The 72089-nt window shown below is 45.1% G+C and overlaps 1 protein-coding gene across 1 annotated transcript; it reads left to right on the forward strand.

The window, feature by feature from the left end:
- Positions 1-10466: 10466 nt before the first annotated feature.
- On the forward strand, positions 10467-40371 carry PCSK1 (proprotein convertase subtilisin/kexin type 1; the record flags this gene model as incomplete). The annotated part of the gene is made up of 14 exons (XM_082497039.1): positions 10467-10649; positions 12265-12369; positions 15821-15931; positions 18171-18317; positions 18762-18838; positions 20919-21007; positions 25060-25232; positions 27423-27635; positions 28818-28918; positions 29885-30118; positions 31627-31784; positions 33808-33941; positions 35785-35946; positions 40009-40371. 14 exons carry the CDS (start codon positions 10467-10469, stop codon positions 40369-40371), a joined length of 2250 nt encoding a protein of 749 aa, XP_082353165.1.
- Between the last annotated feature and the right edge of the window lie 31718 nt (positions 40372-72089).

Consider the following 72089-nt stretch of genomic DNA (forward strand, 5'->3'; position numbering starts at 1 on the left):
AAAGGAAGGTGAAAAGACTCGTGGGTTGAGATAATGGAGTTTCATAAGAAAAGCAAAAGCTGCACGTGTAAGCAAAGCAAAATAAAGAATTCATTCATTATGTCCCAATGGCAGGCAGATGTCCAGCTGCTTCCTGGGAAGTGGAGTCTCAGCTCAGATAATGGCTACTTGCAAAGACAAATGGCATAATCACTAACATCCCCCTCTTCCTCCTCCTTCCCCTGGGCTCTTATTGCTGAGCAAGACGTCATATGGTATGGGATACCCCTTTGGTCAGCTGGAATATCTCCACGTTCCTTCCCAACCTGTGTCCCAGCCCCAGCCTCCTCACTTTGGGGTAGGATGGAAGAGATAAAGTCTCAATGCTGTGTGAACATCGATCAGCAACATCCACAACACCGGTGTGCTACCAACACTGGTTTAGCCCCAAATGCGAAGCACAGCACCATACAGGCTGCTATGAGGAGAGCAGCCTCCACCCCAGCCAAGCCCAGTAGTGGCACCAAAAAGGACTGTGGTGGGTTGACCTTGGTTGACTGCCAGACGCCAACCCAGCCGCTCTCTCACTCCCCTTCCTCAACAGGGCAGGGGAGAAATGAGATGGAAAAGCTTGTAGGTTGATATAAAGACAGGAATATCACTTACCATTTACCATCACGGGCAAAATGGACACAACTTGGTGAAAATTTAACATTACCAACTAGAAATTGAGAACGCTTAGAAATAAAGCTGAGAGCTAAAATCACTGCCCCCCTTCATCCTGGGCTCACCTTCACTCCTCCATTCCTGACTCCTCTACCTCTTCCCACCCGAGTGGTGCAGGGGGATGAGGAACTGGGGAGTACGGTCGGTTCATAACATGCCCTCTGACGCTCCTTCCTCCTCACATTTTCTCCTGCTCCAGTGTGGGTCCCTGCCCTGGGCTGCACTCCTTCAGGGTAAACCCACACCAGTGTGGGTCCTCTTCATGTTCCTGACTGAGAGCTAGCTCCGACCTGGGTGCCTCTCCACACTCCAAAACACTCCCCATAACAAAATCACAGTAACATAATCACAACGCTGACAAATGTGGACAACTTACACAATAAAACTCCTCTGCTTGACCTCTCACAACACTACAAGAAGAAAAGATTTCCTACCATTATTCCACTCTCTGGCGATGTCCAGTCCAAGTTTTGTCCATTGCCTCTTGCAATTGCTGTCTTTATCTCAAATTCCTGATCAGACCCTTCCTCTCCTAACTAGAGGGAAAGCAAGACCCAGGCGCATCCCCGTCGTTCTCCCTGCTGACCAGCGGGAGGACATGAGGAAGTGAGATGGTGAACCCATCTCTGAGCTGTAAGCCCACAAATACAAACCAAGGGGGAAGACAGCTGCTCAGAATGGGTCACATCTTCCTTACGATTTGATGGGGTGGATCCATCCACCGCTGTGCTCGGTACTTCTTTGTGACTACTGGGGCGATGGCTATAGTTGGGGGTTGGGTCACTGTCTCACCCATGACACCCTCAGAGGCGGTCTGGGTCCCCATCTCAACCGTGCTCCTCCGATGGTGCTGAATGGAGGCACGGTGGGCACAGGCCAAGCCCCAGCAGAGCGGTAAAGGGTCCGGGTCTCCCTGAGGTCGGCAGGGCCGGGGCAGCTCAGTTGGTACGGCGTGGGACGCTCAGTCGCGGGGTCAAGGTTTAAGCCCGTGGAAGGGGGAGGAGGTGTTTTACTTCTCACCTTTGCTTCTTGCACCATACTCTCTTTTCAATCAGCAATAAATTATTCCCAATTAAACTGAATTAATTAAATTGCATTAATTTTCCCCGGGTCATATCTGTTTTGCCCACGACAGTAACTGGCAAGCGATCTCCCTGTCCTTGTCTTGACCCAGGAGCTATACCAGTTTATTTCTCCCCTCCACCCACTGAGGAGGATGAGTGAGAGGGTGGCTGGGTCAAGGTCGACCCACCGCACTTGTGAAGATATTTAATAACTTTGTACCCTTAAAACTTATCCCCCTTTTTATTTAGGGTGACATCTTGGTTTTGTTACTTTGGAATTACGTTTCCTGAAGTGCAGAAGGTTTTTGAAAACCCCACTAAAAATCCTCTGGAGAAGAAATTTGTCAGTACATCAGATGCAGAGCCCGGCACAGCAAGAGCCAGGCACCTTTAGTGGGCCACGTATGCCATGAGATAAGAGAAACACGCTACTCGGCACTCCCTTCTGGGATCCGGAGAAGCCTCTAACGAGCAGACAGCGCGGTCCTGTGCAGCTCGGAGGCAGACACGCGGACCTGTTATTGGGCAGTGTTAGATGGAGGGGGAGTACACCCACGTGAATCCCCTGTGGATTTCCCCTGAATTTACTACTGCAACTTTACAGCATTTTCTAAAATGCGTACCCTGTCCCTAAAAGTTGTATTTGCTTTGGCTGCCACGCTGCTCAGCGCTGGTGGAGACGCTTCCAACGCCAGGCACGGCATGCGTGCGCAGAAGGGCTGGGCTCCGTACTTACACAGCAGCTTTGGTCAGGGGCGAGTGATTTCCTCTGAAATGCCATTGCTTTATCATAGCCGAACGTCAGCTCAAAGAATATTTAAAAACTCTTTTCCAGCTGTCAGTGGTGCTTCAGTAGCTCAAACACTCGCACCTTTCAAGCTGGATTTTAATCATTTGATACGAATCAGCACTTGAGTTATTAGGCGAAAGTACACAGGTACCCCTCGAAAGCATCTGAAAGCACAACGTGTGGCTGAGTGTCACTCAGCAGCGCGGGATGTGTCGCACTGAAACCCGAAATACCTCCCCAAGGAGGAGCAAAGCACTGGCACAAGCCTTGCCTGTCCACAGCCTGATGCCGCTTTGGTCAGACCAGCGTGGGGACATTTTAACTTCAGTGTAAGAATGTTTAGACTTAGATTTATTCTTCATTGACATAATGCAAGCCAAAGTCAAGTGCTTTAAGCAGAAACAAGGGTGAGAGGAATTTTCACATTTGAACAAATCAGCCTGATTTCAGGCATGTTTTACAGAGGATAGGTGTATCTCCTGGCGAGGTGACCTCAGGCACCGATGTGGCATCAGGAGGGCAGTGGTGTACCATCCCACCCGCTCGGGTGGAACACAAAGAGATGCCCTGGGAAGATGGAGGTGAAAGCCCCATACGTCCAGTCATCCCGTGTTCACCACCCCTTGGGGTAACCACCCAAGGTGACAGTCACTGCTCTCCTCTCCGCAAGAGGCTGACCGTCTGATGTCAGCCACTACTTGCATAGAAAGGGTTGTCCAGCACTGGAACAGGTTTCCCAGGGCAGTGGTGGAGTTGCCCTCCCTGGGGGTATTCAAGAGACAGGCAGCTGTGGTGCTGAGGGACATGGCTTAGTGGTGGAACTGGCATTGCTGGGTTAACGGTTGGACGCGATGATCTTAAAGGTCTTTCCCAAGCTAACTGATCCTATGGTTCTACTCTGTTCCGTGCTTCTTTTCCCTTACGTGTGTACATTATGGGCCCCACACTGACTTTGGTAGGAAGCACTGTAGTTTCTCACAGCTTTCTTCAGTGAGACTGCCCTTTCCTCACACAAGAAAACTTTCCTGAAATTTTAAGCTAAAGTCACCATTTAGTGTCACTTTTTGTTACTTACTCAAAAATTCCAAAAATTAAGAGAGAAGGAATAGATATTTTTTATATATATACACAGCTTTTTATATAGCTCTGAGTGGGGTTTAATCTGTTTACCCATGTATTTTTACTCTCCTCTCATGTATTCGTGTTCTTTGTTCTTTCCGGTCATTTCTCTTTTTCATCACACTCGAAACGGAACACGAAGAGCAAGAACACTGTACGAGAGCCATTTAAAAATAATTAATCAATGTACTTAGTCTTCTAAAAAGACCTCTACAAAACCGCCCCCTTTCAATTAAACGTGTAACAAAAATAGTAATTTTGACTTCTCAGCAGTGTTTCTATCAGTGCTAAATATTATTTATGCTGTTATTAAAATACGTCAACAATTTATGAATTTATTGGTCCTCGCTTGGGGATTTATTGAAGAGCTTGCTGGTGGGGACAATAAAGACCTTTCCTGTAAGTCAAACACTATTAAAAGTATAACCCAAAGATGCAGAATTTAAAAATGTTGGGCTTTATATCTACGTAGCTGAAGCTGATAAATCGCTCCCCTGAAATATTACCTTTCTTTGCTCACCTCTGTTATCTGGATTACGAACAAACAGGACATGAACTTGCAACCGAGCCTCTTTGTATTGCCAGCAGTAAAATACCTCCGGGGGGGACTTTGTCCCTTCCAAATAATGACATTATTGCTGTTTTTCTGGGGGGTTCCGCCCCTCCTGCAGTCCTGCCTATGCATTTTCCGGTCTTTTTGCTTGAATTAGTTTGAGCCGTAGAGTAAACAGAATTAGCCGGGTTGCTTCAAATGGACGGTTGTTCACCAACTGCTTCCTGCCCGCCCGCGCGCGTGCGGCGGGTAATGCCTGGTGTCATTAGGCCCCTATTTAGCCGCACGTACGGCTGGGAGGGCATGTTTGTGTTTCGTTTATACAGATATGATTAGCTGTTCTCAGCGCTCGTCTGCCGTAAAACTGAAAATGTGTCATGCGCTATTACCCAAGCAAATGTAATGCCCCGAAAATAAACATGCCCCGCTAGTTTGCAGGCAGTAATTGACGGAAAAACAGGTGTTTCCCATACTCTGTGTGATTGCCTACACATATGGCTTCTTTTATGCTATCCTTCAATTACCTCGTAGTGTCGGCTCCTGCAGAAAAAGAAATAGTGTTACCGAAAAAAGAGTGGGTTTCAAGAGTGTTCTTTGGTCCGCAGCCAAATTAAATATAAGCAGCACAGCCCTTTTTAGTATTTAAATAATTAAACTACAGCAGCTACCACATCCACTTTAGCCATCAAACTGTGTTTCCAGCTACTCTGGTTCTAAAATGCGATGCTCTGACTTAGCAAATTAAAGCTACGTATGACACAGATTCCCATTTGAATGGTGTTAACATTCTCAAATTGGACCTTTCAAATAGAAATGAGTAAAATAATATCGACACCTGCGTAACCAGTTGGTTTCATACTTTACAACCTGAAGCTCTACCTTGCAAAAGCGTTTAGCTCCTGATGGCAGTGTAAGATCTACTGGTGGTGCCGTGTTAGGAACGGGCGGATTTTACAATGAGGTGTGGGCAGAAATGCCGATGGTCACTTTGTAGAACAGTTCTTCTGTGGCCATCGTGAACACTGGTGGTGGGCAGCCGCCGAAACACCGAGTCTAGGGTTGGGTGGATCTTTGGTCCCCTGCATTGATCTCTTCCTCCCAACAAGCATCTCCATCTCTGCATCGCTGCTGCTTTCAGAGCCAGGCTTGCTGGGGATGGGTCTCTGCTTCGGCCGACTGTGGCGGTGGAAGATCGCTGGCACCAAGACCTGGGCTCACCTTCCTCTGTCGACTCTGCAGCAGGGCACGGGCACGCCATGACACACTCAGAACCTCTTCCTCCTGCCTCATAAACCTGCCTCTTCTGGCTACCCACAGCGACAGCTTGTCGTTCAGCCGTGAAGGATGACCAATATTTTAACCTAATTTGGTTTACATGTTGAAGGAAAGCTCTGTGGGTCGAGAAAAAATGCCTGGCTTCATTTTGCAAAATCAAATGGGTTGACTGCATGAAGTGACATCAGAGACGAATTTGCTCTCTGGCTTTTACCGTGTGGCTGATTCAAAACAAAATGTCATTACATAATACCCTTCTTCATCAAAAATATTCCTTCAAAATAGAAAGATGATGACGGCATTACCCAGAAACCTTTTGATTTTTTTTCTGCAGATAAACGTAATTCTTTTACCTGCCTTTGCTTTTCCTTATGCTCTGTTCCTGTTTATCTCCGCTGTCTCATTATTTGCCTCAGCAAGAAAGACAATCGCTCCTCTTCTACAAGGTGCACAGAGATGAAAGAATGCGACTTTATTTCTTTATAGCTTCCTGGGGTGCTTTCATTTCAGCGACAGCTTTCTCACTTCACGAGCTGCCTGTGCTTCCCACCTCGTAATCAATACTTTTCTCAGGATACTGGCTGCCACTCGGAGGCGGCGAAGCTTTTGAGCTCCACAGCCTTCCCCCACGCGGGGGAAGGTTTTGCCCAAGTGCATGGTTCTGACCCAGGGGAGGGCTTTGTGGCCAGCGTGGACGCAGTGAAGCCGCGGGGGACTGGCTGGAGCCGAGAGCAGACCCCATGGAAGGCCCAGCCCGGCTGCTCCTCCCCGGCCCCGCGGCCGGTACGTCCCGCAGCAGTCCTGAGCGGGTGTCTGGAGCGACACCGCAGCAGTTAGGGGGGGAGTTGGGCTCAAAAAATATGGACTTGAGCCTTGAATAACAATTGCTAGCTCTGTGGAAAGAGACTTGGCAGTCCTGGGGGCCAACAGGATGGCCAGGAGGCAGCAATGTGCCCTGGTGGCCAAGAAGGCCAATGGCATCCTGGGGGGCATCAAGCAGAGTGTGGCCAGCAGGTGGAGGGAGGTCATCCTCCCCCTCTGCCCTGCCCTGGTGAGGCCACATCTGAGTTCTGTGTCCAGTTCTGGGCTCCCCGGGTCAAGAAAGACCGGGATCTGCTGGAGAGGGTCCAGCAAAGGGCTACAAAGATGATGAGGGGATTGGAGTATCTTTCTTGCAAGGAAAGGCTGAGGGACTTGGGGCTTTCTAGTCTAGAGAAATGAAGACTGAGGGTGGGATCTTATTAATGCTTACAAGTACTTAAAGGGAGGGTGCCGGGGGGATGGGAACAGTCTTTTTCCAGTGGTGCCGAGTGACAGGACAAGAGGGAACGGGCACAAACGTGACCGTGGGCAGTTCCATCTGAACCTGAGGAGGGACTTCTCTCCTGTGGGGGCGGCAGAGCACTGGCACAGCTGCCCAGAGAGGGGGGGAGTCTCCCCCTCTGGAGCCATTGCAAACCCGCCTGGACGTGTCCTGTGCCACTGCTGGAGGTGCCCCTGCTCTGGCGGGGGGTGGCACTGGGGGAGCTCCAGAGGGCCCTTCCAACCCCCACCAGTCTGGGATGCTGTGAAATGTGTTCGCCCTACTAACGAGCAAGGAAATAGAGTGTTGCATGGGAGTGCTTGGCTTTTCAAAACCAGTCTGTCTCCCTCTTTCGTGGACATCTTTTGGAAGGATGAGAAATGCAGGTACAAACCCACAGCTACGGCCAGAAACCTTTACATGCCTTTTGACGATGTGGAAGAAAAAGCCAATCAGTTACACTCCTAGGCAGGAGAGAGCTGGAACAATACCCCTGGCTACAACAGGGTTAAGTCTTCACCAGGGGTGTTTAAGGGCACTTCCAATATAATTTTCATCCAGACGTCCTGGAACATGTTACTGAACATTAACGCAAAGTTCTTCAAAATACCTGTGTGCCACAGGGGAGGCATCCAGAACATAAACAGGTGAAGATATGTCTTTATAGTTGCTGAAGAAGTTTGAGATTTGAGAAGACTCCTGCCCCATCGGTTCCGATTTTAAGTTCCTTTACATTGCTGTAATGTACTTCTCCGAATAAAAAATATTTTAATAGAATTACTGCTGAGTTACACCCTTGTTAGTTCAAAATCAGGACTGAGAACTTTCATTCATGGCTCTCCTGCAACCAGTGGCCCCAATCCTTTGAGGGTTAGCATTTCGTTCTCAGCGTTACGCGCTGTATTGACAGACGTCTTACCTGCGGGCAAGGACACATTTTGCACTTGGTCTACAAGAAGACACTTCAGCCTGGGAAGTGTAATGATTCCCACTCAGCTACCACACGCTGAAAAAAAACCCTCAACAGCTGCTTTACGAACAATTCTCCACCAGATGCAAAGAGGTCCTTATCAGAAGGTAGGTGCCCTAGAAGCACCTCTGCCTTGAATATCATGTTAAACTGAAGTTATATGCTAGAAATAATATTTTTATAATTGGTCTTGTGTTTCTGATTTTACAGTTGGGCAGAATACCATTGGGCGCACTGGGGGTAAATAAATCTTTTACTGATAAACAACAAAACCTAAATTGTTTATGGACCATGAAACAATTATCTTTGACTCCACCTGATGCTGCTGAGCAAGCTGTTCCTTTTTGCTGTGCTATTATTAGATGGGAATGTAGTGGGTTGGACAGCATCCTTCACTAATGGACGGGGTAACCAAGTTTGCGTAGCACGCAGCTCATTCTCTAGCACAGCTCAGGGCTCTGTACACAGCCCGTCTAACTCAAGTCCTGCACAGAAGGATACCCCAATAAATAAACACATGTGGGGGAATTAATTGTCTAGAAAAGAGTCCCAAGATTTTCAAAACAGGCGTAGGGATGCAGATGTTCTAACCACTGCTTAAGACTTGGGAACATAAATTGGCATTATACATACATATGGCTCTCCTTTCATTTCTGTACGCAGATGATGTTTCTGCACAGTTGCTCAATACAAAACGTAAAATTCCAGCCAAGTTGCAGTCTCAGAGATGAGAAATGAGAGGTAAAAAGCCCTTTGTGTTTTGAGGAGAACAGCAGTGGTAAAACTGACACGGGAAGAACCTGCGTGGACCTATTGACTGCTTGGCGAGACAACCACATTTAGAGAAAGCCTCAGGAACACATCGCTAAAATTGGAACAGAGGGATCTTAAAGGCATCGGTCCAGGAAAGTGAAGAAAATACGTTTTTGGCAGTGAACACTGAGAAAACCATGCCACGAACACAATAAATTAAAATGAACAGAAAACACATGACTTTGACAAACCCTGCCCTGTCATTGCAGAAAGCGGGTTTGGGTGAGGGGCAGGATGGTGCTATAGTGTCATTTTACTGGTGTTCTATTCTATATTGATATTTATTGACATTCTGTTGGCATTTCTGGTACATTTATTCCGTACTCATCCTTCTTCCCCTTCCTTGATCCACTCGTATTCCATCCTGGGCTGCTGTATGCGCCACGGCCGGTACTTTGGCTGTGGTGGCTACAAACCCCCATCCCCAGGGGGACACACCGGCCCTCAGGAGGCGCTCAGAGCCGTTCCCATCCTGGCACGGTGATGTCCGAGGTTGAGATTTGACACTAAAATGCTGGCCTTTTACCATATTTTCCACTCCTCATTGTTTTGTATTTACATTCCTTTATCTTCCTGTTTTAGAAGCCAACAGGGAGCAGGGCAGGCATATCTGTCACTCTATAACAAACAGGAGGAAAGCAGTAATAAATCACAGCTGTGATACCTGAAAGCAACTTACTAAAATTTCCAGTTTAAGAGTTGGAAGAATCAAGCAGTGAGATACAGTTACCTTTAAACCAAAGCTGCTAAAAGGTTCCGTTCCAGAGGCAGAAGCGAGAGCACTCAGGCGACATTAGGAAATGTTTAGAGGCGTTTTCTGACGCGTGAGGAAAGACAATGAAATGGTAGCGGGAAAGCTAAATAGAATGATGCAAGTTGAAAATATGGAAAGAAACACATAGTCAACAAATTGCAACTGAGAAAGTGCAAGGTGCAGACCGCTGGATGTGGTTAAAAAAAAAAAAGAGAGAGAGGATTTGAAATTATTTTTAAAAGCGTAATTGTAGCTCAGGATGAAGATATTTGTCACCCGAGGGGGGCGGGCAGCGGTGCCAATTAGCGCAGCATACCTACGGTGCGGTGCGGGAGCACGATGTGCGCTCATCAAGCGTTACCGCGCAGCGGGTCCCGGGTTATTAGATTAATTGAAAAATAAGCCCCCCCCCCCCCCGGATCGCTCGCCCACCTCCCCCCTTGCACGGCGGCTGGGGGTGAGGGGGGAACCCACCGGCGGGGGGTACCCCTGGCACCCCGGCTCGGGGCGACGCTGGGCAACGATCGGTAATGACGGGAACAGCCCCGCCGCGGCGCCGGGCAGAGCCCCCGCCCCCGGGGCACCCATCCCCGCCGCCCCCGGGACCCCCGACCCCCGCGACCCTCCACCCCTCGGACCCCCCCACGCCGCCCGGGGGATACCCCAACCGCAGGACCCCCCGCCCCCGGGACCCCCTCCGCCGGGACCCCCCGCCCCGCCGGCCCCGAGCCGGACCCTCCCGGTGCGATGGGGGCAGCGCTCCCGCCGCCCGCCCGCTCCTTTCCGCCCCCCCCCTCCCCCCGCCCCTCCCGGGAATTACCACCCCCCACCCCCCACCCCCCTCCCCCCGGCTCGGGGGCCAGGTACACTTTGACGTCAAGGATGGCTGTCGTCGTTTTGACGTGTAAACACTCATTTCCATTGCGGCTCCGGAGGGTCTGGAGCGCCGCGCAGCCCCGGGCAGCCGCGCCGTGCCGTGCCGGTAGGGACCCGCGCGGGGACGCCGCCGCCGCCGCCGCCGCCCGCTCCCCCGGCGCTCGCTTAGCAACGCGGCGCCCCGCCGCAGCCCGCCCGCCTTCCCCCCGCTCCGCTCCGCTCCGCTCCCCCGCGCCCCGCGGCCATGGACGGGCGCCGCTGGGCCGGCCGGTGCGCGGCCCTGGCGCTGCTGGCCGCTTGCTGCCTGGCCCCCGCCGGCAGCCGCGCCGAGCGCCAGTTCCTCAACGAGTGGGCGGCGGAGATCCCGGCGGGCCCCGACGCCGCCAGAGCCATCGCGGAGGAGCTGGACTACGACCTCGTGGGGCAGGTATGGCCGGGCCGGGGGGAGGCGGTGAGGGGCGGACCGCCGCGCCGGGGCTCCCCTTCCCTCCCTTCCCTCCCTCCCGCCTCGGGGCTGCACCGTAACTTGTGCCCGGCTGCCGCGTCGCGGGGCCCCGGGGAGTTTGAAGCGCCTTCTCCCCGCCGCCCCCTCCGGGTGAGGGTCCGCACCCGGCGGGGAGAGCCCCCCGAGACCGCCGCGCCCGTCTGGGGACGGCTCTCCCTGAGGGGTCCGCGCAGGGAGCGGGCAGGGCACCCCCCGCTCCCCCTAAGGGGACAGCGCGGAGCGCTCCGTGTCTCCCCGGGGAGACCGGGCAGGGAGCAGGCACCCCGCCGTCCCTGAGGGGACCGGGCAGTGTCGGGCAGTGCCCCCGACTCTCCCTGAGGAGACCGGCCAGGTACCCCCGCTCTCCCTGAGGGGACCGGGCAGGGTCGGACAGGGCACCCCGCTGTCCCTTGAGGAGACCGGGTAGGGTCGGACGGGGACCCGGCTTTCCCTGAGGAGACCGGCCATGGACCCCCGGGTTTCCCTGAGGGAACGCCCAGGTACCCCCGCCGTCCCTGAGGGGACCGGGCGGGAGCGGGGCGCGGGCAGCCCCTGCCTCCGACGCCGCGCCGCCCCCCCCGCCGTCCCGCTCCCCTCAGGGAGGCTCCGTCGCCATCGCGGGGCTTCTCTCCAGCAGGCCCTCCTGGCGCTTTTTTGGGATGCCGTGACGTCAGCGTTGTCAGGGATGAGTAACCGCCTGGAGGTGACAGCCTCGTCCCACCTCCAGACGGGGGTCCTGCGCCAGGCGTCGCGGCCGGCGGCCCCCCCGACCCCGCCGCCTCCCGCCCCGGGGCCCGCCGCCGCCGCCGGGCGCGGGGTGGAGGTCGCCTCTCCTCGGGTGGGCCCGGTGCTGTGGGCAGCCCCTTGCCGGCCCCCTGCCCCGCGTCCCGGGCACCGTCGTCGTGTTCCTCGGACTCTCAAACCCGGGCGTCATCCCACCTCGGCGGGCGGGCTTGGTCTTTCTGCCTTTGGAGCCGGTGCGTTCGCCCCCACCCATTTCACACAGCCCCTCCGTGGGGAGGAGGCGTGTTGGAGCCAGCGGGGTGCTCCCGGCGCGCCGGCTGACCCCCTACTGCGCAAGCTGAAGCACCAGTTCAGTCGGTGCCCGTACAAACAAACCCCACGGTGAGGCTTCTGAAGCCACGCGAAGCTTTTTACACCTGCTCAGCTGAACCCCTGGAAGAGCGGATAAAATGGGCGAATGACCGTACGTAAAACCTGTCCTGCGAAATGTGTCCATGTCAAGGTGTGTCTGTGAGTGTACTGGTCACTCCTACAAGTACTACGTTACTGAGTACTGTAGTAATAACGACTGATACTGCACTGACTTAGATGAAAGTATTCCCCCAAATTCTTCTAGCAGCACACAGGCTGTGTGATAAGCACTTCTTACTTGAAGAGTGGTTTTTAGTTTAGGCTAAAATATCTAAAAGCTCATTTCTTGCTCTTTTCTTTCCTCTTTTAAGCAGAATGAATTTGGTCAGGTTGTGATTGTGTTGATATTTGTTTGCAGTGGGGAAATATCTCTTGATAGCTAAAGTACGCCTCTGTCTTATAGATTGGATCACTCAAAAATCACTACCTATTCAGACATAAAAGCCATCCAAGACGGTCTCGAAGAAGTGCCATTCATATCACTAAAAGACTTTCTGATGATGAGCGGGTGAGTGTTACATTTATTCCTTTTCATGCCCTCTGTTTATTCTGTCTCCTTATTGCTAGCTTTGTAATGAGGTCACAGGCAGGCTTTCCTCGTTTTGCAAGTCTAATATATTCAGCCATCCGTACTCGTGCTGAATAATACTTTATTGTTCTGTCATTAACAGGCAGAATCTGATCCTCTCTTACCATATTTTTTTTTGCAAGTGCTTGCTTTCCAAATTAAGATTTTAGATATGCAGCGTTGCAGAGGCTTGGAATGTCAGATGTTGATGTGTCGCTGATGAAAATATGGGTGAGGAACCTCAGAGCTCCATTCAAAGTAAAAATCCATAGATGCAGTGAGTTTAATCAGGCCACATCTGTGCAATTACCATGGGAATTAGGTTTGATTGAAAGTGACTGAATATTAAAAAAAAAAAAAAAGGGGGCTGAGGTTTTGCTGGATTCGCTTCTTCCCTGACAAGCTAAAACCCCCTCTCAAAGGATCCATCACACGCTTTTAGTCATTTGGTGCACTGGGGTTGCACTGCAATCAGAGAACAGGCACACTGCAGAGCCAGGGCTCTAAGGTATGTGGTGAAGCAGACTCCCCATTTATTTGACGTTATTTAAGGCATAAGCATACCTGTTTGTAAACAGAGAAAATGAGGTGGGTGGTGAATTTAAGGAACAGACCAGAATGCTGTCAGCATTCTTTAAAATTCTTTAAAAACAATTTCTGGAAAATTTCAGAACAGAATTTGAATTTCAAATCAGCATTGTTGCAGCAATCATTGTAAAAATGTAAGCAGTCCAAAACATGAGGTAGCCTTGTTGTGAAACCCAGCAATTTATCATATAAGGACAAATCATGTGAGAACGAGTAATTGGTTATCTGGAGATTTTAGGTGCAAGTGTCATCTAGGAGGAAATACTCTCTGCGTAGCTAGATGAAGTAGAGGAGAGGGTGAGGCAAGGTATTTGTTTTGCCCGTCCTGTTTCAAAACTGTACGCTCCCATCCATCTCCTTGCAAACGTTGGTTTAACAGTTAAAGTCATCTAGTTGAACTCATTCTAAACCGTGTGTGTTCAAAATCACAGCTTCAGTGTAAATTAGTGTTCTAATTTATACCCATACCAATGATCAGATGTTCAGTGCCATCATAATGCAATGTTCAGGAACAGAGATTTGGTTGCAGTTCCTCCCTTTTTTGGACTTACTACATTGAATGCATCTCTTACACAGGGAAGCGTGACCATGTTTAATATACCAAATTCCAATCTCGTAAGCAGAATGGAAGCAATTGTGTTACACACATTACTGCCAAACATTATTGCAGACTTACATACTTAGATCCAAAAACAGAGTTTCAAAGTGCTGCAGGTGATTTGCTAAATTTACTCCAATTTCCCTTTTATTTACCATCTAGTATGCAAATTAACTATGTGAATGAATGAGATGTAATTATGTCATTATGTAAGTATATAAACACAAAGTAATCATGTAATGCTCTGTAGTTATACATGGACCTTTGCTCCAAAAAGCTACTTTTGTTCAGCAACAGCCTATTTAAAAAGATTTAAATTCAATCTTTAAAAAGAGAGAGAGAAGGGAACCCTGCTTTTGTTTGTATAACGCCTTCATGAATTTTACGGTTATGTTAAGTGTGAAAGCTGGGGTAAAACTTGGCTCTAATATGAGTATTTATCTGCTTCCTATAGATGTCCCAGTGTTTGCCGTAAAACAGATAAAGGCTGTGAATATATTGAAAGGATATCATTATCTGGTTCCCTAACTTCTTCCAGTGTTTGCAGTAGTTTCCAAATCTACTTTCTTGCAAGAGACCTGAATCAAGATTATTTTCACTGCTTTATATATCAATGAGTGGTGATTTGGCACAGCGCCTTCAGCTTTTGCCGTAGATGGATGGTTGGAACTTCACCCAGCTGCTGAGTGACAAACGCTTGGCTTGTTTGTCTGACATATGTGCTTGGTAGTTTCAGCTCATTTCCCTCAGTGCAGTTGTCCACTTCGAAAAAAATAACAAGTGTGGCAGTTGTCAATTGTTAATTACTGCTGGGTGCTGAAGAGGCCAATCTTTGCTGTGGGCAGGGGAGAGAAATAAAGGTAATTGCTCTGACCTGTGCACAGGTATGTATGGCCCTGGATATCAATAGGGCAGTTTAAAATACTTACACTTGCGTGGGCATATTCATCTTCTGTGACTGCCTACGGTTTGTAGGAGTTTCAGCACTAAATATATAGCAAAGGGAATAGTGTTAGAGAGCTTTCAGTGAACGTAACTGGTGCAGCTACCATTTTGAAGGGTTTATGTTCTTGCAGCGAACTTTCATTGGGCTCTCATTAGAAAATCATGTTTTGATCAAATCAGTAGTTTTTCTATAATTAGAATTTCTGAGTCACTCTTACTATTGTTTCATATATGGTGATATATGTAAGGACCATAAAGCCATTGGATCACAGTAGAGAAAAATACTGGAGTCTATTCAGACATTTAAAGCAGGAGGTTCAATCCAAGGCAGCCTCCACTTGAGGGTTACAGCAGTATCTTGGCAGTCTACTGAACCTAACTTTGCCTTGCTCATCTGGAAATTGGGATGAAAAGCACCAACTTGATCTGTGTCAGAGTCACCGTCCAGGTACTAGCAATGAATAATATTTTGTTCCCATTTCCAAAAGGAGCGCACAGCACAGAGAGAGGTATCAGAATTGGGATTTGATTTGAACCAGGTTTAGTAATGCATTCAAGGGAACAAAGTGGGGATGCACTTTTAAAATCCAACCTGGTGGCTTGGAGATTGCTGTGTCCATGCGGAAATGCTGCGCAACTCCTTGTATCGATGCTTTAGTAAAACACGCCGAAACATTTTGGCTTTCAGTTGGTTTAAGTGGAATTATGCCAGTGATGAAGTTAGTCCAATATTCATAGCTTACTAATTGATCACACTTCCAAACAGCACTGGGAAGGAGACTTGAAGGTCCATCTGGGCTATGAGTAACAGTGTTGTTATGATTGCTAGACTAAAGCCAGAGATAATCTTTCTTCTTTTCTTTTAACTCCCATTAGAAATCGATAGGCATTAACATGTAGGTAGGAGAAAGAAGCTGGCTGTGGTTTTGCTTGTTTCGGTAACCATCACTGCTTAGATACCCTTCTAACCGTGCTGCACATTTGGTATACAACCCTGCAATGTGTGGCACTCATAAGTGTTCTGCTGCTGACTTGTACTTAATGATTTTCTATGAATTGATTATATAGTATTTCGATTTCACCAAGTCCTCTTCCCCAAAGTACACTACTGCAGTATAAATAATCCTCCTCTTTACATCAAACATGGCTTATTTTGCTTTAGGCATCAAAATTCTGCTGTGAGGAAACCCCTTGCCCTCTAGGCTAAGAAAGTCCTAACCTATAGAGGCTTACTTGTCATATTTATACAAATAATTGTAGGTGTCATGGGCAGAGCAGCAATATGAAAAAAAGCGAACTAAGCGTGCCACCGTCAGAGAGACAGCAGAAAATCTTTTCAATGATCCCATGTGGAATCAGCAGTGGTATCTGGTAAGAATTTGTTTTGTTGTGGAACTGGGGATGGTGAATTTCAGTTGTGCTCTCAGCTGTATTATTTCACTTGTATCAGAGTGATTGCACTGGAGGGAGTAAGTGAAGAGTCTGTCTCGTTAGCATATGCTGTAAAAATGAGAGATCTCTGTGATAATATTTCCAGGCAACCTTCTGTTTTCTTTAAAGTGTCATTTGTGCGAAGACTCTAAAAGCCAGTTCAGGCTGCTGCTTGGGATGGGCATTGATATTAGAAAGCAGTGTAACGGTTAAAAGCTACCTTTATGATAGTGTTAAAATACTTGCTATTGGCATATAGAAAGTCCCTTATCATGTCTGAAGCTGGCCGTGTATTTCTTTATTAAAATTGGTAGCACAGAGTGCATACTCTAGCTGAAAACAAAAGCATGTGCGTGCATGTGACGAGCACCTTCAGACTCTTGGACTAGGATTTAAATAGAAGAGGGTCTCTACAGCTCACGTGTTCAAAACGTGAAGGAAAAGAAATTTCTTGAGCTCTGTAGTTTCTGTCTGCACGCAACAACTCAGAAATACAGTTGATTGTTTATGTTTTATATGGTTTATTTCGAGAACCCTTTTTTCCACTATGCATCTAGCTGTACCTTCAGTCCAGGCTTCATTGCTTTCGCTCAGAACAGGGGTTGGATTAACGGTGGGTATAACAAATCAAGAAGAAAGGTCAAGCGCAAATGTGGCCCAGGTGGCTGGAAATACCTTTCTCTTCTTCAGTTCAGCTTGGAGAAAACAGGCCAAACTGTAGGCTGTTTGTATAACGCTTTGCCCTCTCTTTCCATTGTTTGAGCTAGGAAAAATAAATTATAAACGGCACAGCATAAAAATATTTCCATGAAGATTCCTGTAGACTTCTTTTCAACATAAAAAATGTTTGTCTTTAAGGATTTAACTTTTATTTGAAGCTGAATATCTGTTTGCTTCTTTGCCTGTTTCCAGTAGGAAGCAGGAAATTTCCGAGATGTCTGTATTGGACAAATACACAAACACAGAGAGAGATCAAAAAAGCAGTTTTGTGAAAAAAGCAATGTCTTGCTCTCCAGGAGACATGGTTCCTTTTTCCACCTTTCTGTGGTTTTTGCTTCTTTTCCTTCTAGTTTTCCCACATGAGAAAAAGAAACATGGTACTTACCCTTGTTTGCAGTGCACATTGACTTTTTTCTGATTAAATGCATAAATGTATTAAATATTTTCTTCCAAAATAAGTTCCTTGCCTTGTAGTAAATAACTTATTATTACCTTATTATTATGATTTGATGGCAACAGTTTTTCAGTGTACCTTCACACATCACCAGAAAAAATGATCATTTGATGGATTCTAGAGAACAAAACTTGAAATCTCAAATAAATCCCTGAAGAGCAGCAGTCAGAAAAGAAAGTATAAAATGAAAGAAAGTTCATTCTCATAACGAATTTATTTTTCTAAGCCTCATATTGTATGCAACATTCCTTTGGAAACAAAGAAATGAAAAAACTGTGATCAACTAATGTAATTATGCACCGAGAAACAGAAGAAAATGCCTTTTTAACGTCTGTGTTTTTACAGGGATTGTAAGCAAGTTTTCTAAATTAGATGTATATACTGCACATTAATATTAGAGAGGAAAAATGACCCATTTAGGAGCTACTCTTCAAAGAACTTGCTGTGGAAGAGAAGGCTATAGATGATTCATGCTTCCAGTTGATTTACCGCAGGAACAGTAATGAGGGTAGTAAACAGAAAGTTGTGATTCAGCACAGTTGTTCCTAACCAAACGACTACCTTAATTGCTTTATCCATTAATTATTTTGCTCTGGCTCACTTGAATGTCAAAGGAGAAAACACATTTGGAGAAAACGCAGCTCACTGTACTGTGGGGTACTGTCTTGGCTTCTCATCAAGTGAAAAGAACAAACACTAGCAGGTCTGATTATTAACTCAACGCTCCAAGGTTCATTGGTACATCCATACCATTCCAATGTTTCTGCTGCCTACTTCCAACAAATACAAGATGCTCTTTGTTCAGGGATTTTCAAGTAATGGGGTAAATCCTTCAGTGCTACAAGTATTTGATGAAACTAATTTTTGTTTTATCTTCGCAAAATTTGAACAAAATATACAGGTTCAGACTGGGATGATTTGGAGCACCTTTAAAATACCACTTTGGACCTGTGTCGTATAAATGGATAAAAGTGTTGACATATTTTATTCCTTTCTGTCCCCCAGCAAGATACAAGAATAACTCCATCCCTGCCCAAGCTGGATCTCCATGTTATTCCTGTCTGGCAAAAAGGGATTACAGGCAAGGGTGTTGTCATCACAGTTCTAGATGATGGCTTGGAGTGGAATCACACTGACATCTACACTAACTATGTAAGTTTGGGCATTAGAATGCTATGGAATAAATTATCCAATTGTAAATTTTATATACAGACACTCTTCTCCAGCTTGCTGCGTGTTCTGTAAGTCAGCTGCTACAGTACAGAGACTGAAATATTTGCCGTAGGCATAATTTGGAACCTGGTCTGTGTCACAGGAAGCTGAATGTTACTTAGCAGGTTGTTTTTTTTTTTTTTCCCCTCAGTGGATTTAGTTCCCAAGCATGTTTGCATATAGTGGTTTACTGCTGAATTATTAAAGCTTTGTGAAAAATTTGTGGCATTGTTAATGCCCATCGAATTCTACCAACTTGATTGCTGTCAGCATGAACCACACCGAATAAATAAATACAGACTCTGCAACCCATTTTGTTACACATTTTAAAATGCATTTTCTAGTTGTCCCAATTAATTCTGTTTTTTTTTTTTTTACATGTAGGATCCACAGGCAAGTTATGATTTCAATGACAATGATCATGATCCCTTTCCGAGATATGACCCAACAAACGAAAACAAGTGAGTAGCCTCCTGGTTGTGTGAAGAGAACAAAACAGTACGTTATTAATTTGTGTGTTAGAACATGCAAATGCAGAAATATCTGTGTATGTCCCCTATGACAATTATATAATAAAAGGAAACATTTGTGTAACAGAATCACAGCATGGTTGAGGTTGGAAGGCACCCCTAAGCATCCTCTTGTCTGAGCCCCTGCTCAAGCAGGCAGACCTAGAGCCAGTTGCCCAGGACCATGTCCAGATGCTTTTGAGTATTTGCAAGGAGGGAGACTCCACAACCTCCCTGGGGAACCTATGCCAGTGTTGGTCACCTTCACACTAAAAAAGTGTTTCCTGCTGTTCAGAAGGAACCTCTTGCGTTTCAGTTTGCACAAAGATTTGCACGTAACATTGGCATCAACACTGAAAACTAAGAAAATTACATTCCCGGATGAAGAGCTTCATAGTTGTAATCTCTATAATGTCCTGAATTTCTTGATATCTTTTTATATGTAAGATACTGATACGTTTCTGTAAGCTGAAGGGAACAATCTGTTCATGTCGCCGTGCGTGTTTCTAGAATGATATCTCCCAAAGCAGATTTTGACTTCTGTTCTCTGATTTGCACTGGAAATTTAAAAAAAATGTCTACTATGAAGGGCTCTGGAAGAGAGGAACCTACCAAGAAACCCATTCCTTCAGGCCAGCTTTTGTAGCTAAGGATGCTTTTTTCCAGTTTTGGTGATACCGTTTGGACCAATAGAATAGCTTCTAGCTCAGTATGGGCAATCACAGGTGAAGTCATGCTTCTGACCTCCTCTGATACGGGTATGTCACACGGTCAGACAACGGAGGAGGTTACAGTTACTCCTGGGACAATCTTTCTGACTCTTCTGAGGCATGTGGAAGCTTTATTTAGATCAGATTTGGCCTAAATGTCCTCAAGCTAATAACCTAGGAAGTTTCAAAAGGCTGGAACACGACAACCAGCCAGTTCACTTAGTGGACTTCTGGAATTTTCTCTGATGGCCTCTCTAGAACTACCTCTTTGATACTCTCTGGAACATCTTGATGTGTCTGTCACACCTAGGCATGTCCACAGCAGTACAGGGAGGGATTTTGTCCATGAGAAGGAGAAGAGAATGGACCTCTTTAAAAGCTGGTACACAGAAGTCAATTTCTTAAACCAATTAGGATGCTGCTACTCAATAAAGATACAGTAAGAAACTGATGCACTGGTTCCCTGTTGTCTATCAGACAAGATAATAGCATCCACAACATAAATCAGTGTATGGGGAAAAAAAACAGTCAATCAAATGATAAATGTCCCATGAATAAGGCATTTGAAAAGTGACATTTGTGCTTTGTTACAGCATTATTTAAGAGCAAGAAGCCATTATCCTCTTGTTCTAATGACATTATCTCTTAAATCTACCTGTATTACCTCTAATCTTTATTAATAAGTAAATGGAATTCAGCCCAGAAGCATTCGAACACTTCATTGAATAACAATCTGTAGTATTAAATAATACAACTCTTTTACAATTACACTTATATGAAGGTTTTCTGTATTGTGGAATAAGAATCACCCATGGCAAAAAAGAATTGCACAGAAAATAGTTGGTTACAAGAAAAAATTAGCAATGATGAGGATACTTTAAAGGCTAACTTTCTGAAACCCTAAATAAATGCACTCATTAAAAAAAGAGTATCTAAATGTGTGATTAAAAAAGACGTGTATCATATTTCTGTCTGAAGAAGTTTAGCATCTTCTTAGCCCCATAATTTTGTGGTACTTTTGCACTCTACTAAAAAAATGATATCTAATAGGTCTACAGACTTCAGTGTGACTTACATGAGATATTTGTCATCTCATTGCAGTGACCCTTTGATCATTAAGTAGGTAAAATTATGTTGATTGAAGCCTAAGAGAAACAGGTATTTTTTGTATCATGTTGATACAACTCAAAAGCTATTCAATAGCTGCATTGCATTCATTTAAAGGAGGACTTCCACCAAATCAAGAAGGTCGTTGATGAGTCTTTGTGTACATTATACAAAGATGTTATGAGATGTTGTTTATTCTTACTATATTTATTCAGGCATGGGACACGGTGTGCAGGAGAAATTGCTATGCAAGCCAACAACAGAAAATGTGGAGTTGGAGTAGCCTACAATTCCAAAGTTGGAGGTAAGAAAATGGAGATAACTAGATGTCTAATATGAATGGAAACCAGACAGATCCTGTGAAGTGCTGAGTGTTTTCAGCTACCATTAATCTGAAATACAAAGATAGGTCCTTCTTGGAAAACACCAGTCTTGCAGTATTAGGCTACAGAATCCTGTCTCGCCATAGTGCAGAGTGTTACATCTGTATGACAGCATTTCTTGAATGTCAGCATGCTCTCTGGAACTTGGTTATCAGTTGAATAAAGGTAGAATATACAACAACAGTAACGACAGTATAAGTGGTGGTGATGATGATGATGTGATAATAATAATAATAGCAACAACCTGTATTGTACCCAGATATAAGACTGTACCTTTTAAGGAATGATGGACTCAATTCTTATAATTGGTTATCTTGGAAGGAGGTGGGATGGGGGAGGAGAGGGACTGAGTAGAGTGAAAGTAAGAATATACGAATTTATACCCACCCTTGCTTGCAGCATATTGTTTCCATCTACACAGTTACATTCGAAAGGTCACGTCAGTCAAGATAGTCAAACTGCTGTGGTTTTTGTTTCAACAGCTTACTTCTCTACCATCATCATAAGTTAATTTTGAAAATGAGTAGAGTCTTGCTTGCCTGTCAATCATTATTGCTTTTTTGTTTTTAAGCAGTGACTAAAAGTTTAATCCATTAGAGGTTTATGAAATAGTCATGATCAAAGTATCAGTTGTAAATGGTTATTTAGCTCAGAGGAAGATACTTGTACAGTCCTAGTTTTTCCATTACTCCCTTTTTTCCTTTTAAACAAAGGGATGATGAGTGGCAATTGACACCCATAACTGCTGTTCCCACCATTTCAGTCTTATGCTTGTAGGTTCCCATTTACTCTACTGAGCTGTCATAGATGTCAGCTTTGCAGTCTGCCTTTGCCGTAATGTATTATGCTGTCATGCTCTGTTTAAATAAAATATCTCACTCATAAGATGAAGACGCCAAATTTTCAAAGCAGGGCAAAATGGATGAAGCTGCAGAGATGTCTGAACTCCCGCTGTGCCCATATTTTAAGGCACTTGCATCTACAGAGAAGATCCTTGCACAGTTAATTTGCATATGTTCTGTGTTAATTTGCAAATGCAAACTACAGATCTGTGTGGGGTGATTTGTCTAGAAAAGGAAAATAATAGAAGGAAAAGCAGTCCAGCAATACAAATTACTCAGAAAGCTGTTTATACCGGGGTGGGGGAAGGAGAAAGAAAAGTTGAGAGAAATTGTAAGCTGTTACATGTGACCAGCCTGACCAAGAGACGTAACAAAAATATGTTCAATGAGCAATGGAAGATAGAAGAAGTCTTCAAACAATTCAGATAAATTTGGAGTGGCTGAACATTGGAAGGCTTTTTTGATGTTCCAAGCTATACAGGGATTCATTTCTTCACAGTTTTTTTTTCTTTTTTTTTTTTTTTTTTTTTAAATCCATGAAATGATGCATTACACGCTTCTATTTGACATTAGTTCAGGATGACTTCTTTAAGTGGCTGTTTGCTTGTAGCAATTGCCATACTGGATAAATCCAGTGGTCCACAGCCAATGCCTTCTCTCTGATAGTCGGCAATAGCTGCTTTAGGTAAAGAAGCCCTAACGTTTGGAATACCTCATTCTCTAACCTTCACTATCAGAGGTTGGTTTAACTTTGCCTTGAGGGGTAAAACAGAACATTCCATTCAAAATTTTTTGTTTTCCATGAAAACACTGACTTTAATAATTCTGAATGTTCTCACTAGTCACATCAATGCCTGGCCCTATTCTGACACCTTGATTAGTCTTTTCAGTACTTTGGGGTTGTGAATCCTATAGGCTTTTATGTGTACTGTGTGAAAAATAATACTTCTTGATGCCAGTTTTCAGTGTCCTTTAACAGTCACCCCTTGTTCTGCATAGAGCTAAGAAATGTGCATGCATCGATCACCTTTGGAGTAAAGCAGGGTGAATACATATTCATGTATACCTAACCATACTGCTGTGCTATGATATTTCTCTGGTGCTGCCATGGAAATCAAATGATTAAGAAGCTCCATTTTACAAAGGACTGGGCTGAGAGTTCCCGCACAGTGACGTGTCGCTAAAAATAGCCCTCTGCCAGGCAGATACATGTATGTGTCTGAAATTACCTTGGGCTTTGCCCTTTGATTTTGTGGGACTGATGATGGGAGCAAGCATGTGCAAGAATAGGAAAGAGTTTATGCAAAAGGACATAACTGGAGTCTGCTTAGGGAAATATCACTGCAGTCATCAAATCCCCGAGTTGACTTAAACAAGCAGGATTTTTGGAGAGCACAAAGACAAGACAGTGGGGTTTTTTTTCTTGAACGGTTTTCATCAGTGTATTGTCAGTGTTCTTGTTTTCCTCCTTATTACATTATTTATCTGCAGCGTTGCCTTTGTGTTCTTCTGTGGGAAGTATCTGTACACTACTCTCTGCATTCCCAGTCTCTCATTATGTGTTGCAAGCTAGCACCCGGAGCTTGCAGTCATTTCCACACAGGCAGATCTTTGCTCACAGCATGCTGGTATGAGAGTATCTCACAATTCTGAGCCAGCTGAAAAATGAGTGTTCAAAATGTTACGAGTTTAAGCCTATCCAGGGTAAGTGGTGTTTTTAGTACCTGAGGCACAGGATATGCCTTGATTCTTTTCCGAGCTTTGTGAGTGATAGTCGAGTAGCAGTGGTTGAGCGGATTAACTCCTTTGTCTGTTTTTGCCACTAATTAATATGAAATACTAAAGCCCAGCTTTATCTCAGAGGCATTACGAGTCTTAGAGGCCAGCCATTTGGGAAAAGAATTATGCTTACAGTCTTTTTTTTCCTGCTTGACAGTATAAAAAAAAGAACAAGACGCTGAGCTGCAAGGGCGAGGTTGTTTTTTTTTTCCTGTTTGTGGTTTATTTTTTTTGTGTTTTTTTTTTTATTATTATTATTTTTCTAATAGAATAACCACATTTTGCCAGCTATACTTTAGAAAAAATCCCCATTTTGTGGAAAATACTAGAAAATGAGTACTCATAATTCACCAACTGCCAGTAATGGTGCGGCTGCGGTAATGCTAACTTGCCAAGTTCAAGACAACCCAGACATTTTTATTGCTTGAAAACACAGGCTGAATCCTGACTGCTACGGCTCTTATATTGCTGCTGTTGCTGGGAGAGCCGTGCCACAGTGGGAATTTTGCCAGACTTCTGCTATTTCTATCCTCCTCCAGCACTGGACATCGGTAGCAATCCTACTGCAGAGCTAGGGATTTGCAGAATGAGAGATCCAGTGCAGATGAACCGCTGTCTGCCACTGAATTTTAAGTACCCCTGAGATCAGGCTTGCTCTGAAGAAGATTATATCATGTAGTTCCTAATAAAATGTTAATGGCTAGATATCTCTAGCATCCCTGGATTGCTCACAGTAGAAAAAATGTGGCAGTAAAACAACAGTGAGAATTTTGTGTGGTGAATATTGAAGAGCTAGTGAAATAGCAGCGTCACAAAGACAGCAAACCCTTAATGACTGTGAGGGCAAAGTGTTTGAGTCAGAACATTCAGAACTATATCTTTGAACTAAAACTCTTAGAACTCCTAACGATAAAAGAAATGTTTATAAAACCTATTTAATTTTACTGACATGCTAGCAGTTTGAGAAGTCTTTGTTACAGATTTAACAGAGGAAGAAAGAGTCAAGAAAGAGCTCAATGCAGCAAGAAAAAGCAGGAGCAGTAAGCAAATCATCATCCTCTTGGCTCTCTGTAGAAAGAGAGAAATAAATAAATAACAGGCAACCAAGATTTTAAGAGGGTGTTTGTTTTTTTTAATGTTTGTAGAGAGCACTGAGCTCTGCAAATAAAGGGTAAATGTACTGTTCCACACTGACGTGAACTGTCCAGAGTATTGCTTATGTGAACAGTAGTAGGCTGTGGTTGCAGTAGTTATGGATTAATTTTGCTGGAAACTTTACAAACGGTTAACAAAGACAAAGAAGAGGGAATGGAAAATATATCCAGTCTGCTTGTTTGTTTTTTTGTGTTAAGGTATACGCATGCTGGATGGCATAGTCACCGATGCTATTGAAGCCAGTTCAATCGGTTTCAATCCAGAACACGTGGATATTTACAGTGCAAGTTGGGGCCCTAATGATGATGGTAAAACTGTGGAGGGACCCGGGAGACTGGCACAGAAGGCTTTTGAGTATGGGATAAAACAGGTACGATACTTAAGAGAAAGATACAATAAAATGTGGCAGAGAGCAGAACTTTAAAATGGTTGATATCAGGGAAGAAATGAAAATGGTTTGTGCTCTTTTTGCTCAAAAATATTTGAAAAGGAGGAGATAGATTTTAGTACAGGACAGAGAAATTACCAGCCAGAACAGGATTTTTGAAAAAGCACCATTAGAGCTTTGTAAGCTGATTTTAAGCTGCCATTCTCCACAGATAAGCTTTCTTTTTCCATCCTTACTTTTGCTGCCTTTGTCTCGCCCTACCCCCACCCTTCTCTGCTGCTTGTTTTGCACTGAACAGTAATTGGATTTCTGCACTGAAAGCCTATAAAATTTAATACAAAAATTCTGCTTTGTGAATATTTTGCTGTGTGAAATAGTGGTGCATTTTAGCACCCTGTGGATGGGCTTGTATTATGTTAATTGCATTAGTTTATAAATTGGTGTGTATCATGATCCAATTAAAATGAGGATAGTAAAAATGCATGATGAAGAGTATTTGAAATAATGTTTTTACAGTTCATTTTTATGTTACCCTCTGTAGATCTGGTTGGATGATAAGTAGGGTGCAAACTGAGAGCTACCGGGGATGTATTGATAAACTACTTTTGCTTTTGCCAGTGAGTGAAAAGATATCTAAAGATGGGCAGGTACTAATATAGTGAGGAAGACTGAATCAGAGACAGGAGAAGAGAGAAATGGAGGAAAGCTCGGAGGACATAAGCAACGAGAAAGAGGAATTTGGAAAAAGGGCAGTTAATATTAGCAGGCAGAAGGAGAGAAGAAGAAAGAAGAGACTTACAGCTAGCAAACATATTCTGAGGAAACACTGGAGACCGAGAGGAGTGAACTGGTTATAAATGGAGATCAAAGTCCATAGGTAGGCAGCAAGAGGAGAGGGAGAATTAAAGGCAATAATTAGGGAACCAGTGTTCAGTGGTCTTACACTGAAACAGCAGGTTATTTGGTGAAGAATGTATCTTTTTTTACAACTTGTTTTATTTCTTAAGGGAAACAAACTTGCCCATTAATTTGTCAGGCTTCCTTTTGCAAGGATCTGGGTGATCTCCGTTCTGCCTAAAGTCAGCCAGAGTTGGGGCTGCCAACAGCTTTCATCCCTGACTCCTTCATTGCTGGCCTGGTATATCACCTAAGCATATGCTTAGCCTTTAGCATCTGAGAGGCATTAGTAGCACTCTATGTGAAATCAAAGCAGGTGTTTACATATACCAGTGCTTTTCTGGACTGCAGCCTTTATTCTCAAAGGAAGTTAGTATCTCATTTTCTGTAGTTGACTTGGCTTGTCCTTCTCATTTTAGCAGTTATATCAGAAAGAGAAAAGCTTACTTTTCTTTATTTTTAATGTTTTAAGTGCTGCAAATATTTTAGCCCTTGCATGAATAGCTTCAAATCTCATCTGAGTGGGATGATAAAAACCTGTATTTCAACTGCTTTTGCTGGTGAATGTACATATATTAGTAATGAACAACATATGAACTTTTGCTCTTCACACGAAGTGGATTCTTCTTCCTCTGAAGGAGTAGCAGAACTTAAGACTGGATAGGGTGGTATGTGTTTCCTCTGTGATAGCCATGGTGGTTTACATGCTGTCAGCAGCCAGCATCAGTTGTTAGCCGCTGCTCTCTCATTACAGACTGGAGACCAGAGCCGGGAATGAATGTGGTCATGCCTGGAGACTGGTGGTGAAAAATAAGTGGGTGGTAAAGTCATGTCATGTACATCATTCATACTGCTTACCTGTACTTCTGTGATTACAGGAAGAGCAAGTGAAATAAACCCTGATAAACATACCATTTCTTAAAAAAAATGGTCATTTTTCCTAGAAATGTTCAGGACCAAAGCATCAGTGTGTGGGAAAACTTACCTGTTAAGTGCAAACTCTTTTTAATGTAAAAACCTATTCTGAGGAAAGTTGCTGTACCTGTAACACTAAACCTAGACCAGTCAAACTAAGAGAGGTACTGTAGGGTGTGAAGTAGGATACCTCAAGGAGCTGTTTTCTTCTGTCTCTGTCTTCCACAGTGCTAATGGAAAATTGTCCTTTTCTACCTGAAAATGTTTGATATGTTAGACCTTTTTGTGGGGAGGAGTTGTTAAGAATACATTACAGAGACTGAAATCTCTTTGATAACCATTCATTTCCATTTTCTCCAGGGCCGAAATGGGAAAGGCTCCATTTTCGTATGGGCTTCTGGGAACGGAGGCCGTCAGGGTGACAACTGTGACTGTGATGGTTATACTGATAGTATCTACACTATCTCCATTAGCAGTGCTTCTCAGCAAGGCCTTTCTCCCTGGTATGCAGAGAAGTGCTCTTCAACTCTGGCCACAGCCTACAGCAGTGGGGATTATACTGACCAAAGAATTGTAGGTTGTTTTTACCAGATTTAGAACAAATATAGAAATGTATCATGTATGTAAATAGCAAGTGACAACTCTTGAATGCTTGGTTTTGAGTGCGTGCTTTGTGTTATGTGTTACATGCTTAGTGCTTTTGCCTTGAGAGACTGAAGGATTTGTAGTCCAAAAGGTGATTGTATTCCTGGAACACCTACTATAAAGCAATGGCTAAACAAAATCATTGTGTCTATGCAGTAAAATCAGCATGCTGAATTTGTCTCCTGTTTGTGTATGACAGAGGTCTCTCTGCCTGAAGTTTGATATGGTCCCATTCTTCAGAAGGGGCAGATGAAGAGAGATTTAGAGTAAAAGGAAAAAGAGCCCATGAAGTTAGTGTACCATATGAGTCAGTACCTCTGATACACCTCGTTAGCTTTTGTAAGATTGACAGCCCCTGAGTTCCCACTTACGACAGGAACAATAGTACTTTCAAACCTGTAAAAGGTACTCAGCCAGCAGGCAGAGCAGTCTGTGTGCCTTCATTAACTGTGCAAGAAATAACTTGTACTGAAGAAAATTGCTGTGATAAAATAATGTTGAAGTACCTATAATTTCTGTTCAGCCCTGGTGGATGCTAATTTTGCAATGAACTACATTGATGGGGATTAAAACAATGTCTTTCCAAGTTAGCCAGGAGATCAGTCCTTCCTGAGTGCCTTCTCCTTATAGCTGAGATGTAGATACATGGGCAGATGAGTTTGGTATTTAATTTCCAAATAAAGCACGTGTTTCATTGCAAATTATAGTTCTTCTGCTGAAGAGGGAGCAGAACACCAATACTAATCCTATGAGTAATTTTCTAGCAAGCAGTAATTTTAAATGTTCTAGGCCCAACACAATGATCTGTTTTTATGATTCACCAGTAAGCTTGAAACACTTATTGTGAAACCTTAGAATAAAATAAGATAGTCAGTGTGGGAGTATTTTGTTCCAACACAAAGCGTTTTGATACAAAAATTATAGTTGAAGTAAAAAGAGTGGATTGAAATATGAACAGATTTAAACATCCATCACTTTTTCTGCTGGTGGGGAATGTATTAATGTGCACCAGGTAAAGGATACATGGTTATATTTGTGAGTGTGGCTATGACTGTATTTACAACTGTTTATTCATGCAGTCTTTTTTTTTGTTTGTTTGTTTTCTGTCAGACAAGTGCTGATCTTCACAACGAATGTACAGAGACTCACACTGGGACCTCTGCATCTGCACCACTGGCAGCAGGAATTTTTGCTCTAGCGCTGGAAACAAAGTAAGATGTCACATAATTACCTTTGAAACTCCTCTCTCTCAGCCACCCCACCATCTTCCCCAAAATGTTGTCTATTTGAAAGTGGCACCATCTCATCCTGCAGCTCCACTTTTTGTCAGTCAGACTTGCTCAGCCTGATGACAAAAATAAGAAGCTACTTGCCTCAACACCTTCCTAGCAAAGCAGAACCAACGTTAAGTAAAACATGACGACTGAGGAATTTTAGTTCATTTTGTGCATTGGCACCAATTGTTTACTGAGTTCAGGTCAATTGCACTTAAAAGCATTGAGGCTGCACACGTATCAAGAGAAGATAATTTGAAGACAGTAGATTGCAGGAGTTTAAATGAAGTCTTGAGTCAATTTACAGAACCTTTTCTGGCAGTGATGAGACATAAAATAGAAGGTACCCAAGACTGACTGTCAGACCAAGCAGGGAGCAGTCAGGTTCAGATCCTGTAGGGCTGGTATCCAGCATGTGTGACTTAGAGAGGGTGAAAAAGAACAGGACAGGACAGAACAATGGCTTTTTCACAGAAAGCACTTCAGGCATTAGTACTTGAATGGTGGCGGTTCAGCTCTGTGTTCTATTGCACACTCCTTTGATGACATAAGCCAAGATACTTAGGGCCATAAAGTTAATCACAGATAGAATCAAATACCTGGTGAATTTGTAAAGACCAGGTCCCATAAAGGCTGGTGGGAAATACTAGTTTTGCTAGGTAACTTTAAATGCCTGAAAATTTTGAAGGATCGGACTCTAGTCTTGGTAGATACCTCTTCTTCATTTACACAGAAACCTTGTCTACCTGGAGAAGTATTGTGAGGATAAGTGTGTGACATGCTCTATATTCTAAAATAATGGGATGCCATATACATTCAAAGCATGTTTTGGTGCAGACTAATAATTGAGAGAGGAATGATAGATAGCCCTGAAACAATTAACCAGGAACATTTTCTCAACAGCCCTAATCTAACATGGAGGGATATGCAGCACTTGGTAGTGTGGACCTCAGAATATGATCCACTGGCTGGAAATCCAGGATGGAAAAAGAATGGAGCGGGACTGATGGTCAACAGCCGATTTGGGTTTGGACTACTCAATGCCAATGCGTTGGTAGAGTTAGCTGATCCCAAGAGATGGAAAGGTGTACCAGAAAAGAGAGAGTGTATTGTCAAAGACAAAAGCTTTGAACCAAGGTAAGAATTTGCATTAGCAGTAACTAAGCCTATGTCTATCTTAGTAGAACCTGAAGGATAGTATTCTGCACAGGTTGCTCTGAACAAGAGTCAGAGATTTCTTTTCATTCATTTGTTTTTGCCTTACTGTATTCCCCAGGGACAGGCAAGAAGCGCTTGCTTGCTTTTTTTAGTGCAAGACTGATGGAAATTACTAGCATGAAGCCTTAACAAAGAATAAGATTATGTCTGCCTGTGCAGCCAGTGTATGGATGGATGATACTGTGAGACTGAACCCAATCAGATAAGATAAGAACGTTTAGACCGCTATCAGAAGATGAATAAAAAGATAGCAAGGTCTTCTGGGGTTTTTTTAAGAAAAAGCATCTGTAATCAGTCTTAGTAATTCTTCTCCTGTGACAGGCGTAGTATATGTTGAAATCAAGGTGATATATTGAGCTTTAGTAACATCTATAGGACATCTCTTATAAAACACAAGTGTCTCAAAGGCTCACTGAAAGACTTAGCAGCCACGTTCACAATTGCTCCCAGCATAGTGAGCCTAAACTGAGCTCAACATAGAGGTAAGTTATAATTAGTCACTAAGGTGGTTAATCAATAAAGATATCTAGACCATTTTTGCCTCCACTTGTTCACTTATGGATTTGTTGTCTAGAAAAAATACAGTTATTTCAAAGATCGAAATTACACTGTGTGAATGCACCAAAAATCTGTCTGTACAAACATAGTACGGTGGTTTGGAGTGTCACTGCTTGGTAACCTTATTATTTATGCTATTTTACTATCAATTTGGTTTTATGAGCTGTTTCCTTTCCAGAGAGTGCTGATCCAGTACTGATGTATATATTTTTGCTGTTTATGTATTTTTATTGCAGCTCTCTATGTTCCATTATAGAAATAAAGATCCCAAGATTCTCAGTTTAGCATTATTTATGTGGAGATTTAGATACCCCATTCTCATTAGAAGTAATGGAAATCGTGCAGAGAAAGCTATGCACGGTAGCTCTCTGTACAGAGGATGTATGGAAGAGGTTGGCTTTTTTTCTTGACATGTCATTGAATACAAAGGGTTAAAACCACTGTGCCTGCTGCAATATTTTAACTCCATGATAACAGCTCTTTTGGATATTTGAACGAGGGAACCGAGTGTAAGTCTGATATAGTCCTGTGATGTAGCTGACAGCAAAGACTTTTTTTTAGCCTCTGTGGAACAACAAAGTGTTGACAGAAACTCTTGATTATCAAACTTGCCTTCTTGCTTTCAGGGTGTGTTACACAAGTCTGTCTTATGCAGTGCCTATCTCTTGGTCCACTTCAGTATTATCCAGAACTTCCCATGTTTTTTACTGGAGCATTCAAAAAAATAATGAATGTAGGTTTTGTCTTTACTTTGTCTTTACTTTCTCATAATTCTGAAAAGGGTGTTAAGTGTGTCATTTGCATTTCATGTAATGATCCTGAATCAAAAGTTTCTGTGAGTAATCAAAGAACTCCTGTAATTTTGCCAGATTATTAAAGGCAAATGAGGAAGTCATCATTGAAATTCCCACAAAAGCCTGCGAGGGTCAAGAAAACTCCATTGCATCTCTGGAGCATGTGCAGCTTGAGGCAACGATTGAGTATTCCCGTAGAGGTGATCTTCATGTCACTCTGGTGTCTCCATCAGGTACAGGAAGCAAAGACATGCTTTGTTTGTGTTGCTGTAGTGTGTAATGTATTTCATTAAAAAACACCTCTGTGTTCTCCTGTGGTTTAAAAAGAGCTAAATATATCATTAGACAAATCTAGTCACCTCCAACAGGTGAGTGTGAGGATAAAGCATGCTGGGGACTAGACAACTGCTTCTCTGAAACCTCTTCCAGCCTTCATGTGTGCCGAGTTATTTTTGTGAGAAGAGGTTTGAAAATTCTACTTCAGAAAATGAAGGCTTCGTTTCTCATATGTTTTCGTTCGGGCAACAGGACCCATAAAAACTGAGAGTTCATGGCAGACAACAAATTATAGTTCAGTAGTGCTTATCAGCCTCACAAACGTTTAACAAACTAATGGAAAACAGAGTGTCTGACTCCTGAGATTTCATGTAACTGTGTCTCCCCGTTGGTGTATTTAAAACCACAGTGTCTGTGTTAGGCACCTTATTACAACTCTACCAAATGTGCTAGAATGTGGCAAGCTATCCTGACAATGCCCTGAATTAACACCATAAGGAGAAGAAAAAAGAAAGGAGAATGAGTATAAACAACTTTGTGGAGAGTAAACAACTTTTAGAGAGTAGAGAGTAAGATCTGCTAGATCAACTGATATTATTAGAAAAAACAGACAGGCTTTCAGGTATGAATTTAAACATCAGGCTAGTCTAATTTACTGATATTAAAGGCCAATACAGTAATCCACAGATAATAAACCAGTAGAGCCTTGTTCATATAATTATTGCAGGACCTCACTAGAGATCAGGGTTAAGATGCTGTACGTACAGTATATTTCCAAACCGTACATTGGCTGGGATTCCTTTTAGGCCTAACCTTAATACTTCCTTTTCTGAGTTTATCTTTTGTCTTATGGGAGCAATGTTTCTGTGAGGTGTTTTACCCTTGACTCTTGGTGGTATTTTCAAATTTAATTCTGTCTCAGATAAGTTTTAGTTTGGGAGTAAATATATGGACTGTCTCTAGGTACATCGTGGAGATGGCAGCAACAGTACCTCTCATTATACTGTTACACAGATATTTCCCTCGCAAGACATTGTTCTACTGCTAATATGTAGGAAGCATGGCTTCATCTTAGAAAAACACCCATTTTTGAAAGTCTGACGACAGTAATGTGTTCGTCATCTTTGTATGTGTTTCTGTGGGTTTAGCCGAAGATGCAATAGTCAAGTGCTGCTGCCTCCACTGTTGTATCACGTTGCTATCATGGTTAAACTGTTCTTTTCTTCAGTTCTTGCTGTTTTTCCGCTTTCCTGCAGAACAGTACTACCAGATGTGTGTCATTCTTTTTCTATATTTATAGTGTTACCTTTAAATATATTTATAGCTTGTGATCAGGCTCCCTGGGGTTTCTCTGTTCCTTATTATGTAAATATAGCTCCCTTGCTCTCTCCTTATATGCAAACAAGCACAACAAATTTCCTACTGTGCAGTAGAATCTCTTCTGCTGCAGAAATACTTTGCAAAGTGCAGCATTTTTGTAATAATAATAACAATGCAAATGCTTTTCACCCTGTTGGAGTTCCAGGCTGTAACAATTTACATCCATTTACCAAAAAAAATATAAAAAATACAGTGATGAATGCAGGATAAGGCTTTGGTTTCACAATACTGTGTGAGCTGGTTTGTCTTCAAAACTTCCACCTGAGAAGTTTCCTGAACTGTTCATCAGTGGAAAATACTGGTTATACCTGACCCGTTTCTTATGCTTCTGTATGTGCATCCACTACTTTTTTGTGGTAGAGACTGAGCACTAAGCAAGATGTACCTTTTTAGTGTGACCCCATGTAATAGTTGTTATACTCTTAAATACTGTGGTGAAAATAATTAAAGTAACCACTGATCAGAAATAGCACGTTTCCAGTTCCACAAGCCACTGTTAAATAGTGCATTTTTCAGGTTACCTATGCACTAGATATAGTGTGCAAGCTTAAGAGCGGGCATGTATGAACAGTCACTAATGTTGATCTTGCACTAACACAGGGACCAACACTGTCTTACTGGCTGAGAGAGAGAGAGATAAATCTCCCAATGGCTTTAAGAACTGGGACTTCATGTCTGTTCACACATGGGGAGAGAATCCAACAGGCACCTGGGTTTTAAGAATTACTGATGTGGTAAGTATGTCTGCATGTTAACTAGTTATGTTTGGGAGCTAACACAGATAAAATGATCACTAACCACAGCCAAGTATGTTGAATGGTGAGTCTTCTCATTAAGCAAGCTACAACAAGAGTTTATTTACACTAAATATCCATCTGGATTAAAGATTAAAGAAAAAAGATAGGGTCATATTTTCTCGTTCTTTACATAAACGCAAAGGAGCATCCTCATTTCACTGACATGTACCTGTCAAAAAATTTTCATGCCTATGTTTTTCACACATTATATGTCACTGAAAGAAATCACTTAATGTAATTTCCTGTGATTCATGGAGTGAAATACATAATTGAATTAACATATGATTAACTGAAAATTAGTTTTTTCTGCAGAAAAGAACACAGGACAGATCTAGTTTTCTTCTCCTCCTTCTTCTAGTTGATTCATTAACTCAAAACCTTTTGAATTAATGAATTTCTGGTGACCTCAGAGAGCTGTTCTGATGTATACCTTTCCCTAACTTCTTTCTTAGAATAATTACGTCTGAACAATGTTTAAGGATTAAAGCCAAGAAACCCACAGATAAGAAATAAATAAGTTTACTAAAACCACCTGGGGATATGGATTACAACGGCGAGACACCAGAATAAAGCTGCTTGATAGGCAACTGAAAAATCATTGTCTTCAAACAGAGAGTGATCAGGTGCACTCATCTCTGGAGAGTTTCAGTGAAGTTGTCTGTTAATAGGCTTGTCATTAGGGGTCAGATCCTGCCAGAAACTGAATGCTTCCTATCAGACACTGAGCCTCCAACCCCTATTGGCCTGAAACTGTAAACAGGAGGATAACGCCGAGTACTAAGCAGATGGACACGGCAGTAGAAGTAAATATTATTATCAGCAGTACAGTGTTAATACTGCAGGCTTATAGATAACCCCATGGTTACAGATACCCTGCTCTTTGTAATTAATAGAACGCATTTTTTGGAACAAAGCTAAGAAAAGCATTTTGTTTGTAATTATCTCTCATATTCCATTCTCAAGTGAGAGGTTCCCGAAACTTAACATAAACTAAGGGTTTTCTATTTCAAGACATAATGCACTCTTTCTCAGCTTGTAGGGTTTTGTGATTCCTGAAATAAGTTTTCACATTAAAGACCCTAACTAAAATCACAGATTCCCATTCAGAGTTACTCATAATTTAATTGTCATGTAAGTTGTGTATGTAAACTTTGGTATAAACTTCTACTTGAAAAGAAGAGTTTCAGCAGCTATCTTCAGTCACTAAATGACTGAGGAAAAATTCTGAAAGAAGCTTTGGTAAAATAAAGTTTCAGTGTTCTCTGTACTTGTCTCTTCCACTTTCTACTGTTTAAATACTGCTGCCAGAACTAATGGACAAAGCATTTGTTGCTCACTTCCACAAGCGGTTTTTCAGATTGCTATTGTACACCACTACAGAATATTATTCCAAATTACTATTCCAATGGTAATTTTTGTGAGGAAATTGCCAGGGAATGAATGGCTTAGTGAGCACGTACTAATAACACAAAGTATTACTTCAGTAATTCTTAGCATTCTGTGTTATGACAAAATTTTGTTGATGCTTACATGATTAATTAATAATTATGTTGCATCAAAATGTGAATATTTGGAGCACTTAAGCCACTGTGCTAAATCCTACTTTCTGATATATCGTGTCTCTAATGTATCAGTCTTGTGGTGCTTATAAATCATTGTCTAAATTTAGATATTGAAAGTCATATGATTTATTTTAGTCACTTCTGTCTACTTTACGGTCAAGTGTCTTGCTTCCTCTTATGTCCTGAGAACCTACGCTAATCCGATGCTTGTCTTTTAGTCCAGAAGAATACAAAATGAAGGAAGGATTGTAAATTGGAAATTGATTTTGCATGGCACTGCCACCCAGCCTGAACATATGAAGCAGCCACGTGTATATACATCCTACAATGCTGTGCAAAATGACAGAAGAGGAGTGGAGAAGATGGCGGACTTTGTAGAGGTGGTGTTACATTAATTTTTTTCCTTATGCATTTTTCAATTTAGAATAAAATGATATTTTTTCCGAGTAAGAAGACACATATTCATTCCGTATTCATTTCATCTAGCCCCTGACAACTTTTGAGCTGTGTCTTGTAATTTTATCCGTGTCAACAAGTGATATTTTTATTAGTCTGTGTTTTCATATGATAACATCTAAGGGTTTTGGGATGGTAAAAGGATATTGCTACTAAAGCAGTGAACTCAATATCTAATGCAGCTGGGTGGTACAAGGAGGGAGGAAGACACCTCTGGCAGACACACTAAACTTATGTAATTCTTGTGAGAAGCGTCGCACCCAAAAGAAGCTTTGCCTGCTGGAGTGCTTCCAGGGAGCTTGGAAGGAAATTGTAGAGAGGTGGAGGTCGATCTCTTCTCGCTAGTAGCAAGCAATAGGATAAGAGAAAATGGCCTCAAGTTACACCAGGGTAGGTTTAGGATGGATATTAGGAAAAAGTTCTTCACAGAAAGGGTTGTTAAGCATTGGAACGGGCTGCCCAGGGAAGTAGTGGAGTCGCCATCCCTGGAGGTATTTAAAAGATGGGTAGACATGGTGCTTAGGAACATGGTTTAGTGGTGGTTTTGGCAGTGTTAGGTTGATGGTTGGACTTGATGATCTTAAAGGTCCCTTCCGACCTAGACAATTCTGTGATTATATGATTCAAAGTTAGTAACAAAAGACATGACAAAAGTCAGGGACTCACTGATTCATAAGGTTTGGTTAGGTGGATCTGTTGCTGCTAGCTCCTTTGTCACCCCTTCTTTACCTTTCACATAGAGTGCTCTGAACATTCTGCAGGTTTCTGAGAGTGACAGTGGGTTTCTGGATGCACAGGGTGGTACTATTGTACATTTACACAATGCTTGATTATGTCCACATCTTCAGAATATTTCATCACATCGCATCACATCAATTTGTCTCCCATTAAGAAATTAGGATGCCACAGAATCATAGAATGCTTAGAGTTGGAAGGGACCTTAAAGATCATCTAGTTCCAACCTGACCTTGAACACCTCCAGGGATGGGGAAGCTACAGCTTCTCTGGGCAACCTGGGCCGGGGGCTCACCACCTTCGCAGGAAAGAATTTCTTCCTAATACCTAATCTAAATCTGCCCTCTTTCAGCCTAAATCCTTTCTCCCTCGTCCCATTGCTTCACTCCCTGACCCAGAGTCCCTCCCCAGCTCTCCTGGAGCCCCTTTAGGCACTGGATGGGGCTCTAAGGTCTCCCTGGAGCCTTCTCTTCTCCAGGCTGACCCCCCCAACTCTCTCAGCCTATCCTCATAGAATAGGCACTCCAGCCCTCTGATCATCGTCATAGAATCGTAGCATGGTTTAGGTTGGAAGGGACCTTGAAGATCATCAAATTCCAAACCCCTGCCATAGGCAGGGACACCTCCCACTAGACCAGGTTGCCCAAAGCCACATCTAGCTTGGCCTTGAACACCTCCAGGGATGGGGCCTCAACAACCTCTCTGGGCAACCTGTTCCAGTGCCTTACCACCCTCAAAGTGAAAAACTTCTTCCTAATGTTCAATCTAAACCTGCCCTCGTCCAGTTTAAAGCTATTCCCCCTTGTCCTATCGCTACATGCCCGAGTAAAAAGTCCTTCCGCAGCTCTCCTTTAGGCTCCCTTTAGGGACTGGAAGGCCGCAACAAGATCTCCCCGGAGCCTTCTCTTCTCCAGGCTGAACACCCCCAACTCTCTCAGCGTCTCCTCATAGGAGAGGTGCTTCAGCCCTCGGATCATCCTTGTGGCTCCCCTCTGGATGCGCTCCAGCAGGTCCATGTCATTCTTATGTTGGGGACTCCAGAGCTGGATGCAGTACTCCAGGTGGGGTCTCATGAGAATGGAGTAGAGGAGCAGAATCACCTCCCTTAACCTGCTGGACATGCTTCTTGTGATGCAGCCCAGGTTGATTTTCTGGGCCACCAGTGCACCTTGCTGGCTTTTGTTGAGCTTCTCATCCACCAGCACCTGCAAGTCCTTCTTCTCAGGGCTGCTCTCCAGCCATTCCCCACCGAGCCTGTATTTGTGCTTGGGATTGTGGACTTCATGAGGTTCCCACGGGTCCACCTCTCCAGCCTGTCCAGGTCCCTCTGGATGGCATCCTACCCCTGCAGTGTATTGACCGCACACATATTGGTATCGTTGGCAAACTTGCTGAGGGCACACTGAATCCCACTGTCCAGGTCGCCGGCAAAGATGTTAAACGGCACCGATCCCAGTACTGACCCCTGAGGAACAGCACTTGTCACTGGTCTTCACTTGGACATCAAGCCATTGACTGCAACTCTTTGAGCCAATTCCTTATCCACCAAGTGGTCCATCGGTCAGATTCATGTCTCTCCAATTTAGAGACCAGTATGTTGTGTGGTACGGTGCCAAATGCTTTGCACAAGTCCAGGTAGTCGATGAAGTATAGAGAGGTTAACCTTCCTCAGCCAGGCTATGAAGGAGAAAACTGAGGGAGACATGATTATGGTCTTTATATGCATTAAATAAATGTCCACAGGTGTGGCAGTCATCTGCAAGAAAATAAATTTGAAGAAAGTAAAAGTGGATTCAGGAGGTACTACGGGAGAAGATTGGTGGACATAGTGAAAAACAGATAAAGCTAAAATTAGTGTTGAGTTAGAAAGACAATCCTAGTGTAAATGATGAAGCTATGCAGCCACCTGCTACTGTGTCAGCATGGGAGGTATAATAGACACTGCTGAAACAAGATCCTGCCTCTCACTGACTTCTCTGTACGTCTGTACCTGGTATTAGTCTTCCAAAGCTTCCAAGATACATGCCATTGTGTCATGGTTTAGGCCAAAATCCACTACTGGGGACCTGAGGGACCCTAGATGGGACCGACAGATGCTCCCCTCTACCCCTCTACAAAGAGAGAGGCAGAGGAGGAAAAAGAGACTTAAGAGTTTAGAAGGAACTAAACTACTTTAATGAAATATTAATAATAAAATAAAAAGAAATAATGAAATATATATAGAAAACCGTATCAAGCTCCCAAGATGACAGTCACGTCACCGGCTGGCACTGGGGCAGTCCCAGGCTGGACTCAGTGACGGACGGGAACTGCATTCTGGACCTGGATTCAGAATCGGGATCACAGGCAGATGAACAGAGTCCTCCTCAGACGTCGGCCATTGAAGGAAGAGCCCGTGACCCTTTGATCCCTCAGCTTTTATACTGAGCATGAGTCAGATGGGATGGAATACCCTGTTGGTCAGTTTTGGGTCGCATGTCCTGTCCGCTCCTCCCTCCAGGTGGGACCCCACTGTGCTTTTCCGCTTCCGACCCTCCAACGGGGCAAATAACAAAGCTGGTTGGCCGTGGGGGTTATAGCAATAAGTATAAGCAAGAGCCTCTCTGCATCCCATGCCTGGGCATCAGCTGTAAACAATTGGCCTTATCACTCTGAGAGAGTGAACACTGTCTGCACAATATGCAGTTAATTTCAGTAGTCAGAAGAGGCCCAGCTAAGAAGCGAAGTTACTGAACAAAATTGGTTCTGTTTTATCTCAAACCAGGACACATGGTCACCTGATAGCCATACTTCACTGTCTTTTCTCAGGTGAGAGCATGTACAGAGAAGGTTGTATGGAAGCACTGGTTCAGTCCTTTTCACAAGGGTATGTGGCACAATCAGAGCTGCCATCGCCACTACCTTTACTTCCTTCAGCTAGACTGCTGAGGAGCTTTCTCCTGTAGTACAATGAGATATCTCTTAGGACTGGGAGAAATCCTGCTATATAATGATATGTTGTATCCTGCCCATGTGGAATCTGAATTGATAACTTCCTACGTTGTGGGGGCATTTGATATTTTATACAAGATAGTCCTTTTGATAATCTGTTTTGGTATATAATGGTCTGGTTCTTTTCTAGACACTAGTGGCTGTTAAATGAAAAAATAGCATCTGCCCACACATAGATGGAAATCACTGATCAGAGCATATCTTAATCCAGACAGCTTTTCATTGATACCTGACCTTTTTTGCACTAATCTGTATTCTAGGACCATACCACACAGGAGAACCTGAGTGAAAAACCCAAACTCACAGAAGGTACCAGTAGTAGCAGTGACAAAGCAGAAGATAAAATCCCATCAGAGGCTATGCTACACTTACTGCGAAGTGCTTTTAGCAGACAGATGGCTCAGAAGCGACTGCCAAAGAAGACGGCAAGTGAGAAGTCAAATATTCCATATGAACACTTCTATCAAGCCCTCGAAAAGTTAAACAAGCCCTCCCAGTTAAGAGACTCAGAAGAAAATCTGTACAGTGACTACGTTGATCTTTTTTACAATGCCAAACCATACAAGCATAGAGATGATCGACTGCTGCAAGCCTTGGTTGATATTATAAATGAAGGAAACTAAACTGTAGGGTATGGCACTGAGTTGGAAATATTCATTCTTCCCACCCCACCTGTAGTTTTTTTTCCAGAAGTCTGTTGTATGCTCTAGTTGTGTGATTGCTGCTTTGATTGCTTCATATTTAATACAAATATCAAGGAAGGGAAAAAATGGGTGTGGGAGGATAAGGCAGTAAACCGATGCTTTTTAGTAATAGCTTTTTTCAAAGCCTTTCTTCATTATCATCAGAGTAGATTTGCCCCCTCAGGCATGAAAGGCAATAGTATTCCTCTGAAAACCCTAATGCTCTACTTCAAACAATTTTCACCTGACTTATTCTTCCACCCTATTCACTTAGTATGCAGTAGGATTCAAAACCTGAATTACCAAGCAGTTTTGAACCGAACTGCTAAAGCTACGGGGAGATACTCTCATCCCTGGATTTGTAATGAATATTGCAGTCTTTCTTATATTTGGCATTTATTCCAGATTTAACACTTGCAGCCAGTACTGCTTCTGTCATAGCTTTTTTTGTTCCTTCTCCAAACAGCAATGCTCCCTTACCGTTCTGTTCTGCCATAAAGGAGCAGCTGGGAAGCTGCAGTTGGATTGGACCATCAGCGAACACTGATGAAGTTATTAACAATTTAGACTACAGACAGACGGACACTAACATAAAAGAGCCCCAAATGAGGCATCTCAGACCATAGAATGGCGTTCTCATCATCTAACTTTTAACTACCTAAGTGAAATGCCTGAATTATGAGCCTAATCTTTCTAGGCTGAATGTAGTTAATGAAGACAGAGGCTCCTGTAGATAGCACTTCAGAGCACTTGGCTAGTCTTTACACTGGTTCTGAGTCATCCGATGGAGCACTGATCTATATGTATCAATTATGTGAGCTTTGGAGGACCAAAATCCTACCTATGGAGCTTCAGATAAATTTCTAAAAAATAATATAAATGCCTTCTGAGATGCCTCTGTCTGCAGGGCTCAGGACAACAAAGCTGAGATCCCTTTGTCCTTTCCTTGAGTTGTGACCAAAGTGGAACAGAAAGGATAACTGTACCAGGAAAGTCCACTTAAAGACTGGATCTTGGAGTGTCTGTTGTAGATTGTAACATTTCCCAAGTATCTAGGAAGTTAAGGCAGAATGGATGGGGAGAGGTGTGAGATAAAAAAAAATACCTTGAGAAGGGACTCAGAAATGGAGGGGAAGAGCACATGGAATGTGGAGAAGGGAGAGGAATAGAAGGAAGGAGAAGGTGGAAGAGGAGGAAACAGAGGCGGCTGTTAGAAAGCAGCAAGGGTGGGCAGCTCCCTAACATTAGCAGTGTACTAAACAGACAGTTTTCCACACATACCTCTTTAAAGTCAAAGTCAAGATTGACATGTTATTTTGCTTTTCATAATTTCTAAAAGCACTGCAGTGTTGGATGCTCAGAAATTTCAGGGGATCTAGAACAAGGAAATGAAGATTCCCAGGGGATACTTACCTCATTGCAGTGCTAAAGATAATTCAGACAAGTGCTGTCTGGTTTTTATTTTTCTTTCTCTCTCATCTACTATTGAAATGTGTTTTCTACACATTCTAGAAATACATGATTCTCCTTCACTGTCTATTCCTTAAAATGATGCAACTGTCTCTAAGGCAGGAATTTTGCATTTTGCTCATAGTTCATCAGTTCGGATAGAGATTTTTCAAACTTCACACTAAATTCTGTAATTTAAATGTAAATCTATTTGCTGTAACAGTACTTAAGTCTTCTTCTATGGAAAAGGGACTGCTCAAAAGACAACTTTGAAAATTGTCTTACCAAACTTTAGATTTAAAACTTTCTGCTTATTCATTCCTTGTGATGTTTTCGTGCCTATCTTGGGCTTAGTCTGCTTTTTTGCCAGCTTTACATAGAGTTAGCTTAGTTGATTTGAAGAATTCTTCCATATTTCTAGGCCATACTTCAAAGAAAACAACAAATCCACTGAACGTCTCTTATACTGAATCGCTCCCTCTCTACTAAGAAATTTGTTTAGAATGAGAAGTCATTAAAAAATCCCCGCAAGTGCTCCAAATCAGAAAGCTTTCTGGCAATACAAAACTACTAAGTAAGCAAAACATAATAATTTCTAATTGCTGCTATTGCAGAGTGAGAGCACTAACTTATTTCCACTAATCTTTAATTTTTCAGAACTGGGAGTTAATCTCCATGATAAATACTCCCATCTAGTGAGGCAGGACCACTTATAGTCCCGTGCAGTGAAGCTCAGAGGCTGGTTCCCTCAGATAACAGCGATTTTAGACGGTGCTCGTTCAGGTATGTTACAGCAAGGAAAGTACTAGCAACATTCAATCAGCCCTTGAAAGAAGTTTTCAGATTAAACAGGTGGAAAACAGGACCCTCCTTTGTTTTAAGATCAGTTCCCATGTTGCAGCCAAAGTTTCATCAGAGGACGAGTTTGAAAATCTCTCTTTTGAATGTTTCCAACCCAGAGTAGATTATTTTTATTGTTAGTCTTTCCTTGGTGCCTGTGTGGGTTTTGTGAAAAATGTAAAAGGGAAAAAAAAATGTTTTCTCTCAGAATTTTAAATTATATTTTCGTTACAGGTATTTATAATATAGCAAAGATTTTATTGAACAGACAGAATTTTAAAAGGCATAATAAATTATATTGAAGAAACAGATTTTTCTTGGGAAAGAGACAATTTCATCCAATAAAGGTATTTTTTAAAAGGCATGTTCCAACAGCAACCGCAACATGTATGTGATTGTGATGTTAAAATTTGTCTACTAGTAGCATAATACAGTGTGTTAGCAGAGCTCAGTGTGTGGTCTTAACATTTGTAAAGAAAACAGTAAGCTAAAGTCAAGCTATTGACTTAAAAGGACTGGGAAATATAGTTTAGAATTAAAAGTAATGGCTTGAGGAAATAACCAGGGGTTGGGTGGAGAAAATGTGTAATTCATAGGAAAAGGAAGACTTGCAGAGGATTTCTTCACTGGGAACACTGGAACGCCCACCTTCTGTGATGAAATGGGAAAAAGGACTTCACTGAGAGGTTCAAATTACCAATTTCTTTGGACTTCACTCACAGGTCCAATAGGTCACTATTGCAAGTTCTGTGTGTGCGATGGCGATTACACTATTGCGGTTTAGAAGCAATTAGCGGGATCCACTATTGCGAGCTACAAATGCCCCTGACAAGTAGCAACACAAACCACAAGGGCGCTAGATATTAATGCCTTAGAAGAGTGCACCAGTCACAAACTCAATCGCATGCCCTATACCGTACGGATGTTTCTTAGTCACTTACCCTCTCTCTCTCAGGTGAGGTCGCTCCATCCCGGGGAAGTTACCCTGTACAGCGTCCTGGATGGGGGGGCGGATCTCCTAGGGGCCAGCTGTATCCTTGGAGGATTCCCCATTTGTCTCCCCAGACCCTGCGGTTTATATTTCCTGACTCGGTGAGGGTGCAGGATTATGCCCGAGTGGATTACACTGTCTGGGATATTTCCCTCTGGTGGTGCCATAGCGAAGTCTCTGTTGCCAATTTGTGATGTCCGGCGCTCAACGTCACGGGAAGAGTGGTGGGATGGGACTCGGGGCATTTTGTTTGTTAAGGGCCATTTGGTTTTGGTTGTTCTGTGCCATCTGGAGATAAGCCCGGGCTGAGCTGTTTTGCAGCTCCCCCAAGTTCTCTCTGCACAGCCAAGGCACGGCGGGGATGGAGCTGAGTGGGATGGCAGCTCCCTGCCTCTCACCTCTGGTGCTCTGGAACCGGCTTGGCTGGCTGCTCCCATACACTTCCACAGCTGCAGCCAAAGTAAGATTTGCTGTGGCCATCAGCAACAGCAGCACTGTCTGTAATTCTGACCCAGTGGCTCTGAATTACAAAATTCTGCCGGTTTCACTATAGTGAAGTAATACAGCAGAATGAGTCAGGGGGTCAAATTAATTATGCACGTCTTCACTTCCTTGCATCAAATCAACAGCAGTTAAAGTATTTGTTGTTTTTCCCCCTCCCTACTACTCGCATTTCAAGCCAGTAAAAAACCCTTATACACCCTTTTATACTGGAAATGGTTGTGGAGAGCTGCTTTTTAGGGGCAGCTATTTGCTGGTCGGTACAGAGGAGCGGGCTCTGTGGGGGCTGTGTCGCCACGTGCACAGTTTGGGGTGTTCCCTGGGCTGCTCCAACCGAGGCTGATGACCCAAGGTGACCAGAAAGACGCGCCTGTCTGTGAAACCCCATTCTCCCACCGCTGGGCTGAAAGGAGATCACGTCTGGGCAAACGCTGTGCGGAGGTGAACGAGTCTGCTTCCCAAAGCTTTGACTTCTTGAGGGCTGATGGATCCTACTTAGAATTAGTGTGCTTCTCAAGTCTCAGATAACCACTGCTCAGTTAACAAAACCTGCTTTGTCAAACGCTGTAAGGATAATTAAAACATTTTCTGTGCTTTCAATAAGCTACGTTTCCATAGCAGAAATGCTTTTAGTAAACGTGCACAGAAAATAGATGTCTGAAGCAGCCTAAAAAAAGAAATCTAAGTCTACATTCAACCAATATCAACTAGCTCCCACGCTAAACAATGGGCTTTCGCTCAAGTTGGCTTGCTTTTTAAATGCCAGGCTGCATCTGAGCTTTCTAGCTTTTTCTCTTTTGAGTTATCCAAGTGGAGTTTCTGATCGGCCATATCTTGTAGCTCCAAACTTGGAAATTTAGTTTTCAAAAGAAATGTCCTTTCTTACCTCTCCCAAAGTCACTTCAATGTGCAAACGATCATAAGCAGTAAAAAGAAAATTATTTTAAGAGAGAAAAGAGGACTTTACAATACAATACTAGAATTATCTTAGTATGAGAAATGAGGAGTGGATGTAGTCTGTTTATGGAAAGAGCACGTTCATGGGATGGGAAACACCTGAACATTGATGGTGAGCTCTTACCTGGGGGTCACAGCGCGGAGGTGACAGCCACGCTTCACTCCCTGTGCTCAGGGCAACAGGAGGAGCACGTGGTCCCTCCTGAAAGAGCAAGCCAACCTCTGCCACTGCGGCTGTCTAAACATCACAAACCTAAGGAAAGCTGGGCCCTGAATTAGTTCAGCTCTGAAAATAATTATAGCTTAAAAATTACAGGGGGAAAAAAAGGACATTATTATGCAACACCACTTTTGTGTTTATGCAGCTACGGAATATCTGCAGAGCCTAAAGCCTTTCTGTTTGATCAAATCTTTCCTTTCGGGAAGCCCATTTCCAGAGCTCGTAGGAACCATGCTGTTCACAACAGCACGTGAGAAGGGGACAACTCTAGAAATGTGTATTTTGCTCTGAATCAATTGCTCAGCTAGCTAATATTTGTGACTGCAGGTTGAAAAGGCTCAAACTCCAACCCTACTAGGCACTAATAGGGATCATTTCAGTAAACATGTTTTCTATTTAATGACACAAGTACTCATTAAAAATACCGCTTCTCTTATTGCAATTTATGAGGATAATGTAACCAGAAAGAACGAGAAATTTTGCTTCCAGCAACTCAGTAGATGCCCAGTGGAAAAAATAGGTCAAATACGTTCCAAGTTCAACTAAGATACCACAGAAAAATAAATAGATAATATGTGAATATGGGTAGTTATCAGGAAAATATATCTTAATGGTTATATCGTTTCAGCTATTTGACTGCCTCCAATCAAATGTAGCTGAGCATATATCTCTTTTTTCTGATGTCATATTCTTTCCCTGAAACAAATGAATTGGTTGCTGTTACATGTACCGTTTTGTTTGACTATGCCCACGTTATCAGCCGGTGTTTCAAATCATAAACGTGCAGCATAATGCGGTGCCTTATATTGCGATAAGGAAATGCACTTAGAGCTAAGGACGTGCAGCGTCGCATACGCCGGTCCACGAAGTGCTCCTGTGAAACAGAGCTGTAAAGGTCAGGCAAAGAGGGAGCCATATGCCAGCTCCATTAGCCCGGCGCGTAAGAATAGCGATGGTGTGATGCAGTGTGTGGCAAACACCCAGGAGGTCAAGGCAACGTTGGGTACCGCAGCTTCATGGGGAACTCGGTTACCGTCATGCTAATTCACAGTTTTGGAGGGACAGATGAAAAATTGAGGATTTAGAAAAAGCTCTCAGCTGTTACTTTCTCCTCTTTTACACTGCATGTCAGTTACCCCACTTCAGAGTGATGCACCATACTTGAATGAAACTTTTCTGAATATACCTGTAGATATTAAAAACACTCCTTAGCCAGTGAGTTACATCAGGCTGTCTGAAGACGATGCAATTCATTGCTTATACTTTTACATGAAAAAAAATGTATGTACGTGTTTACGTGACTCCATGTAAGCTCTCTTTGATGGCAGAACATTGCAACTCCTAGCAGGAACAGCAAGAAGGAAGAAGCTGGAGCAGTAATTTGCTAGAACAGAGTTTAAAGCTAAATTTCAGGTCAGATTTTGCATCACAGCAGCATCGATAATGCAGTTTGTTTTGGAGAGGGGCAGAGGAGGAAGGCAGATGTGTTCATTTGATAATCATTTAACAGCTGGGGTACATTTTGCCAAAGAATTCTGTATTTCTGCAGTTGCACTAATGGAAAAATAACCCTGCTGCTATTATGCGAAAAATAACCATGAATCTGTAGGGAGCTTTGAATGGTTTAGACAGTTAAGTAAAACTGTCTTTGTGAGACAGCCGGTAAGTAGTGTATCAGGCACTGTAAGTGCTGGATCTTGGGTCTCTTGTGAAAACACTGCAGTCAGAATTCCTTCACGGCTGTGAGCGTCGAATGTGAAATCCTTTAGGGAAGAGTATTCATAGCACTGAATATTTCTTTAGATTTCCTTTAAAATTAATAAAAATAGTCTCCTTTAGAGTACCAGTAGGATTCAGAGGTTATTCTGAATCACATTACGGAGGAGACTGTCTCGCGGGTAGGTGGCAGCTCACTTGTGAATCACACGCCTAATTCAGGCACTGAATTTACATGCCTAAAGTTCGGCAGTGCGAGCGTTGTCCTCATCCCCTTCTCCCCCTTGCTCCCAGTCTGGCGCTGAGCCGCGCAGAGCGCACCGGGTGCAGCTGCTCAGCGCTGTTGAAAAGCGAGGCTGAAGCTGGTGAGCGTCCCTTCAGGCCGTGGGGCTCTCCAGGCCAGTGGCCACTACAGAAATTTACAAGGATTTCCCATTTCATCCCAAGATTGCTCTCGATAAAGACCCACGTGTGACCCCCACGCTTGAGGAAAATCAACTCAGAAAACAATGGTCCTTCTTCAGTTTAGCGAGTCATTTAAGCACATGCTGCAAGTGCTGTAAAACCACTAAACGTGTGTGTAATCTTACCCGCTTGCTTAAATCACTCTCCTGCCCTGTTTGAGCATATCCCTGAGATCAAGTACCCGACTGAGCACTTGGCTGAGTCCGAAAGGATTCCTCCTGCAGGGCACCTCTGCACAGAGTAAGGGGACGTGATGTTAAAGTTCTGCTTAGTTATTGCAAATGTCTGCTTGCAATTCTATATTAAGTGTCGTGAGTCATGCCTGGATTTCTACACAGCGTGCAACGGGGAGTTTCATGAGTTGCTTACATCGCAGTGTGCTGGGTCTCAACCTGGTGTGGTGAGTCACTTTCCCTCAGGGCAGCGCATGCAAGCCCTTCTTCATCAGGGGAACAATGCGTGAGAAGCCCCAGGCAAGCCCTCTGCATTTGGAGACCTTGCTTCCACACAGGTTCACTTCATGCTCTTACTAAACATTTCAGATGTTCGGATATTTCCAACCTGCGTGACCTTAGTCTTCTTACAAAGTTCAGAGGGTGCTATCCATTTAAGAAGCTGCTAGACCATAGCACATTGTAACAGTTAGTTTAGTTTCATGTTACGGTGCTGTGTGAGTGGGGATTGAAGAACAGTCTGAAGACAGATGTGCTGTTACTTACTTTGACATAAATTTTTAATAACTGCGCTGTTCTCATAGTCTCACTCCAAATGTTCTCATGTAGCTGAGAAATGAAACTAGCTGAAAAGAACTGGAGCCGGGTGTTATTCCCTAGCAGTGGAAAGGGAGAGAAAAGAGATGACAGATTGGAAACGGACCCAGACAAGAAAGAGTGAATTTTGTGCTTTTCCATTCTCTTTATTCAAGCAGTTCTCAGTTGCGTTACCCTGGCTTCAAAGGACAAATTTTAAAGATCTTTCTGCTGCTCATGCTGATGAGTCAGATATCGTTTGTTTTGTAACAAAATTCCTGGCTTTCTTGATCTCTCATGTCTCCCTTTCCTACCAGAATTCTAATTATAAAACCCAAAGCCCAGCATTTCCAGATATTCAAGGTTCATCAGCTCTGCAGTTTGTGTTAATCAGCTCAGTTCCCTGACTTTGCCCCGGTACTTTTATACTGGGGCTCTGAGCCATTATCCATTTTTAGGAACATTCATCAACACGTGCTTACCTTTAGAGGTGCTCAGCGTTTACTCTTCTCAGCAAAGCTAATGGCAGTTGTGCCAGCTCAGCTTGTTGCACTATTCAAAAACCCTGCACGCACCTAGCTGAAGCGTGACCACAACTAACCACCCTTGCCAAGGTGTGCTGATGGAGGAGTGTGTCATTGCTGAAACGTTAAAAGGAGGCGAGAGGAAGCAGGGGCCCAACTTCCTTCACCTTTCAGTGGTGTCTGAGCACCTGAATCCCTGCGGATTTCTTTACACCGCAGCCCGGATTGCATCTGCCTGGAACAAAACATCCCCGCCTGCGTTGTGCAGCGTGGTGGGGGGACCGTGCACTAAACTGAGCGCAATCATCTCCCGTTAGCACAAAGCCGAGGCTCAGCCTGCAAATGTCTTCTACGTGCCTGCATCTGCAGCGTGCAGAGTCGCACAAGTAGTTTCTTTGTGTGGGTGGAAGTAACAGGGGAAGAGGAAGAGATTTAATTTACTGCGTTGCACCTTGCACATGAAAGAGGCTGATGCCTCGCTCACCCTGCCGCCTCGCGGGGCCCGATCAGCTCGCCCTTTCCTGAGTCACGAACGGAGCTGATCTGCTCACGCTCTTGGTTTTCATCAGGTGGTGCCGCTGTCAGTCTGTTCAAACAACCGGATCACAAAAAAGAGTTAACAACATCAGAGGCTTTATGCATTTAAAAAAAAAGAAAGAATGATCTCCTGGCTTCAGGCAGACGTCCTCCGTGCCCTCAATCCCCAGCGAATGGTTGAAGGTGATGTTCCATGAGAGGCTGCCTGTGCAGAGCTGATCGCACAACGTACAAGAGTACAAGAACTTAGCAAAAATGCATCTTTTTCCCTAACTGGGGAAAGCTTGAATCACCTGTGAAACCCAGAGCAATTCTTGCAGTGTTGACAGAATCAGGCTGGTATTTCAGCTGGGTCCAGCCCAGCCCTGCCCAGCCTAAAGCCCTCTGCCGAAATACGCAAATAAAAGTAGTTTCTGCTGATCTCCACCTAGCTACGAGCGGAGAACAGCTGAGATTTCATCTGTGCTGTGCAGTGTTTTCTGGTATGGCTTGTCCAGGTGCACTTACTGTCAACAAAACAGCGATGCTGCCAGTGTAGCTTGAACAGAGTCTCTGAACAGAATGAATTATACCAGAAAAGCACTTGTTTTACTGGGATATGTTTTCACCAAGACATTCTAGCAGTCCAAACATTTCTCATCTCTTTTACATTTAAATAGAAACGTTGTGGTTTGGATTTCAGTGCATTTTCGGTGCAGTGAAATTAATGACAAAATCCAGTATTCCATGCCTTTAATTCCCATTGCTGTCGATAGGATCTACACGTTGTGCGGAAGCTTTGCAGGTCCCGTAACAGGTGGGAATTTATGAGTTCCCTCGTAAGTGCCAAAGCAGACTCCAGAGTGTAACCAACCTGAAACAAGGGCATCCTCAGGACTGGAAAGCTGTAAATTAGCCAAGAGCTGTGAGATGAGAAACAGAACTACCCAGGTTAAAGGTAATGGCCATTCTCCTCTAGAATGATTGATAACATACACGTACAACCATGCATGTGTCTCTCTATAAAACAATATAAACCCTATAAAGATAAGCATCACTAACTCCTCTCTTGGGTAGCATTAGTTTTCCTTCAGTGACGATGTTTCATGCTTGTTTGTAGACAGCAACTGGAGAGTAGGGTGCCACAGCTCCCTTGTCCCACCAGCTGTCCTGGGTTTTAATTGTCTCCAGCCTGCAGATGGCCAGGAGAAAGATGAGCACTAGCACTTCAGCTAACTGGAAAAGTAACTCCGCAGAGGCAAGGTCACCTTTTGTTTACCCTGAAAGGGGGGATGGCTGAGTCATCTTCAGACACATCGCATGTTTAGTAGCTTGCTGTGCCATCTATGTGACTGCTGTTCAAAAACCTGATTCGGGGTTATTCTTGGCATGCCCTCACGGCTACTGCTGACAAATAGGTCACTTGGAAGCCCCTCAGCAAGATTAAAATGTTATTTATGATATTTTTAGGTTTAGGTAATATGTGAATCCATGGCAATGTTTTTCTCTACTTAATAGAATCATAGAATCATAGAATTGTCTAGGTTGGAAGAGACCCTTGGGATCATCGAGTCCAACCATCTACCCTACTCTACAAAGTTCTCCCCTACACCATATCCCCCAACACCACATCTAAATGTCTCTTAAACACATCCAGGGATGGTGACTCAACCGCCTCCCTGGGCAGTCTATTCCAATGCCCGACCACCCTTTCTGTGAAAAATTCTTTCCTGATGTTCAGTCTAAACCTACCCTGGTGGAGCTTGAAGCCATTCCCTCTTGTTCTGTCATTAATTACCTGTGAGAAGAGACCAGCACCAACCTCTCTACAGTGTCCTTTCAAATAGTTGTAGACAGTGATGAGGTCTCCCCTCAGCCTCCTCCTCCTCAAACTAAACAGTCCCAGCTCCTTCAGCCGCTCTTCATATGATTTGTCTGCTAGGCCCTTCACCAGCTTCGTTGCCCTCCTCTGCACTCGCTCCAACACCTCCATATCTCTCTTGTATTGAGGTGTCCAAAACTGGACACAATACTCGAGGTGTGGCCTCACCAGTGCTGAGTACAGGGGCACAATCACCTCCCTACTTCTGCTGGCCACGCTATTTCTAATACAAGCCAGGATGCCGTTGGCTTCCTTGGCCACCTGGGCAGACTGCTGGCTCATATTCAGCCGCTTGTCAATTAGAACCCCCAGGTCTCTTCCTGCCAGGCAGCTTTCCAGCCACACCTCCCCAAGCCTGTAGCGCTGCACGGGGTTATTGTGGCCCAAGTGCAGGACCTGGCACTTGCCCTTGTTGAAACTCATACCATTGATGTTGGCCCAATGATCCAATCTAAGTCTCTCTGTAGAGCTTCCCTATCCTCCTGGGAATCAACACTCCTGACGAAGCTGTGCTGGATGGACGGATAGCAGATAGGCTGTGCGGGACGGTCCCCACCCCGAGCGGACTGGAGTCGGAGCAGAACACAGTGAGGTGAGGGGTGAGGGCACGACACGGGTGTTAGGCAGCAGTGGGATGCTTTGGCAGAGACTCCTCCGTGCACACAGCTCCTCGCCCGTCTGGCAGTAGTCTCAATGATCACAGCTCCTCGTCTCTGTCCTGTTACCCAACAGCTGTTCTTTACAACTTGGAGTGTCAAAGATGGTGCCTGTGGTCACAGCATTCATGTTTGGTGCTCTTGTCATGATCCTTCACATGCAAAGAAAATATTTTTGTTTTCTGAAGAATCACAGTCAGCCTCAAGGACGTTCTTGGCGAGAATGACTTGCTTTCTTCTGCTGTGAACAGAAGGACTGCAAGCTTTGCAGGAGCTTACAGAGCTCCTGCTCCCTGGATGCTGCTCAGCACCTTCCTTGACACAGCTCTGCTTTCTGCTCAGGACAGGCAGAGAAACCCATATCCCACTAACGTCCAGACACAGAACGATCCTCACTGCCTTTGCTGCTCCTCTGCTAGGGCAAGGTCCACCTCGCAGAGTTGGTGGTTTTGGATGGGCAGCTCCCTCCGCCCACAGATCTGCCTGAGCCCCCTCTTGCCGTCCAGAGATCATCTGAAAAAGCACACATTGGAACCGCTAAAGGTTTCCAATGACCTGTAGGCAACACTTCTTGCCAACACTGTGCAGCACCTACTGTGGACAAAGGGATCCCAGCATGTACAGCAGGGAGAGTAAACTGGGGAAGGAGAAGGTGGTAGCATGGTGTTCACTTCCCCAGAGCCCACGAGAGCAGTGGTTTTGCCTGCGGCTGGGTGACCACGAGGACCTGGCTTGCATAGAGTCCCAGACCTCACACCAAGGCTGGAGAAGCCTCAGCTACGACCATCACGAGACAGGCAACAGCTCACCACCCCGAGCGCAGCAGCTGTGGGGCCGACGTGCGCTGCCCCAGTCAGAAAGTCTCCCGCTCCCTCTGGAGAGCAAGGGGGGGAGTTCGGGCCAAGAGCGGAGGGATGGGTGGGTGAGCAGACGTGGGGTCTGCTGAGCTTCATGGGCTTCGGCAGCAGGAGCTCTGCCTGCTGATGGGGCTCAGCCCCGTCCATCCCGGGAGAGGGTCCGTCTCCACTCCGGTACCACTGCCAAGCTTCCCCGTTGGTCCCGGTGGGAGCTGAGCCCTGGGGCAGGAGACTGTTCGACGTGTATTTCTGACATGACAAGCAGCCAACAGCCCCAGAGGATTCCCCCTTGCCTCTACCACATGGAGAAATTTACTCTGCGATACCTAATTTTTCCTGTGAACCAGAACGGACTACTTCTTATGGGCTTCAATTTCCATTCTATGCGGCTCCATTGAGATAAAAAAAATACCCTGTGGACCTTCTGCCTTCTTTTCTGAGTTGTTTTTTTTTAAAACTTTAGAAGTCTTGTTGCAGCTGCCTGGACATGTCGAGTACCTGGAGAGACCCTCCCTTCGTGCTGCTGCCCTGCTGTGGCCCTACTGAAATTCAGAGTAGGGTAGGTAGAGGTGGGTGTACTGGAAATTAATTTGTGATACAGCGGAATGATCTGACAGCGCTGCCAGCAAGGAGTAACTGAAATTGCCCAAGAATTTTTTAAAAGTTTTTAACAGGGGGGGTATGGATAATGAAATGGGAAATCGGCACCTAATGTTTGCTTTGGCTCAAATCCCGAACTAGAAAATTGCCCGTAAGGTTTTGGATCCCGAATTCCCTTCCTTTTACTGCTCGTTAAAGCCCCGCGGCTGTCTGTGCCATGTGCCTGTGAACACCAGTGTGCGATGTGCGAGACCGCGTGGAGGGATGCTGTAAGGTCTGACCCTGCGAAAGATGGCGGCAGACAAGCTGAAGAACGGCACCCATGTTACGGGGGCTGCTCCCTTTGTGGGTTTTCTAGAGGATTCAGGTTTTCCAGGGGATTCAGCAAGTGCTGGCAAATGTGAAGATGCTCACCTGGTGCGGTGAGGGGCTGAAGCCCACCCCCGAGGCAGCTGAAGGCATTAACTGTGCCTCCTGCGTTACCTGAGCTGTATGACCAGTCTGTAACCACCTACAGCTGCTTAGAAGTGTTCTTCCGTGCCGCCACTCCGCCCTTCTGAGCCCAAATGAATTAGAAGCCTTATTTGTGTGAAGCTGATTATTTTTTTCCAAGCAGGCGTTAATGATTTATCATTGCCATCTTGCTAACTAGGTAAGATTTCATCGGTTTTCACCTTCATTAGAGTTTAGTTGGATTTCTCTTATATTCTCAGATGTGGGAATTTCTGTATAATGGCCCAAATAATTTAGGAAGAGTTGCATCTTCCTTGCTTGGCAGGCGAAGCCGTGGTTTCAGTGCTCTGAGCTGCGTTCTGCCTTCCCACGCCTCCCCAGACATCGGTGCTGCAACGCAGGGCCGTGCCACCCCGTCCTTTCCGAGCCGTGGCTGTGCCGGGCTGTGCTACTGCGGCGACGCTGCGGCGCTCCCAGGCTTTTTCCCAGAGATCGGGCCGCCCGCGACCTTCCCCACCGCTTTTATCGCTCTTTTCTGAAGCCGTGCAGTGGCCGAGATGCGCAGGACGGAGCAGCTGAGCAGGACGGGGCTCCCCGAGAGGCGGAGGCGGCTGAGCTCCACGCTGGTCCACGCAGCCTTACGTCTCCCCGGGCGTCGCTGCAGCCCCTTCCCGGCGCAGCCTGCGCAGCCCCTCTTCTCCTCTCCCGCTGAAATGCCATCCCGCACCGCCGCTGCCTCCGCTTCCCCTTGCTGAAGTGGTGTCTCCTCTGGCTGCAATTTCCTCAGGTTCCTCTTTATTAAACCTGTTTTCCCCCCGCGCGCTTTGAGCCTTTTGTTGTTTTCTGCCCATGATTCTGGTGTCTCTTGCTTTGCATTAATTTGCAGCTCTCACCGGTGCTAACTAATCCTCCCAAGTATCAAATCTCATTACGCGCCGCTTGTTTCTTCTTCTGGATCATTAATGAGGATGTTAAATAGAACGAGCCCTGACACCTATCCCTTTGCCTCCGTATTAAACAAACCCTCCCCAGTTTGCTATATTGTCACTTATCATTTTGTTTTACGGTCTTTCAGCCAACTGTAAAATGAGAGTGTTCCTTCCAAGCCCGATTTACATTAATTTGTCAGAAGGAAGTTTCATTAGTCTGCCAAGTATTTCACTGCAGTCCAAATCCGGGTGGTTTTCTTGCTCTCCTTCAACCTTGCCCTCTAGCGCTTATTTGGTGACACTTTCAAAATAAGAAAATCAATAATATTGTCAGGCAACACTTGTTTCTCTCTGCTCAGGGGTTTTTGGCCATCTAAATTACTGGTGGTAAAAATCCCTGTGCATAAGCTGTGTTTTACTCCTGTGATTCATCCGCTCTTTCCAGTGACAAAGATCATCGGTTACGATAATCCGGTACAGCGTATTGTTTCTTAAGCACAAACTGCTGCAGATGTCATGTTTTCGCAGAAGCACAGACGTAGAGGACAACGTGGATTTTGGGTGGCTGCTCATCTTTCAGCACGTTCGGCTGCAAACCCTTGCACGCGTTCCTTGCCGTCCCAGGTAACGGTGCAAACATACCCGGGGCGGGAATGGAGAAAGGGTGGAAATGTGGCTCTGGATGAGCAGAAAAATGCAGGAAGGTTTTGTCTGCACACACGGACATCCCGGTGCTCGCAGCTCGGGTTTTGAGAGGCGTTTGCTGGTGCTTCTGGCGTTACGTGTGGCCTCGCGCATCGCAGCTCGCCGTAACCAGCCCTTTCCTCCCTCATCCCTTCGCTGCGGCTAACCCGATGGGGGTGACTGCGCCGTCAGCGAGGCACGAGTCTTCTTCCTCCTGCTCCAGGGGAACGCCACCCTCCCAGGGGCAGGTGTCCGCCTCCGCAGAGCATCTCCTTGTGGATACACGTGTACGCAGGGTATCGGTGGTACCAGACGTCTGTTTTTAACATTAAACCCAGAATCACCCCATTTTCGGTGGCAGCTGTCCCCACTGAGCTACGCAGAGCTCTTTTCACTGAGCTTCGTTTCGTGCTCCGGTAGACACTAATAAATGACATGTTTTTTGGAGTGGAAAGTGAATTGAATACTGTTTGTTTTGTGTTCTGGTGTGTGAAAATGTGATGTCTTTTTCACACTCAGCAAAAAAAGAAAAACAACAGACCAACCCCCGCTCAGGTCTTATTTTCCTAGTTAGCAAGAAGACCGTGTATAATTAAAACGCTGCCAGGTGCCTTCCTACTTAGCATGCTTACGAACCATGCAGAGCGCTCAGGCTGCCTTGAAACACACCGAGCTTGTTAAAACATAAAAATTGTACAAAATAATTGGACAATTACCAGTATTGAGAACATCCTTCATTTTACCACCGGAAAATTACACCCTTTACTGAGAAGGTAATTTTGATAAAATCAACACTTTGGGATAAGAATTTATTAAGCAAATAAGGGTTGATTACCACTACTTGATAAAAGCTTGAAATAGTCAATGATAAAGTGCTAATAGCATGGAAACCTCTTGCTCTTTTTATTTACTGAATCATCTTATCTATTGATGTAATAATTACAGCATGCAAGTTCAATAGTAGTCTCAATTTTGCCGTCAGTTAAATGGAGGAAAAAAACAATATTACTGTGAAGACCTGCAAAATCATTTTTTAATTTTTATACCGCCTCGTGACCTTTGGAAAGAATCGCTCTGTGGCAGCGCACGTTTTCCTTCAGCTCTTTGAGCCCATATGTTTTGTTTCTAATTAAAGCGTGACCTTGCAGTGAGGATGACTGCCTTCTTGTCATTAACTGCATGAAGTGCTCCTCCTGACTTCCTTAGGTGCATAAATACCATGATTTATTTAATCCTTCCATATTTCTCTAAAGCCTACAAATCTGCCGCCAGCGGAGACATTTCCCCTTGGGCCCTGGTACCCCATTCCTGAGGGAGCTCCCTCCACATAACAGTAAAATTGATATAAAACTCGTAGGCTTCCTTTTGGTTTTTTAGCCTAACTGTGTAAGAAGGTGTAAAAGTAAATTGCGCTTGAATCAATACCATAATTCCACATTTATTTGCAAATATTTGGCTGCGTTTGTGCCAAACTTTCAAACGCTTTAACTAATCAGACCAGCGGTTAAAAAAAAATCTCATTTGCATGAGAGAGAAGAGAATGTCGGTTGGTTAACGGGGAATGAAGGAACCACTGTGTCTGTGTGTCACATACAGAGTGGGCTCATCCTCTGAGATGGACTTTCTGCGTGAAAAAAAAATTGTCCCTGCATGTATTAACATACTTCTATTGAATCAAAACTTACGTTTTACTGACTAATATGGCAGATGTGAAGATGGGACTAATAACCTTTTTATCTCTGCCCCGTTACCTGTTCTTGCTAAACAGGTGATCCCTTCAACTACTATTAGATTATCTTCTCAAAATTTCATTTTTGTATATCAAAATTAGGTTCACAAGTGAGGAGAATTAGAAGTTTATGGAAGTTTTCTATACAAGGAATTAGGTAAAAAATGCTGCTATTCGGCACAACTGCAAACAACGACGAACAAAACAAACAGAAAATTGATAGCCACTCTTGCATACAAAATGCATGAGATTCTGTTTCCATAGCAAGACCCAGTTATTGAGAATTTGAAAGTTAATAGTTCTGTTTGTGGCCACTCACCTCCACGCTGGAGCTCAGCAATGAGATGCCCCGAGTATCACACTGAATACAGCCCTCAAAAAAAACTGCCGGAAAAAAACGTCATCTTCCAGAGGGCTGTGCTGCTCTGAAGCCTGTAGGAAAAATCATGATCTGTTTTGCTCTTGGTTAGTTAGCTGGCAGGAGGAGAAATCCTCATGAAAGCAAGGTAGTTCTAAATTGGACAAATTAGGGCTGGATCCTAGGAATTTGCGCGCTGAAATGCTCGGTGGCTTACTCTCCATCAGCCGGCCCCCGAGGCAGCAACCACGGCAAACCTCCTCGCCAAACGCGAGCTCACACAAAGCAATAGGCAAATGCTCCGGGGCTGCAACGCTGAAACTTGAACTAAAAACCATCAACAACAACGACGACAAAAGCGGCTCCTCCGAGGCGGCATGGCTTCGGCTGTGAGCACGGAAGGTGTCCCCATTCAACCCGCCGACCTCTCATCCCTCCCTCCCCTCTGAGAGCCTTGCGTGGGGAGAGGGCAGCCCCAAATATTGCTGTTTTGCAGGTGAATCAGCTTGTGGAGGGATCTGCTTGGTCCAGCCCGAGGTGCAAAGTGGAGGTGTGGCCTGAGACAGGGGAAAAAGCCCTTATTCTGTCCTTCTGCCTTAGGGACCGTGCCCCCCAGGTCACCCAAAACACGTCAGTTGTGCTCGTGGGGGATTAAACCTCTGTTGTGGCTGTGGGTCTCGGGGGCATTTAACCACAACTTCAACCTCCCTGGTGCACATGGGGAAAGGAGCTGTTCTGCTTGCTGAAACGTGCCCTGCCTGCCAGCCTGCCCTCTTCGATGCTGTGGTACGTGGGTACGGGTACGGGAAGATGTCATCGGATTTGGTCATGGCAGCCACAGGCATTTTTTCAATACCATTGCTTAAACGTCGCTGACGAATACTGAAATTCAAGGAACATTATTTTCAGGTGTAAACACGTGGTGTAACTCCTTATTTAGAAAATACTTCATCTGTCTCAATCTTGAGATACATGTCTCATAAGATGTAAGATGTGCGAGAGACACGAGCATCTGTTATAGCCATGCTTTTAGTTTTTTGCTGTCCCTTTCCAACATCCCATCTAGCTGATGTTATTTTGGGTTTCAGTGGAGGCTTTTTCAGCCCTTTGCTTAGTTTCGTAGTCATGCTCTGGGCAGCTCTGGGAGGTAAGAGGCACAAGTCTCCAGTGCTTCACTTCCCAAAATGCTCCACCACGTCCCACACTTGTACGGGTGAGCTTGCACTGCAGAGATGCCCCAACCCCTCCTGCCGCGCGTGTCCTGGGTGCACCAAAAGCCAGGCTCCAGCAGCGCGTCAGTTGGGTCCCTGAGGACCAGCTCAGCCAGAGGCTTCGGCAGGAGCTGCTGGGGCACCAGTTGTCATTCCCTGGCCAGAAACCAGCCCCGACAGCATCTGGGATCAGACATGACAGAACAAGAGGAAATGGCTTCAAGCTCCACCAGGGTAGGTTTAGACTTAACATTAAGAAAGAATTTTTCATAGAAAGGGTGGTCAGACATTGGAATAGACTGCCCAGGGAGGCGGTTGAGTCTCCATCCCTGGATGTGTTTAAGAGACATTTAGATGTGGTGTTGGGGGATATGGTGTAGGGGAGAGCTTTGTAGAGTAGGGTAGATGGTTGGACTCGATGATCCCAAGGGTCTCTTCCAACCTAGACAATTCTATGATTCTATGATTCTATGAGAGACACCAAGGGTCTACCATGAGTGACAATGGGGGTCAGGGTGAAATAGTGGCCAGTGAGGCAGTCTGGACCACGCGGCAGGACTCAGGCTGAGAGTTGAGGAGCAGAGGTTGTTAGGTGGGACGAGGAGCCAGGGCCAGGAGTCAGCAGGTCTTGTCCAGAGGGCAAAACATGCCCTCCTCCACAGGCTGAAATACATTTTCATGTTTTCCAGCAGTTGAAAATGGAAGCCAATTAGTACCCTAATTGATGAGTCCTGATGGGGATGTTACCCTGCCAGCAATGCTGTGGCCTCATGTGTTACGGCATTGCTGTCCTTCAGTGAGTCGCTGCTCCCATAACAGGAGGTCAAAGCCCGGTGACAGAAACGCAGCGGCTGTTCCAGCTGAGGGAGTTACACTTCACAAAGCGGTAGGAAAATCACAGAATCAATGGTCAGGCTTGTAAGGGACCTCTGGAGATCATCTAGTCCAAGCCCCCTGCCAGAGCAGGGTCACCCAGAGCAGGTTGGACAGGATCATGTCCAAGTGGGTTTTGAATAGCTCCAGAGAAGGAGACTCCACAGCCTCTCTCTGTCATTACTCCATCCAAACAGTAGCAGAGGAATTTCGGCACATCTGGTGGAGTGTACACCAGTGCACGGGGCTGTTGCGAGAAGGAGGGATCTTGCTGCTGCCGTGTCCCGGGGGAGAGCAGGACACTGCCAGCACCGCAGGGCGCCAGGCTGGCACTGAGCATCTTCACACCCACAGCCTGCGAGGGGCTTCCTTCAAACCGCCCGGCTTTTTTTTCAAACCGCTCATTTTGTTTGATATTAGTTACAGTTGTCAGGAAAAGCAATGTGCTACAAGTTGAGGATCCTGGCTGGCCTCAGGTGACACCAGCTCTGCTACTCTCAGCCTTATGAGAAAAACAAGCAAAAATCTCCTGAACAAACTGTCCCTTGTAAAGGTGGGTAAGATTACTCTAATTACTCATTTTGTTTCCAATCCTCTAAAGTTACCATGACCTGTTTGTGCCAGGGCTGCGGGAAAGACATTTACATTCCTGCCACAATTACAGAAATTGGCTAGGTGAAACTGCTTAAAAATTTTAAGCTAAACACTTGAAATTCTTGAACGCGTTTCTGCCTGCGTCATTTGCCATTAACTGTCATTATCTACCATCTGAATTTACGGATAATCTCTGCCTTCTGCAGCTTTCAGCGTGACAGTGAAGCTGACCTAACGCTGTTTGTTCACAACTATGCCCCATTTTCTAAGATGACACTTGGTTTTGTATTTCGTATCTAAGAGGTCCTGTGACTGAACAAGAGTGCAAAATGGTATTGGATAAAGTCAGAGAAACAGATGGAAAAGAAAACCCTCGAGCCTACTGTTGAAGCAAGCACTCATTCGATAACAAAACGGATTACTCAGCCAGAGCTCTACAGGTCCGCGGGAGGGAAGAGGGAGAAACCGAAGGTAACGTGCGAGATGCGGGGTCCTTCCAGGGCTCATGGCAACGTTTGGAGCTCCACCTCGTGGATGATGCCACCAAGAGCGGCCACTGGCCAGCGATGCTGAGGTCCGCCAGAACCCTTCCGAGGCTGGAGCTGAACCAGGCTGTCAGAGACATGGGCACACTTTTCAGTGATGTTTTTACGATCATTTTTTAATGCTTATAAATCGATCTTTGATGTCCACATTGGAGTTACTGATAGATCTACCTGTATGTCCTGGAGGTTGGTCTGTTAATTCTTTCTGCTCCATCATGAAACAGCTGGACCAAAAGGGATTGCTTTGCCTAATTAAAAAAGTTAATGTGAAAACATTTGTCATCTTTAACTTGCTGCTCTGATCCTTCAAGAGGCATGTTTGGCTGCCTATGATCTTTTGAAAAAGTGCAGTGTCCATATGTGAGCTACAAATCACACTTCACCATATACATCAGAGTGTTGTAACATATGCTAATATAATCTATAGCATTTGCTTCAGTGAGAACTAGGACAAAGTCATTGGAGAGCAGAAAAAGTCTCTATGATGTATATGCATCTGTACCTATAGGGGAAGAAGTCAGTAGTAGGCTGTTAGATGAACGCGGCGTTCAATGAACTGTTTAAAGAGCATCTTCTGCTGTGCATCTTGGGCAGCGGTGCCAGCCCTGGCACAGCCTGTCCACGTCCTTGCCAGCGGGCAACACAGACAGCACTGACTCCTGGGGACATTCACCCCTGCAAATGGCTGGGGAGCCAGGTGAGGACGTGCGTGTTGTTGGGGCTCCTCAAGGTGAGGGGACAACACCGGCAAAGAGAGCACAGTCCTGTGTTTGCACCAGGAAATGTGGTAAACATGCCAGCAGAAGTCTATAGAAACAAGAAATCTTTTGATGAAAAGAGATGCAAATAGCTGAGCTCATATTCAAGACACAAAACGAGCAGTGAGAAATCAGGACTTGGGAGCTTTATGGCCATAGTGAAGAAACCCCATGCTGGAGAAAAAAAATAAAACATACAATTTATACATATAATTTAATCCTCTGGACAGAGCATATCTCGCGGTGGGTACCTATTGTTAAAGCACGGTCAAGCTAAAATTGTTGTAGGCGGTTGTAGTTCTTTTATGGAACCTTTAAACAGATCCATACTAAACTGCTTAGAGAAAAAAAAGCCACTGTCTACAGCACTGACAGGGACGTGAAAGCTAAAAGTTTTAAATGAAAAAAGGGATGAATGGCAAATGTGTCGGACAGATCTCACTCTGCCATTCCCTGGGTACCAGGCCCTCCAGGCCACAGCGTTTGGAGAAGTTGCTGGAGCAAAGTTCACACACCAAAGCCCACGTGCTGTCTGAAAGCAAATCTCTCATTTCGCCATGTCATACAGATGAGCGTGGCTACAGACCAAGCGCTAAATAAAGCCTTTGCTGAACAGCCAGCTGGACCTTTTCCAAGATGCTCTCTGCAGTTCTGACACAGCAGAACTGATGTGCAAAATCTTCTGTGGAAGGGGAAATTCTTAACAGCCACTTTCTCAACTACGAAAGCTGGCCTTGCAGGGAGCTGACAAGCCGGGCCACCTTGCTGCTGTCTGTCAGGTTTTCATGGGCTGGATGCAATCCCTGCTTCAACTCAGTCGAGCCAACCTGGGAGTGGAAATAGCTGTTTTAGCAGCGACCGTCGACTCTGCTGGTAGCAAGCCCAGTGCTGATATGCAAGCTCCGTAGGAACTGGTGTGGCAGCACGATGTGATTGATGTGCAGAAGCCCCAGGTACATTTCCACTGGGTAAATTCCTTTTTAACTTCCATCACACGCTCTGTGTGGTCAGTGAGGGGTGAGTGCCAGACATAAACTCTTGATCTGAACTAAACACCTATTTCAGCCAAAATGCTCTAGAGGGCACCGTGCTCCTGGAGCACATCAACGTTTGTCGCCGTTCCTGCAGAGGACGCTTTGGAAACTTGTCATTTAAAATTGCACTTCTTCATTCGGGATGTCTGGGGGGACTCCCCACTGCTGAGGCAGCGTTAGTCCTTCCTCCTGAAAGACTTTGGCTCCCTGCGGGCGCCCAAAAGGCGTGTAGTACAGCAAAAACTGTATTTGCAGTTAAGGCTTTTAACACTAAAGCTGGTTGTGCATCAGTGCAGACATGTGCTAATGAAGGAAGAACCATCAGCTGCAGGAGAGGTCTTTGGGGTGGACGCCGTCCCTTCTCCATGCGGGTGCACTGTGCCCTCCCGCCCCCTCGCCCTCTCACGTAGCACACGCCAGAGGTCTGCGCTTCGGCTGGCAGAAGAGGAGAAGGCTCTTGACCTGGGTGTAGGCAGGACCAGCTCCAAAGAAAATTGCAGCTGGAATTTGATGGAGGCATCTTGGGAACCATCCCTCTTTTGTTTTGTTTTCTTTTTATATAAGTAGCCAGGCCGTCGATTCAAACTACAGGCAGTTACTTCTAGAATATCCTTAAAGAAGAGACTTCTGCATGCCCAGGGTTTACCTAAGTTCAATGGAAAATGAAATGTTGGCTTCTTCTCTTTGGCAGACCTTCCTCTGTTCATACACCCCCCCACTGCCTCCTACTGCTAGCTGGGGAGAAGTGTTATCGACAGGGCTTCAAATGGACCTTCATGCTGTATCTCTGTTTTTAGCCCCGGTCCCAACCTTCGCACAGAAAAAAACACACATAATTTCGTTAAAAGTAGTCTGTGTTGTTTGTCCATGGTGCAGACATGAGTTTTGCACTCTGTGGTTGGCAGAAGGCAATGGGCAGGTGAAGCACTGGGGTTTTGTTTCTCAGTCTCAGAGGAGATGGAAGTTCAGGCAGTAAAGCAAGTTTCCAGCTCTCACCAGGTTTATTAGACAAGTGTCTGAAGTCAGTTGGTTCCTTTGAATGTTTGTTGGGAATTACGGGTTAAAAAAGGAATATGTTATGAAAATGGCTCTAACATTATTAGAGTCCACATCTTTTTCGGTCATTTGGTCCATAGCTGAACTATTGACTTGTAAGAGTGGTCATTTCCAATTGATTCACTGATGGTGTGTTCTTTGTTCATGGTAGCTGACACAATGAAAGCTGTCCTGCTTGGCTTCAGTGCAATCTAGAGTGGTTACCTTGGTTTGAATTTTCCCTCGAGTTCCCCTCATTTATTCCCTGAAGAGACTATTTCTTTCTCTGACAACATCTGTAAAAGACAATAACTAGCAGGAAGCTTGTTTAACAGGCTGACTGGTTAGACATAGTGCCAGGTAAAACAAATGGCAGGTGAAACTCTCTGGGTCTTAGGAGGTGGTAGGCTTCCCCATGGGAGACCTTCTTAGGACAGGGACAGGAAAGGAGCTTTGGATGGAGCTTTTACCTCTTGGAAAATCCTCGTGAACTTCCAAGCTTTGTTGACAAAAGATGGAAGTTGAAAATCTCTTTTCCTCCTCAGCTAGTGGGAATTGAAAAGCTGGTTAGGGAGAATGGCAGTGTCTAAAAGCGAAGCAGCAGTGAGGAGAAACTAAAGAAGATATCCCAGAAGAGTCAGTCCATTTCTGTGATGTGCCATAGTGAGATTTGTATTTGTGATAATAATGTATTCGTGATAAGATTCAGATACAGCCTTTTACAAAAAGCAGTTCCTGAAGGAACGCCATAGGAAGTAGATGACCCTCCACCAACCCTATTCTTCTCTGCGCGCTAGGGCAGCCCGTAGAACAACCGGTCCTGCAGGGACCTCGCACTGACCGTAGGGAGCAGTGGGCGTTTCTGGGCAGACATCGGCCCCGAGCCGGGCGGAGCGGAGCCCACGCTGCAGGCGTCCTTCCTCTCTTCCCAGCGATGGCCCTCTCAGCCCGTGCCCGGGGACCACCACGCGCGGGAGGTTTGGGTGAGTCGCCATAACACACACCACTGCCCAAACAGCGCCATTAGTTACTGCAGTCCAAATAAACACTTGCCAAACTGAGGCCTTCAAAGAAGGATTTTTCACAAAGGTGGGAAACAAAGGCTGGCAGGGTTGTCCGCGGTTTGGCAGGGAGCCCGTCCCGGCTGGAGGACGGCCACCTGGCTGCCCGTCCTCTGGTCTGGCCCCAGGACGGAGCTTCCTTCCCCCGCGATGTGCTGACCACCCGGCGCAGGTACTGCTTTGCTTGGCCTCGCTCCTATGAAAGCATGGGCAACGCCAAGGGAAATAATGCAGGAAAACGGTTTTTGGCCATTGCACAGCTCCATGGCTGGCAGAGAGGCATTCTGGCGCAGCCCAGTCAGTGGGGTACCATCAGCTTAGTGCAAGAGATGGTTTTATTACTCCTAATTAAGTGACAGCTGGACGTTTGCTGGCAGTCGTTGACTGTCTGAACCAGATGAGGTCTGGATGAGGCAAAGCCAAGTGAAATGAGTAACTGAGGCAAACATGGGTTTGACCATGTATCCACGAAGTAGAGGTTTCATCTTAAAGCTCATCAGTCAAAATTTAAACAGTCCATCTAAATACAGTGAAGCTAAAGCCCATAATCTTGTTGTCTTTAAAACCAATTTGCAGTGATGAATCCATATCATTTGCTGGACAGGATAAAGCTTTACCAGTGACCTCGACATTTTCTTGGAAGAGCAGAACAGAAATCTAAAGCAATGATTGATAACTAAAAATTTTCTGGACAGTGAGAGAGCATGAAATACGAAATCCTGAGTGAGCCGTACCCCCAGGGCAGGCAGTGCTGCCCAGGCGGTGCTGGGGAGATGCTGCCCGCAGCCCGCTGGCAGCAACAGAGAGAGTTTAGGGGTTCTGGTGGAGGCACCGCATCACACTGCTGTAAAGGGACAATGTCAGACTTACAGACCAAGGAACGATAAAAACCAGGAGGGAAGCGGATTTTCTGCTATAGGTGACGTATGCCTAAAACACGACAACATAAAGTCACCGACAAAATTTTGTGGACTGGTGGAAGTAAGTAATGGATGAGATGAGGCAGGAGTTGGCTGAGCTCATGGTGAGAGCTCACCGTCAGCAACAGCAACCTCCGGAGGACTGTGGTGATGCTCCACTGGTTGCACCTTCCCTGGCCGGCGGCAGGTGAGAGCAGAGGAACCCTTCACACCACCGACATGAGCATGGCTAACTCCGGCAGTGATGGGCGACACGTGCTCATGCAGGGGACAACCTCTTCGGGCAGCCGCAGGCGGGTGAGGGTCTCTGCCTGAACCCCGAGCACGCACCCGCAGCTCACACAAAAGTTGGCCAAATTAGAGGAAGAGATGACGTGTTTGCCCAGGCAGATGGGTAAACTGTCTCAGTACTGCTCAGTGCCTTAATGGCCTGTTGAAGACAACACTTCGAGGTGACTTGATTATAATCAAAAAGTACTGATGGGGAGGAAAATCGACATCCTGTAGGATTTGTTAAGGTCACGAGCAGAAACATAACATGAAGCTGTATGTCATACGTGGGTAAATAGTGAGGCAAAGAATCACTGAATTAAAACACCCGGAAAATGGAGTATTCCCTCGAAGTCCTCAAGTGAAGATGGGATCACTTTTTCGGAACACAGGCAACTCAGCAGAAATGTAATTATCTCCCTCAGCAGAGGAGTAACTGGATGAAATGTATCAGCCTGGAAGTTGGACGAGATATTTTCGGTCTCCTTTGGCTTTGAGTTGCATGAATGCATTAATCCAACAATAATCCAAACAAAGTCAGAAACCCCAGGAGAGGAAAACTTAACCCTGGCAAGGCAGAACTCGTTTTCCTGTCCTCTGGCAAACAACACACAGAAGTGCTAAGCCTGTTCTGCTGGAAAGTCACCCCATAGCTCAGGTAATAGGCAGGTACATGAAGACCTTTTTGGGAGACAGCGATCTTGCTCGTGTCTGTATAGGGACGCAGAGAAGGCTGACGCTGAAAGCTGCAGGTGCTGAACCACCAACAGGAGCCAAATCTTGTGCGTGGACACAGAGTGATCGCGAATGTCGTGATTCCAACACAACGTTCAGCTCCCTCAGCCAGCTTCAAGCGCAGAAGTGTAGGAGTTGCGAAGTTCCTACGGGGTGCACGAAAGAGGCAGCCAAGCAGAAAAGCCTTTCAGAGCTGCAGTTACTATAGAAGATATAATATCAAATGGCATTTTCTGATACCCTGCAGAATTCATGCAAAAAAAGAAGAGACATTGTAAATTCTCTACAGACAGGGCAAATTTCAAACGGCGCTCTTGCCTCCTTTGGACATCAAAGTCAATCATGCAAGAGGCACAAACCTGCAGGTAACCTGGTCTTGTTAGTTCTGGTGGTCACAAAACTACTCTTTTTCTTTAAATGAAGCAACTTCATGGACGATGCCGTGTACCCTGTGCCTAAGGATACCTCACGGCAAAACCCTTATCCACTAAGAAAAAATAACCTGAGCTGAGCCTTTCCATGGGTTTGTAATTGGGGATTTAAAACAGGTAGGTTTGTGAGAGGGTTCTGCTTCAGTAGATCCATCCTGCTGTGGGGGCAGCGCTCTACAGCCGCCTGTGAGCAGATGTTTCTTCCTAATGCAAAACCACCCAACACAAGACGATTCCACAAGTGCTCACAGTACGTCTGCATCTTGAAGCACATGAGAAAAATTAGTAACCAGGGCAAAGAACTGATATAGATTCGTACGGGTTTGGTAAAGACAGTGGGTCGTAGCCAGGGTCCAGGCTGAGAGGGCACTGGTGGTGTCTGAGAGGTGGTTTTGGGGGGTCTGGGGACAAGGAACCCTCTGGCATGCCAGAGCCTGAAGTGAACATTTTGAGGAGCTTCAGGTTATACTTTCAAAAGTGAATTAGGCACTTTTTGGCAGTCCAGCCTGTCATCCCTATCTGTTCATTTTCGTGCTCGGTCTCAGTTCCCACGTCCTCCTGAGTACCGGCAATAATTCTTTTGACTCTGAATTCAGTTGTATACACCTGAGTCCAACTTTCTTCTCTTTCAAAATAGCATGTCCACCACCATTATTGCATCTCACTGAGTCATTAACCAATTTGGTAAGTGTTTTGCTCATTTTACGCCTGCAGAACTGAGGCCTGGTTCACGCCAAGCAAGGTTAGATGGGTGTTCCGCAGCATCTGTTAGCTCTGATGCTCGTGCCTGATGCCTGGGACCATCCTCTTCTCCTCATCACCAGTCCGAGCACAAACTGTTCACAGAAACATCAGTGCAGCATGAAGCCTATGCCTTTTCTTCAAAACTGTCCTCTTTTGACCATAAGTACCCACAGAAAGCCTCGTTCACTGTGTTTGGGCTCTTAAGTTGGAATTACGTCTGCTTTTGTGTGTGCCTTTCTCAGAGAAGTAATATTCTTGTCCAAAGGCTTTCCAGAATGCCACCTCTTCCAGCCAAAGCTCTGCAATCTTTGGTGGCAGTGTTTATCAATTTATGCACACTGTGGTTACCCGTAAAGGTAACGGAACACGACTAGGCAGAGCTAGAGTTGGCCACAGACTTTCTAGCTTTCTCCTCGATTTTCTTCAGGGGACCATTTGGGGTGTCATCCTGCCTTTGTTTGACTTGATCTAACTGCTCTCCACAGGGGCAAAGACTGGTTTGATGTGGGCAGTAAAAAGTCTCCTTGCTTCTTTGCGTTTTGGGGACATTCGTATGGAGTGATGGCTGTGGAGAGCTGTGTGCTTCGCGCTGGAGAACAGGTTCAGAGAGTACCTGGCACTCCTCTCTGCTCTTAAGGAGCTTTCAGATGGCCTCATCTTACTCTTCTCTGGATTGATTCAGGAGAAAAGTCCTTCACTTAAGTGCTTCTTCACTGCAGATGGTGAGGCGGTGTGTGACTGGCTTCTTGAGGAGAGGGGAAAACGCAGCTGAGCATTGTGATAGTTTTGTATTCCGTGGATTTCTGTGGTTTTTTTACAGCCATTTTGCAAACTATGGTGTGAGACACACACAAACCATTACTTCTCAACGTGGTCTGATCTCGGCGGGTCTCTAAAAGCAGAGCAACAACTTCTAACAGGAAACAACACTGGAGACAAAGTGCTGGGAGGGATGTGCCCCTGCCGCCGCTCTCCCCTGCCGCAGGACCCCCAGCACCCTCTCCGTACCCCTCCAGGCTCCCGCTCCTCTCCTCCTCCTCGCCCTCCTGGGCCGGCGGCTGCCCCGGGTTTGCCCAAGGGAGCGGGGCTGACGGCCGGGCTGGGGGTCGGGAGCAGCCATAGGTGGTGAGGAGGAGGATGTCTCCATGCAGGACTCGCCAGATCGGCCAGGTTGTGCCCTGCGACATGACATGCGTCGTCCCGGGTGACACCAGCCCAGACGGTGGGTGTCTGCGGGGGGTCCTCCTTCAGCTGCGCCTGCATGCGTCCCGCCCGCACCACCCATCACGCGGCGGCGTGAGCATCCTTTCCCCCCGACGCGTCTCCGATGCCCCACTCCCTCACGGGGAGAATTGGGCATTTGGTTCGGGGTGGGGGTGTGTGCGCAATGTGCTGACAAAATGAGGCTGCCGAGCTGTAACCTCCGCACCGTGTGCTGGATCTTCTATTTCAGGTTTCCCTCTCCACTTTAATTTACCTAACTTGATTACTTTAGCTCTGCACTGTGCCAGCAGCTATTCTGAAGCGAGCTGCGAAAACCCAGCCCTCAAACCCTCGGGAAGCTGGACTCTGTCAGCCTCAAACGCTGGGCTGAGAGCGTGCCGTGCCCCATTTGGGTCAAATCCAGACAGTGTCCCTTTTGGAGCTGTGGTGTGAGGAGAACACCCCCTTCCGTCTACAGATGGAAATCCAAATACACGGTGACGGCATTGGTGCCCAGCACTTGATCACTTGTACCGCAGTCTGCAACTGAAATAATATAAAAGAATTTAAGAGAGGAAGAGGAACGAAATAAGGAGAAATTTTAAAGTTAGTGGCCTTGCAACTGTAGTTTTTAAAGGCTGCACTTCTACCACTAAACAGCCTGTACGATGAGCAGCTGTGATTAATTGCATTCACTGGGTGCTATCTGGCTACTTTTCTGGAGGATTTTTGCTTTGCAGTCAGTCTGTGCACTGTCGCCATCCTGCTTCCACAGCACAACGCCCTGCTCCCGCCGCGGGCATTACACTCGACGCGGCCCATGAAGAACAATGCGGCCGTGGCACAAACAACAACAAAGCGCTACGTGGATGTGTGATAGTTCCTAATCATAATGACTTTCCATTATTTGTCAGGGTATTTTCACACACCCGTTGGTCAGAGCAAAGGCCCTCCGAGAGGGGGAGGAGGGCAGGGAGAGAGCTGACCTCACCCCTGCGCCAACCTGCCGTGGCTGGAGCCCGTTGGGCTCTCTCAACGTTCAAATTAGACGGCAGAGCAACAGCCGGCAGACGGGAAGCAGTCGCGTTGATTGAGTCCTGCTGGGAACAAGCCTAATTACACAGTGCTTAAGATGGTGTCACAGCATCTCGCCCGGATCAGGGCTCCTAAAGTCGCCGACAGCAGGGTTTTAGCTTTTAATATCCCTTCTGTAGACGCAGCCCACGCATCCTTGATGCACTGTTATTCCTGATATGGCACACGTATTACATCCTCTCATCGGGATAATCATTCTACCTGTTAGAAATGATGTTACTAGCAATTTTTTTTTGAAGTTTCTTATTTAAGCAGAAGTTCTAGTGTTTAAAAAAGAGGAGGAGATGAATAAATAATTGGTGGAGAAATTTCAGTGCAGCCCTTTATTCTTCTAATACTTAAACCAAAAGTAAAATTAATGCAATGCCCAGGCAGTTGTTGACACAGTTAATTCTAGGGTAACACAAGTAGTAAGCCAGCAATAGGCTATTATTCACGTACATATATGTATATCTAAATATATCTATGTATCTGTATATAGAAGGCTATATAGGTACAGGTATAGGTATCGGTATATAGGCATATAGATAGAGATACATAGGTATATAAATACATAGGCATATATGCATATAGATATCTAGATATAGATGTGTTTTTTCTGAAATAACCTTTACTGCCACATTCGTTGATAATAACCATATCCCACAGCAAATGTAAATACAATTTTTTTCACAAGTTAGTCCGCATCTCCTTTTGTAAAAAAAAAAAAAAAAAAAAAAAAAAAAAGCAGGAGGCAATTAGAACTTTTTTGACCACGCCTTTCAAAACTGGCAGCAATGCTGACCCTCTGGAGATCCTTCTGATTTCAGTGGACTTAGGAGGTGTACATTTAATTTGATACGAAAGCAAATTTTCAAGGATGGTTTCCAGCCTGTCATCCGATCTGACCCCGTGCCCTAACACTGGAGCATTGACCTGCCGCGCGCTCCAGAAAACACCAAACTTGCTGTGCGATGTGCAGAGAAAAGGTTTATGACTCCGGGATCCTTTCATCTCCTGCAGCTGTATTTGGCTGTGCCTGCTGCGGGCAGCGTCCCGCTCCCGGGTCCTTGATCTGACGATGACGCGGCAATGACGGGTACGTGGTGGCAGGCGCTCGCCTGCGGGTGCTCCCTCGCAGGCAGAGGATGATGCTGCTGTGATGGAGAAGAGCTGAAGACACCACAGTGTGGGACGGAGAAGTGCCACCTCCGTGCTCACGTCAGTAGTTCAGCGTTGGGCAGCCGATATTTGCGGGTCGCTGCATTAAACGGTTTTGGAAAGCACCTTTTCCGTTTGTTCCTGCAGGGTGGCCACATAGTCAGGGAGGTCAACACAGCGAGTTTCATAGGCAGGTTTTATGCCAACGTTTGACCTATACGCACAGTTTGTTCATTTTAAATGATTTAGTGGAACCGTAGAAATCCCCGAGTGAACACACTTGATGCAGTTTAACCCTCTTATAACAGTTTAGCTTACATCTTCACTTTCTTTTTACGAGCACAAGCCAAACTTCTATGCCCGGTTTCAGCCAGTACACGTAAATACTCACTCAGAAGTTTGCCCCGGTTTATCTAAACCAACTTCAATTTTACCACCACGGTAAAGCCTCATGACCCTTCTAAACATTTCTGGCAACGGCAAAAGAACCACAGTGCAAATTAGGATCGAGTTCTTAAGTCTTGATTGAGTTTCATTAACATTAAACCAATTTAAAGGAATGTAAATCGGAATACTCCCCCCCCTCCACTCCCGCATGTTGCATGTCTGGTTTAGCCGGGTTTGCTGCTCGCTCTTTAGGGATTTGATCTTTCAGCAGCTTCACTTAAGCAGCATCCCCTTTCCCAAGAGCTCAATAAAATCCTTCTCCGTGGGGAGCAGGAATCAATAGGGTCTTCAGGGAAACAAAATAAAGAAGTGACCCTGAAATGAATTTTCTGCATGGACATCTGACACATGTGAGGAGCCATCTGGTACTGGGTCCGCAGCGAAAGCAATTTGACAGGGATGGTGGGGAAGCGAAGCTAGAAATCCTGTAATTTATATTCATAAACCTAATCCAACCATTAGCTCCTTTGAGCAGCAGCATGGGAG

Source organism: Vanellus vanellus (genome assembly GCF_965231255.1).
Source record: "Vanellus vanellus genome assembly, chromosome: Z".
NCBI lineage: Eukaryota > Metazoa > Chordata > Aves > Charadriiformes > Charadriidae > Vanellus > Vanellus vanellus.